Source organism: Equus quagga, chromosome 10 (assembly GCF_021613505.1).
Source record: "Equus quagga isolate Etosha38 chromosome 10, UCLA_HA_Equagga_1.0, whole genome shotgun sequence".
NCBI classification, from domain to species: domain Eukaryota; kingdom Metazoa; phylum Chordata; class Mammalia; order Perissodactyla; family Equidae; genus Equus; species Equus quagga.
Window position 1 is genome coordinate 85,594,486 of NC_060276.1, and position 72,089 is coordinate 85,666,574.

Consider the following 72,089-nt stretch of genomic DNA (forward strand, 5'->3'; position numbering starts at 1 on the left):
GCCTTAGTTGAAATAAAAGTTGAATTATGTGAAAAGGGTCTATCTTAAAAAATCTAAATCAGTACTGTCCAATAGAACTTTCTTTAATGATTGAAATGTTCTAGATCTGTGCTATCCAATGTGGTAGCCACTAGCGACGTGTGGTTGTCTAGTACTTGAACTGTGGCCAGTGCAACTAAGGAACCGAATTTTTATTTTATTTCATTTTAAATAATTTAAATTTGGGGCCAGCTCTGTGGCCGAGTGGTTAAGTTCGCACGCTCCGCTGCAGCTGCCCAGGGTTCGGATCCTGGGCGCGGACATGGCACTGCTCATCAGGCCACGTTGAGGTGGCGTCCCACATCCCACAACTAGAAGGACCTGCAACTAAGACATACAACTGTGTGCAGGGGGGTTTGGGGAAAGAAAGCAGAAAAAAAAAAAAAAAGATTGGCAGCAGTTGTTAGCCCAGGTGCCAATCTTTAAAAAAAATAATAATAATAATTTAAATTTATATAGCCACATGTGGCTAGTGGCTACCATGAGAGTTGGTGTAGATTCTTGAACATATAGTAGCCTCACTTATTTACCTCTACCATGATTTTATTTTCTGGTTACCCCTTTATGCCACCTTCTCTGTGGGCTTCTTCACATTCCCCTAACCATAAAGTGATTACACCTGCTAACACGAAACTTCAGCATAAAAATGTGGCCATTCTGTATACCACTATATCAAGTGTCAAGAGTTTCATTCTGGGAACTCAATAAAGTTGCATTTGAAGAGATTTATTATTTAACCATCACTAAGATAGCACTTACTATGTGCCAGGCACCAAAGGCTTTATCCATATGAACCCCTTTAATATTCATAACAATCCTATTAGGTAGGTATTCTTATCAGCTCCATTTTATGGATGAGGAAACTGAGGTGTAAAGAGGTCAATAACTTGCTCTACGTGTCATAGTTAGGAAGTGGCAAAGTCGAGATTCAAACCCGGGGGTCTGGCTTCAGAGTCCATCTAGTATTGGTTTGCAAGCTTTCAGCTTTTCTAGATCAACCTAGCAATTCTCCTCAGCAGTCATCACCCTCTGAATTCCCACAGCACTTACCTTCTGTACAGGTCACCTAGCATGGAGCAGAGGCTCTCTGCCATACCTTATTGGTGCCAGGAGACAGAAACAAAGTGAGGGACAGCACTCTTCACAGAGATGAACGTATCACAGGGGTGAGGAACCCCCAGAAATGGAAAAGTAGAGAAAGGAGAAAAATCTGAAATTGTCAGTCCTCTCCTCCATTTCCCCGCCCCCCCCCCCCAACATATATCATCCTTCCAGGAAGAAGAAAATATCTTAAACTGTTCCTGACTTACTCTCTCTTGGAAGCACACTTCAGCATTCTGCGTTGAACTTCAAGATCGCATGATGACGTTACCTCTGAATTCTGCTCGGCTGTTCCCCATTTTGCTCTGTTTTTACACTGTGTCCTTGGAATCTGTTCTAATAACCCATACCTATTAAACTCCATCCATGAAGATCCTGGGGCACCCCAGACTTAAGCTGCTCTCAAATGAAACCAGAACAATAATCACAGCTAAGCCTCTGGAATCTGGGGGCCTGCCAGGAGCCAATTTCTCCAAGCATAAAAGAGACAACAATGATTTTGATGTGAAAGATTTCCCCTGACCCTGAGAAGCTTTGTATGGAATGGTCCCCACAATGGTTGCTGGCTTCAGTCGAAATAACAGGTATCCAAATGCCACCTTCATGGTCATGGAATCGTTCACTTCAGAGAGGAGATGTAGAAAAGTCAGAGAAGGCAATGATTGGCTGGTTCTGAAATGAAAATCAGTTTCAACCAACGATCCTTGATTATCCAGTAACATGTGCCAGAAAATTGACCATTTCCCTCCCATTTTCTTCATTCATACTGCATTCTGAGGACCACGCACTAATTTACTAGGAGCTGTTAGACGTTTTTTATGTTTTCAGGGAAAATGGAGAGGAAAGAATTTAAAGATATATAGCTGACAGGTAAACAATTGTCTGAAATATATCCTTCAGGAGAAAATCTGCCATCTACAACGTTGACCTGGAAACAAATATTTAGCATTCCAAAATATTCTGAATAGTGGTGGCTTTTAGAAAGCTTATAGTGGAAGTCATGCAGGCATGTCCTACTACAGCTGAAATTTAGAGGAATGAAAAGCCATATAAATAAAAAGTAAAACGCTGAGACAGTAGTTGTCTGACTGAACTACAACTTGCATTTGACAAATTTGAATTCTTTGTCTTGCTATTTCAGCAAGATAACACAGTGTTCCTTTCTTCAGTAACTAAAGTGTTGTAACTAAGGTAGAACAGAACAGTCGTGAGTAGAAGTTCGCTATTGGTTAATGCTTCCACGATGAGTCTGGGAAATTTGAACATAGCGTGGCCCAGAAAAAGGCAAATATGATTTTAACAGATTGTAAACATTAGTGATGGATGAAGGGACAATTGGTATCCAGTTATGCCTGATCTTATTCATTTCTGTTTTCACTGACTGTGATAAATATATACTGTAGAATTTGGTGGAAAGCACGTTATTTGTTTAGATGATTAAATAAATACACAGTCTTTAATGGGGAATGTTTCATTCTTACAAGGTCCCCAAAGATATTAAAATTCGCTCAGTTCACTAACAATTTGGAATTTTATTTTCTTCTGGCAATAATGTAATGACAACATCACTGGCAAAATTAGCTATTTCATCATGGCTTTTGGATGGTAAATGTAAGCTTTTAAAAAGTGTGCTATATGCACAAAGAAAGCTCTAGTAATCATGAACTGTGATACAGTGAACTACTGGGTTGGTCTTTTTTGTAATCACAAATTGTCAAGTGGTGCATTAGCAATGTATCAATTGTAATTACAGTGGAAATGACACCTTGACTTAAAATGAAGTCCTATTTCCTTTCCTTAGACGATTTATTTGAGTATGAAGAGAGCACTGTTAAGTACCCTGGGTTTGTATTCAGGCCTGTGAATTGCCTATTTAATGTATGCCCACACAATATTTTTAGCTGTGCTTTTCTCTATTACTTACAAATCATTATATGCTTCTTATTACATAATATTTGCCTGCTAATTATTGATTTGCATATAACTTAATATGTTGAAATCATTAACTTTTAAATTGCAAAGAATACTAATATAATACTAGCAATTAAAAAATAATATTTTGGATTTATATGGCATATATGTCTATCTACCTACTGGATATCTCCACTTGGATTATGGGTACCTTGAACTCAGAGTGTTGAAATGTGAACTCTTTATATTCACCCGGAACTTGTTCCTCCTTTTCTGTCTTCTATCTCAGTTAATGCCACCACCAGTCAGGCTGGCTACCCCTGTTTTACCCACAGATGGCACTTGTTACACTATACTGTAATTGGTGATTTACTTGCCTGACTTGCAGTGCCTTGAGGGGAAAGAGTGGGTCTTTTTCAAGTTTGTATTTCCAGGGGTCACCACATCTCTTTTCATTGTAAGTGTGGAATAAATATTAGCTTAATGAACAACTGAAATCCAGTATACCTCACACATGACTTTCTCTGTTTGGGTGAGTGAGAACTTGTTCTAAAGTGAAGGCAAGGTTGACAGGACAAATGATGCTGGGTGCATGGTGGGAGAGAATTCTCCATAGGTCTTTTGTGTTTTGCCCATTTTACAAGCAGAGACATTGACTGCCTTTGTTCCAGACTAACTTTTCAAAGATGTTTGTATAGCAAACAGCCCTAGAATTAGATAGAGAGAGTGTCTCCCTTCAGAGCAAAGGGCAGGTTTGTTTACTGTCCCATAATAACAAGGATAATGTCTCCCTCTAGAGCAAAGGTTAATCATGCTTAGTGACCATTATAAAAGATTCAAGTTCCCTAAGCTCAGGGTCCTTCTCCTATAATGAAACCCACACACATGTAAGTGTTATCTGGTCCTCTTGGTGTTGCATTGTGAGAATTGAGACTTAGATAACCAGGTCAAATGCTGTTATTCTGACTTCTGCTTTTGCTATGAGAACAAAACTGTCCTTTGTCTCTGACCCAGGAGTCTCATATCTTCAGTCAACATCCATGAAACTGTGCTAAGCTAACTTGTTAGCTCACAAGTAGAGTAAAATCTTAAACCTTTCCCAGTTTTTGCAAGTGTTAACTTGGGAGAACACTATCTATAGACATATTTATAGTTGGGGATATCAAGCAAAGGTAGAATCAGCATTATGTGTCATGAGAGTGGTGGTGATCTTGTATTGGGGGTATGCGTTTGTCTGATGATATGAGAAAAATAGGTTGTCCAATTAACCTCACAGACCACCTTCCTCAGAGGTTAAGCAGGTAACATAATTGAGTGATGTGGGCTAAGTTGGAGCCATCCACACAGCATCCGCCAACTGCCCCAACAGAATGAGGAAGACATTTTAGTAGATCTTCCGAGTGAATGAAGCCTTAAATATGGATTTTTATATGAAATATTCTGAGAACTAATTCACCTTTTTAATAACATGCTTTACGTTAAGCTGAACAGAAGCCCACTGTTATGTGCCACCTCTGCATTAGAACAAATAGAAAATAGTTCAGGTCTTGTGAACTATTTACCCACAGGTGCCAAAAGGAAAGTGAGGCTCATATACAGCTGACAATTAAGCCAAGGCAGTTCAGGGACCCCATCCCAACTTCCTGTCTCTGAGATAAGGATATCCAGCCTCTTCTTTCCTCTTCCACATATGGTCTCGTTGCCTGCATCATTTTTGCTTGTCTTTCTGTAATTATAGGCTGCATTTGTGTTTATGTAAACTCAATTTCACCCAGGTTGATTCATGGTGTTTTCAAAAAATTATAAGACAAAATCATAAATAATAATAATATTTAATATTCGTTGAGCACTTCACTGTGTATCAAGCACTATATATAGCAAGCAATTTGCACACATTATCTCATTTAATTCTCATAACGATCCTTTTGGAATATTGTCCCTATTTTACAGCTGAGGAAAAAAGATAGTTGTTAGGGTGGTTGCCAGGGGATCTGGGGAGGGAGGAATGGAGAGCTGTTTAATGGATATAGAGTTTCAGTTTTGAAAGAGGAAAAGAGTTCTGGAGATTGGCCGCACAACAATGTGAATGTACTTAACACTAATGAACTATATGCTTAAAAATGGTTAAGAAGGTAAATTTTATGCTACATGTATTTTAGCACGATTTTAAAAATAAATATATAAATTTGAAAAATAAAAAAGACTAGAAGAATACAAGCCAAAATGGAAGCAGTGGTTACATTCGAGGAGTACCATTGGAACAGTAGTTATATTTAGATATTTAGAGGGTGCCTTTTTTTCTGAGAAAATTAGCCCTGAGCTAACATCTGTGCCAATCTTCCGCCACTTTATTTGTGGGTTGCTGCCACAGCATGGCTGACAAGTGGTGTAGGTCCACACCCAGGATCTGAACCCGCAAACTCGGGCCACTGAAGCAGAGTGCACCAAACTTAACCACTACACCACAGGGTTGGCCCCTAGAAGGTGCATTTTATCTGGTGCACTTTTCTCTGCTTACAACTTTCCAACAATAAATATAAAAATAGTTGGGAGCAGGGTTAAATGGTGAATACTGTATGAAATACCCCATGAGGCACACCAATGTATCCATCTCTGGAGCCTTCTCTCCCTTTGTTCCCCAGTTTCTGCTGTGCCTGCCACATTGCTTTGTTCACAATCAACCATCTGGGTGGGTTCATTGGCTTCCTAATGACCACTAGTCTTCAATATCCCAGAAGAAACAAAGTTGTTGTGATTATTTTAAGCAATATATAAGCCCATTTAACAACGCAGCTTCTGTAACCTCATCATGGCCAGGAACTAGGGGCCACCATTATGGCCTTCTTTCTCCCTTTTTTCTTCAGAGCCCTCCAACTCTGTCCACACAAAGCACCAAATCATACTCTTTGGTCGATCCATGAATATTTATTTGGCAATGACTACACTCAAAACAGGAAACTAGAGTGTTTCCTGAGGCAAGCTCACATCTTTTGTGCAGGGGTGGGGAGGCTTTGTCCCTCCTTTCTTGGTTTCCCAATCAAGCCAAAGGGGAAAAGCCCAAGTCATGGTTGTGAGAAGACCACAGAGAAGACCCTGTAGGCTATGCTGGAAATGTTGGATTGGAGAGAAAAAGAAAATTCCAGTAACTTTGTAGACCAGACTCAGCTCATTTAGTGAGAGGATCCTATGTTTGGCAGGCATTGGCCAACTCAGGTTAGAGCTAGGGATTTCAGCTCTCAATGTGTATGTACACACAAGGATCATTAGGCAATAAGTATGCATAAAATACATTTTTTTCAGACTTGGTAAAGAGAGACTTTATTAGAGAGGATTGTTGAAAGGTGGAGGGAACTAGTGCAATAGGGAGAATGCTCCTGACCATAAGATCTGCAAGCGTCTCCCATAAAATATATATTAGTACTCAGTTTATTAGCATCACATGCCATTCAGAGTTATCTAAAAGTATTGTCAATCTGTGCAACATACCTAGGAATGTGTTTCATCACACAGTTGGAGGGTTTGAGGTACATGAAGATACTGAAACTTGTTCAAGTCTCCCTTTTATTCAGTAGTGGGTCAAGGGATGGAATTGAAGCTTCCCTACTACTATTTAGAAGGCGCTAAACAGAAAAACAGGGGTTCTGGGGACAGCTAGATTTTGTAGCATTAAAAATTGAGACAATGCAGCAGTGCTACAATCTCCTAGTTCAGATATCTGATATTCTACTATCCTTTTTCAGTAACTTTGTTTTTCCAGGAGAGCCTCAAATTTTAAATATTCTGTCTCACTATCAGAATATGAATACTTGCCTTCATATTAATTTTTAGTTTGCTAATACTGTCATAACACCAATTGGCTTGTCAAAACATCTGGGCATATTCCCCTGCAACAAATTATAGGTAATCTTTGTTTTGCAAACCGAGCAAAGCAATCTTAACCAATGGGAAAAATCGCAAGTGTTCTGTGACCTTTAAAAATTGCCAAAAACGCTAAAATTTCTATTATTGTTGGCTATAAATGTATAGGAAAATGAAAAACAGTAAAATAAATATTTATTTGGTACTCTGCAATTTAAAACATTAGACACATTGAGAATTAAAGTGTTTTTCTTTTTAAGAAACTTATGAAGAGTAGTTTGAGCCATGCTTGCCTCCTTCTCATCATATAACTTGGCTACAGAGCAAGCACATTTTCTATGCCTTGGCAAATTGTCATACTCCTTTCTAAGTATGAATCAGCTTCCAACATTTTGTCCTTTGTACTTTCAATGTTGTGAAATATCTCTGAGAGTTCTGTTAATGTGAAGCTTTTTCTAGTGTCACTTCCTTTGGGATATCTTCATTCTTTTCATCACAATCACTTTCCTCGTTTATAAATTTCATCAGTTCTCCATTAAATTCTTCTGACTGCATGTCTAGAGTCTCTTAAGGAAAGAGGCATGGTCAACATTCTCACAGTCAGCTATTTCTTCCACGCATTTATTTTCCATTCAAGTTTAACTTCCAGTATTACCACCTTTCCTTTCTTTGCTGCAATTTCATCTTTCTTGGCCAATTTCCTCTTTGAACTATCTATTTTTGTAAAATGTCATATGGCTCTATCACTGGGTAACAAGTAGGCAACACAAGCTCATGCTTTGCTGTCCTTATGTGAACTGAATTACAGATTCTCCGTGACAGATCATCGACAGGCTTTGAAAGAAGTAATGCGATTGGTCATTGATTGTGATGTGCATCTGTTATTTATGTAGTGACTTGTGGACCAGAGCTGGCAGCAAAGTTTGTACTTTATGTAATTACTCAGCGGTAATATACCACGTTAATTAAAATTTGAATCATGTTGTTTGGGGCTGGTGTTATTAATTAAACTGTAGTATCTCAAAACCATGCAAAGCAGGACTGCCTGTATAGCAAAATCATGAGATTCCATAGCCTCTCTCTCACAACTCTGAGTAAATGAGTATTTCCCTAGGGTTAGTATCAGAGTTTAATTTGCACAAGTAACTTGGCAATCATGGGATGACCCAAGATGTTCCTGGAACTCTTACACAAGTACCCTCTCCACCCCACAGGAAGGGGAGATGGCTTGGGGTTATGACCAAGGCCTTTAGATACCTGGGACTGAACACTTGTAAGGAAGAGGAAAATGCCAGGCTCAAAGCCTGCTCCTGAAAGGATTGCAGTGGAAGTATGAGGGCTCACATGAGGCAAGTATCTGGCAGTAGCTGTGACCTGCAGTAGACCCCTGAAAAGACAGGGAGGGTTCAGCCACTGTCTCAAATTTGGATCTTTTCTTTAAAGAGCTACACAGCATTACATTCACTAACCAAGGGGACTTCCTGAGCAGCTGCCTACTAAGGATGTTGCCGAGAAAGGAACTATGCACTGCCCGGCAACAGAAGGATCTGGGACTATTCCAAGTACAGAGAGAGTTGCACAGAAACACTGCTGAGAGAAATAGTGGGAAAATCACCCAGGAGGAACTGTTTTGGGATTTCTTTGGCTATTATTTACTAACCTGCATGGTACTTCATAAACCTCACACAGAAAAACTTACTCTTTCATTCAACAAATAATTACTGAGTACCAACTCTGCCCTGCACTATGCAAAGCCTTGGGATAAGGTGGTGAAAGTGACAGACCTCTCAGGAAGGTCGCCATCAGATGGCTAATGACACAGCTGACCGCTCAATTATAATCAAGATATCAAAATAAGTGCCACAAAAGAGATTCATATGGTGGCATGACCATGTGTAAGGGGGAAGGGTATCTGGAGAAGGCATTCTTGAGGGAGTGACATTTGAGCTGAATTTTGAATGAAATGCAGGTTGGGTTTCCCAAAGGACCGGCATGTTCCCCATATTTGGAAGATTTATGACATCTACATATAAAATTATTATTTTCCCTATTCTTTTCCAGGCTAAAAGAAAAGTCCTCTAAATTTTGCAGATTTACCTTGTTTTTACAGAGCACAAGTTTTTAAGCCATCTTGGCCTGCTCTGGACCTCATTTAGGGGGTTACCCACCACTTCTGTCTGTGCAAGGACCTGCTCTGATCTACCTGCCTTGGCCGACTCTTTGACTCTCACCCTTTCCTCCCCATTTTCTCTACTCTGGCCTTGCTTTGCCCCACAGATTTGACAGATACTGTTGACAACCCGACTACAAACCGGGCTCTTCTGAGCAGCTCTGATTCTCTTCACGTGTCCGGCCCTCCTACCCTGATACGGCATCCACCAACATGGCTGCCCTTTGATTGACCACAGCCTCACTGATAGGACCTAGACAATTTTGTTAAATGTATACAGAACTCCCACTAAAACGTAAGGTATATAAAGGCAGAGCCAATGTCTCCCTCGTCCCAAGCAGTAGTCCTGGCACAGTCACCAGGAAGTCATCTGTAAACACCCCAGCTCTCTATCCTCTTGGCAGGAGACATTGGCATAGTCCTGAGATGTGTACTCAATAGTCTCCCAGACATACATCTCCAGTAGGACTGAGCCCCAGTTGTCCACAGTGATAACCTACTTGATACCGTACCCTTTATTGTCTGCCTTCCCTTCCCTGTCTCACTTCCATACTCTTTTGCATGTGTTTCCTGGGATCCTCTCCCAGATAAACTACTTGCACTTGAATCCTTGTCCCAGGATCTGCTTCATGGAGAACACAAACTCAGTCAGTTGCATATGAAGGTGTGCCATCTTCCTGGCAATATGCTAAGTATTTGACGTGTCTCATCTCAATTAATATTCAAGACAACTTTAGGATGTATTTATTGTATTTTCCCACGTCTTATGGATAAGAAATTGAGGCCCTGAGAAGTAAGCAACTGACTCTAGAGCACACAGTAAGTTAATGGTGAAGCCAGGATTCCAAACTAGACAGTCTGACTCTAAAACTGCATCCCTTCTGAACAGACATTTTTCCAAAGAAAATATACAGATGACCAATAGGCACATGAAAAGATGTTCAACATCACTAATTATTAGGGAAATGCAAATCAAAACCACAATTAGATATCACCTTACATCTGTCAGAATGGCTACAATTAACAAGACAAGACATAACAAGTGTTGGAGAGGATGTGGAGAAAAGGGAACCCTCATTCACTGTTGGTGGGAATGCAAACTGGTGCAGCCACTATGGAAAACAGTATAGAGATTCCTCAAAACATTAAAAATAAGACTACCATATGATCTAGGTATTCCACTTGTGGACATTTATCCAAAGAACATGAAAACACTAATTTGAAGAGATACATGCACCCCAATGTTCATTGCAGCATTACTCACAATAGCCAAGACTTAGAAACATAAGTGCCCATCAACAGATGAATGGATAAAGAAGACGTGGTACATATATACATACAGTGGAATACTACTCAGCCATAAAAAGATGAAATCTTTCCATTATGTGACAACATGGATGGATCTTGAGGCCATTATGCTAAGCAAAATAGTCTGATGGAGAAAGACAAATACCATATGACTTCACTCATATGTGGAAGATAAACAAACAAACACATAGATATGGAAAACAGATTGGTGGTTACCAGAGGGGAAAGGAGTTGGGGGAGGGTGAAAGGGGTAAAGGGGCACATGTCTACATTGACGGATGGAAACTAAACTTTTGGTGGTGGACATGATGCAGTCTATACAGAAGCCGAAATATAACGATGTACACCTGAAATTTACATAATGTTATAAACCAATGTGACCTCAATACAACATTAATTAATTAAAAATATAATAAACACATAAATATATACAATAAAAATAAATACAGAAATAAAACTGTATCCTTAACCGCAACCTAACGTTTTAAGTTTTAGAAACATAGTTTTTTCAGCAATCAAGTGATTACATTAACTTAAACTGAGCTCACCGAGTACCACCAGCAAAGGTCACCTGCCTGCATGAATGCTCTCAGAATGATTGTCCTTCACTCTGCTGATTTCTAAGGCCAGTCTTACTTTAGGGTAATCTAGGGTCAACAGAACACCAGGGTATAGATTACGTTCTTGATTGTTTGTGTATAAAATATTATTAGGGTAATATTTATTACCCTGATGGGGAAGGTATACCTAAGCAAATTGTATAGCCCAGGTTTTACCCTAATTTTCACAAAATCCAAATAGAGTCCAAATGAGTGGAGTTTGACTATATTTCAAAATTTATAAAAGTTGACACATATAAAGCTAAAATACGAGTGTAAACCTCACTCCATATTTGAAGACAGGGTCAACGAAAGGTGGTTGAAAGAAAAAGGAAATTTTTCTATCTGAAAGGCAGAAGATAAAGAGCAAGCAGTGGGAGCTAAAAATCCAAAAGACAGCTGAAGAAGTTCTGAATTGTAACTCCCAGGGTTTTAAGTGTTGAGATGAGTTTTCTTCATGTAAAACAAAAGGCAAATCAGTTAATGAGACTGAAGGTGAAGTGTTATGAATCTGCAGAGAAAGCAAGCTGACAGCTTGATTGGCATATTGAAGGAGAGGAGGAGAATGAATGGAAAATTTATCAGACAAAATTTACAGATGCCTTTTTAACCTCAGAAACGAACAGGGTTGTAGATGGGAAAAAAATGCTTTCATCCTTAAAATAAATGGCTAAGAATTATGGGCTCTGATTGTCTAGAAACAGGGAGGATTTGTCCAACTGATAAAATCTCATTGATGCATCTAAGGGTAAGAATGAGTCAAAATCATGGGGATAGAATACCCATAAAGTAGAATTGTCTTTAGCAGTAACAGCTAATGATCCTGAGGTATCCAGCAAAGCCCAGGTACTTTGAGGACCAACCTGCCTGGTCTCAACAGAAAGAAAAATTACTAGGCCCCAGGATCACAGAGGCAGGAGTAGCAGTATTTGAGGATTTTGTTTTCCCTCCATCTCTTACTTTCCATTTGGATCCTTGATCTTTTGACTAGGTTAGCTTTCAACCACATTCCTTCTTTGTTTCATAGCTTTTTGCTTTTTCTCTGAAGTACTTAGATAGCGTATCTGGTGAATTTTTCCACTTGGTCCCTTAACCATTCCTGTGGCCTCCACCAAGCAGATAGCCTCAGAGTTCTGAGTCCATCCCATCCAGGAACCGTGACCGTTTAGACTCATCAGGAGAGTGAGAAAGGACAGACGTAGAAAGAGAGAGAGTCAACTAATACAACATAGCTAACTCCTGAGTTTTCAGAAATATTACAATTTTTTAATAAAAACTTTTCTCAAAAATTGGGACTGATTTCCTGATATACCACCAGTTGGTCCTCTTTCCTCTTAGCTTCTGACTCTTCTCCCTCCACCTGCAGGTGCTTCTGGAAAGTGCCCACTGTCAGTCACCAGGAGGCTGCTTCCTGTCAATGCTTAAACTACATGTTGGTAAAGGTCCTCCATTTATGCAGAGAGAGACAGTATCCAGATGCCTTTTGCCTTATTTTACAGCTCTTTTACAAAAACACAAGGCTAACCAATAGCCACAAATGTGATGAGTTTTGGTGACTGAAATTCCTGAATTCCTTTGGGTTCCATTTGGAACCAGATTTCATTACAGTTTTTTTTTTTTTTTGAGGAAGATTAGCCCTGAGCTAACATCTGCTGCCAATCCTCCTCTTTTTGCTGAGGAAGACCGGCCCTGAGCTAACATCCATGCCCATCTTCCTCTACTTTATACATGGGACGCCTACCACAGCATGGCTTGATAAGCGGTGCCGTGTCCGCACGTGGGATCCGAACCAGTGAACCCCAGGCCGCCTAAACCAAACGTGCGAACTTAACTCCTGCGCCACCAGGCCGGTCCCCTCATTACAGTTTTAATAATCATTCTTGGTTGTTATTTTGGTTTTTTTCATTTGTTTGTCTGTTTTGTTTTGCTTTATCTAATTGCCAAGCGGTGAGAAGTTCTGTAGAGATAGGGTGATCATATACCCCACTTTGCCAGGGACAGTCTCAGTTTACGACTATCGTCTTGACTTAATTTGTTAATGACACTTTTTTCACTCTGAAAAGCATTCCAGTATGGATGAGAAATCATATGTTCGCCCTATAAATAGGAGCCGTTTGGAACAGATTAATGTTAATTTAGTCTCATGGGTAAATGTTAAACAGTTCCACCGAGTTCCTCTGTGCTTTTGTGAGACCAGATTCAAACTCCGGCATAGGTGTTTCTGGGTGCCAAGGTAAACATCTGAAAAGGAGATCCTTTCTGGAGTAGTCTCCACTATGCGACTTCAAGGACTACTGGGAATTTCTGTGTACTTGATCTTAAATCATCTCATCTCTTAGTCTCTCAAATTCTGCTCCGAAAGTCTGTTCCTGGAACCCAAAGTTTTTTAGAATTATTTTAATTTAAACTCAGGACATCTATCCTTTCCTTCAAGCTTCATTTTTAAAATAAAAGTTTATTTTTCCTTGAAAATCTGAAGGCTTTGATCCCTGTGAAGAATCTGCATCTACCTTGTTTTTCACTCTAGACAGCATACTTCTTTTCTCACTAGGTCTGTGTTGGTAGGATTGTTCAGCATCCATTAGAGCCCAAGTTTCTGCTCAAGACTGTTCATTTAGCTTAATCTATTTAATTAAACTCAAATGTGAAGCAGCACAATCCTCATCTTTCTGATGCGCTTTTGGAACTATCATTCAATTCATTGTGATGGGACTTTTGCCTGAGTAAAAACCTGTGCTTGAATGAACAGTCATAGAGTGAAATAAGAAAGAATAAGGGCTGTGTACCATAGCCAGACAGAAGCTGGACCTGCTGGGGGACACCCGGCTGAGGGAAGGGGAAATTTCCTGGTGCCCTGAGTCCCGGGGAATGCTGGGGGATGAGCCGTCTTGTCATTTTCTTTCTCCCTCTCTTCCCTTCCCCTTCTTTGATTTGCCTTAATTTTCCTTTGCTTCCAACTTCTTGTCCTCTCTTCCTTCTCCTTTCTTCTGCTTTTCCTTTCTTTTTTTTCTCTTGTCCCTCCTACTCCTTTTGCCCCTCCCAGTTTGTCCTCACTCTGCCTTTGGCCCTATCGTTGGCTCTCTCTGGTAATGGGTCTGAAAAACCTCTCATTTTTTTAATCTCAGACTCTGACAAAAGCTAGGAATCCTCTCCCCAGAATAGAGCATAGATGTGCAAATTGAACATACAACCTCTGGGAGTTGATGATGCCTGAAGCTTTCTAGGTTAAAAATTTCTAGGAACCTGCGGTTCACTACTTGCATAAATCAAGTGATAAAGTGGTTTCAAGGAACCACCTTAAGGAGGCAAAAACAACTTCAATGAAATTTGACAAATAGGTAATCAGCATGAATGTTAAAAGATTACAGTAGATCATCTAATATGGCAGGCAGGGAGCTTCGGAAAGCTTATGAGACCCAGAACAATTTCAGATGTGCACACGTTCATAAAGTTGGTTGTTAGCCGATGCTGAAAATAGAGACACAGCATCATCTACCCGATAATATCCATAGCTATATCTACAACTAGTATTGGTGGTAGCACATATACTTGGAAAGAGTGGCATTAAAGTGAACTTAGCTGGTCAATAAATGTAATAGTCCTGAGTGATTCTTTTTATAAATGAATATTCTATTCTAAGCATTGAAGAATAATTCTAGGCTATTAGGAGTTATTTTCATCTTAAACATACACACACACACACACACACACACACACACACACAAACTTCCTTTAGTCCCTCTTCTTTCCAAAATATATTCAAGAACTTCTTCCTCAGGGTACTGTCCTGTCTATAGGAAAAAAACTCTGCTTTGCATATTTGTTATCTTTCCCCAAATCTCCCATTGGGATTTTTTTTTTGCCGTTTCCTACCTACTACCCAGTAGAACCAGATGACAGTTTTATATTCAAAGGAATTTGTATGATATAAATGTGCTATTAAATAAGCATAATAGAAATGTATTGCTCTATGGTAAATTACTAATATAATCTCATTTCCATCTGGGAATTCTTTAAAGTATGGTGAAATTTTTAGTAATAGTAAGTTAATGACATATTAAAAATGAAACAGGAACCATTTATCTGAAGTATCAACAATATTACTATTATATATTTTAAAAGGTCATCATTTATTTGAAACATAATTATAGAATGACTCTAAACCACACAGAGACTTACTTTTAAAAGTATACATTACATTCTCCCACTGATACTTAGCTGTATTTAAACAGTGGTGGTTGGATTTTTAAAGAGAGGAAGCACTATATCATTATTGTGTGTTTGTCCTTTGAACAAATTTGGCCCATAGGGCATTGACCTTCTAAAATCAAAACCAACAGTGCCACATCAATGAATTGATAGTGTTAGGTTGGCTCTCTCCTCTTTTGCCCTAGATTCAGGTTCTAGGGGTTATGTGAACTTAAGATAAAAAGGAATATGATGAAAATAACTTGGCTAGCTGAAAAAAAAAACCCACTGGGGAAATGGGGAAGAGTCAAGTGTGCCAGTTAAATGGCACTTTTTCCTTTTGGAAAATCTCTCTCCAAGTTATCATGATAGACTGAACACGGTGTGTGTTGGCAGTTAACTCCTGATTATCTAAGAAAATGAAGTGCATAAATGATCCCGAACAGGACAATATTTTTAAAATTCTGTATCACTTAGCATTTACCTTCTTGCTGTGTTTTTCTCAAACAACTATTTAAATCATTTTTCTTTGCCCAAGGGGGACACCTCAGTCTGGTGGGGAGAAGTACAGCTCCTTGGAGTGTGCTGTCATGGGGAAGACGCACAGCAAGTGAAATATTTACCAAAGAAATACTTACCCATAGCAAGTAGAAGTGATAATGATAACTGGTGTTATTAAAATATTATACAATTTATAAATTTCACATATATGTTCCCCAAACTTGGGAAGTAGGAAAGGTATATATAATTATTACTCATAGCTTACAGATGGACAGATGGAGAGAGAGAATGAATAATAAGATTTTATTTTGAATTGTCCATGTAGACACTTAAATTTCATTTTAATGCAAACTCCAGTTATATCCCTTCTAATTGCCACAACTTTTCTCAATTTTGCTGATGTAGGTGTTGCACACTATTCTATTGCATCTTATGTACTAACCTACCAGGTTTTACCTCTACCAGGTATGGCATCCAATCCAGGGATTTTGCACATGTACACATCTGCCAGTAATTGCCAATCTTATAGAACCCAGACCATTTCTACATTAATGTCTATTTTTGGGTGAGTGTTGCGATCATGAGAACACTTTGCAAGGAGGCTGCTAGCCATTGAAATATGAACTTATCTGCACTAATTCATCCATTCCTCTACTTATCAAATATGTGTTGAGTGAATTGTTGGTGTGTCAGGGAGGTTATATATCTGGGCCATAGGAGGTTAAGAGTGAATTAGAAGTGTTTCTGGCCTGCACGAAGCTAAACACAAATCTCAAACCATAAAACCAGTTGGAAAGTACTTGGGGGAAGTTTGGTTGCTAAGAAGTTAGCTCCTCACAAGACAAGGTGTTCTGTTGGTGGTGGTGGTGGTTTGTGACTTGTAAGCCTTCTCAACTAGTATAGGGCAAAATAATTTTTGTAGATTCGAAAGACCCTAATACAGTGATTTCAATCTTCAACGCACTAAAAAGTCACCAGGAGAACTTGTTTAAAATGAGATGCCTGGGCCCCACCCCCAGATATTCTGATTTAATTTCTTGAGTAGGGCCAGTGAATTTAAATTTTTGACAACTCCCTTAACCCCCCTAACCCCAGGCATTCAAATAAATGAGTTCCAGAGACTCAAATAGCCCTCAAAATGTTTTCCAACAAAGTATCCTTTACTTGTGGACCTTGCACATCTAGTCATACCCTTTCTTTGGAAATTGATTCACAGAAGAAATTGAGAATTAGTCCAAATGCTTCAAGGTCCCATCATGTGGGTGATCTTCATGAATCCTCCTCTGTACACAATGAACTCTCTGTCTGTTTTCTTGAAGCACATGCTATTTGCCTTGATTATAGAGATGAACATACTCTTCCCTATATTGTAGTCTAGGTCTGCCCATTTCTTTCACTTGATGGTAAGCTACCAAAGCCAAGGGCTTCACAGTTAACAATCTCTCCCCTGCCCTGCCTTGCACGTAAGAGGTTTGCAACAAAGACTCATTTTATTGAATTAAATGGAGAGGATTTTAAAAATTAGAAATGGTATACTCTCCTATTCCAAGAACTCCTTGGAACTGCCTTAAGATAATTCTTCTCTACTGAGTAGCAGTAAGCTGAAAGCCCTAGGAAGGATTCTTTCCACCCTCCAAAGAGGCACGTGGAAAATGTTGCTTTAAAGAGCTGCTCTCCATGTCTCAGGCCCTCCCTTGGACCCACCCCAACCCCAAACTCTTGCTTTTGTGAGTGTCCTTTTACTAAATTCATGCAGAACAGGTAATTCACTTAATTCATATTTTCCTAAACTATTTTCTCACATAACGCTTGGATCCAAATGGAAAATTTTCACTGAAATGACGAACCCATTGTATAGGTTTTTAGTGAGGTTTCTGTACAGGTCTTGTTTGATTAGTTATGAGCATTAAATACACACACACACACACCAGCAACAACATATGCAAAACTGTTCATGTGCATCATTCTATTGTGCTACTCAAAAATATAGAAGAAAATTAGTTAAATAAAAACACACAACAGTGAATGTGTCTGCTGGGAGTACTTCCTTGTGTTTTACATTATCACAGCTAAACATTAAGTCAGACCCTTAACTTGAATTTAATGTATTTAAGCAATAACCATCAAGGCACAGGGTACTTTCTGGGAATTAATGAGCAGCAAGAAGAGTTGATGGCCCAAAGTCAAACCAAGGACCGTTAACCCCAGCTGGCTATTAATTCCCCAGGAAATGCCTGGCACTGAGGTTGGTACTACTATTTATAAGCCTTTTATATATGAAGAAAAGAAATACATATATCCCCCCTGCCGTGTCTTCATTTCGCAGAGTGCTGTGGGAAAGCAGGGAGCTGAATCACACTGTTGTTGCTGCATCAGGCCTTTTCTGCTAAATTAAAAGTAATTATCAAAATGAAGGGTTTGGTCTACAACCAAAGACATACATAAGGGCCCCCACACAGCTCTCCTCTTCCTCCTTCCCACCACCGGTATATTAAAGGGAAGTAGTAATGACAGCACCTTCCCGGGACATTTTTTAATGAGGTCTAACACACATGCAGTAAAGTGCATTAATCTTAAGCATACAGCTTGATATAAGATTAGATGCGTACTCACCTGCATTGTGACCAGGATCAAGGTTTAGAACACTTCCGGAACCCTTCAAGCCTTTCCTATTCTCTCTCCCAAGCAGTACCCCAACAAAGGTAGTCACAATTCTGCCTTCAATCCCATGCAGTCATCTTGCCTTTTCCTAAATGTCATATAAATGGAATCATACAATGTGTACTCTTTTTGTGTCTGTTTTTTTTTTCACTCAACATTATGTCTGTGAGTTTCATATATGTTGTTGCGTGTCACTCTTCTTCATTGCTACTTCAGAGTAACTTTTAAATGTACTAAAGTTAAGAAAAATAAAAACAAAAACAGAAAATTTCTTTCTTTTTCTGACCTCTGAGGAGCTTTTATGACTCAAAGCTTGCATGTCTAGATTCTGTTTGTCCTGAGAAGGTAACACGGATTTACGGGTCCTGGCACACTAAAGGCCAACAGCACTGTGTGTTTAGGACATAATGAATCCCACCTGTGCTAAGCCAACTGCTTTAGAAGGCTGTTCTGAGGACAGGCTAATCAGAATTGTGTACAACAAACATTCGTAAAAATGTAGTTGAGGTATCTGCCCTAACTTCCCTCTCCCCTGCCCCATTATGAAAGGAATTATTAGAAAGTGCCTATTATGTACTAGGCTCTTTATAACTTTCATCTTCACAACACTCCATAAATGTAGGTATGGTTTTCTCAGTTTACAGATGGGGAAGCTGAGGAACGCTGGCTAATTTGCCCAAGGTCACAATAGTAAGTGGCAGGGTTAGGACTCGTCATCTGTCTGATGCTGAAATTCAAGCCCTTTCATGACACCCGCAGCCAGATGGGAACGGTGGACCAGAGGAAGCCAGTAAGTGTGGAGAAGAGAAGGACCGAAGCAGGATGTTCACTCAGATTCTAATATGCAGCCCTATGCTCATGGGACACACCTGAGCCTTTAGTCCCTGGATTATTTTAGTGACTTTTTAGTGAAACTTTTCTTTAGTCTGCATTTGCCTGTGTGGGGTATGTCTTAAGCATCCTCTCAATACTCTTATAATGTTGACACCTAACATTTACTGAAAACTTACCACGTGCCAGGCACTGTTCTAATAACTCATACACATTATCTCATTTAATCTTCATAAACACCCTATGAGAAGGCACTATTGATAGCCCCATTTTACAGATGAGGAAATTGAGGCACCAAGGGGTTAAATAGCTTCCTTGAGGTCACACAGCTGGAAGGGAGGGGTCTGAATCTGAAGCCCTTCTGTAAGCAAATTTGCCCTTGTCCTATATTTTGACCCATCCATTCAATTCAGATGAAAATTCCTAAAGGAAAGAAAGTGTCTTGTACTCTATAATACTGTTTTTAGACTTACTCTGGGTTCTGTATTTAGTGAGTGCTGAGTAAATATCAGCTGACTCAAATATCAATATGTTCATTGAATCCCCCAATAGGTTTTGATTTGGGGGGATGGAGCACATTATGGATAATAGATAACAGTGATCCTACTTTCCAAATGAAAAATTAGGAGATATTCTCTGAGCAAAGATTTAGTTTTTAAATTTTGGGATATAAAAAGTATATGGTGCAATGATTAAATCACATGTTTTGGTTATTAATCTGGTTATCTATTGCTGCACAACAAATCACTCAAACTTAGTAACAGAAAGCAATGACCATTTTATTATGCTCTCGGACTCTGTGGGTCAAAACTTCGGGCAGGGGACAGCAAGTGTGGCTTATCCCTCTTCCATAATATCTCAGGCCTCAGCTGTGAAGATTCAGATGGCTGGGAGAGGCTTGAATGGCTAAGGACTGGAATCATCTAGAGGCTTCTTCACTCACATGTCTAGCATTTGGTCTGGGATAACTTGATGACTGGGAGTGGTGACTGGAGCACCTATACAGAGGCCCTCCATGTGACTTGGGCTTCCTCACAGCCTGGTGTCTCAAAATAGTCTGACATCTCACATGTGGCTCAGGGCTCCAAGAGAGAATGTTCTAGAAAACAAGGTAGAAGCTGTATCACCTTTTTTGATCTAGCCTTGGAAGTCACATAGCACCATTTTTACTGGACTCTATTGGTTAAAGCAGTCACAAGCCTGCCAAGGTTCAAAGGAAGGGGACACAGATCCCCACTTGTTGATAGAAGTATCAAAAAATTTGCAAACGTGTCTTAAAAATCACCACAGTCATGTGTTCACTAATGACCTTAATTGAATTACATAAAATCTGCATGTCCCAAGAAAGCCAAGACCATGTCGGCTTCAATAGAGCAATGATGGAACTTGAAGCTGTTGACTTGGGCCTGTTAACTGTAATACTCTGGTCCCAAGATAATTTTATTCTGTACTCATGGGACATCCTGGATCTCCAGAGAATTCCCCAAATTAACACTCCCATTAGTCCAGGTGAGTTGCTTTTGCTTTTTTCCCCCATTAGAGTGATGTGACCTTTCAGTTGCCAGCTTCCCCTACCCAGCTTCCTCACCCCTTCCTAGACAGTGCTAAAACTTGAGATTTTCTACTCACTTCTTCCCTGTCAAAGCTTGTTTCCTAAGTGAGAAATTAGTAAGCCTTGCCTTATAAATTTCTTACTGGCTAGGAAGCTGTGATCCAGCTGAGGAGATAAACGTGAAGCTGAATAATCGATATCTAAGGTCACAACCTAGGTTGATAACCTTGCGGTGAATGTGGCTCCATTTATTTAGTAAACAGTTGTGCAAAGTATTTGCATTTGTTATCTGGCAGATTTGTCATTTTGTAACCATCAGTCTTTCTGTCTGTTTAGTCCTTCTAATCTAGAATCAAGTGGTCCAGAATATCAGAGGGCACTTGGAGTTCACAATATTGGTTCAATCCATTCATTTTATAGACGAGGACACTGAGGTCAGCGAGGTCACCAGGGAGTCTTCTCCAAGGTCAAATGGCTAGAAAGGACTGCAATACAGAAGAGAACCCAGGTCTCCTTACCGCCAGTCCAGGATCTTTTTACCACACCACCTGCATCCTCACCACCTATTCCTAGACCCATGCAGTACCCTTCACACTTACTAAAAAGAGCCCAACCCTCAGAGGCACCTTGGAGCAGAAGAGCTGAGAGAACTCTCTCTTTTTGCTTTGCCTATTCTCCTTTCCTTCACTAGATTGAGAGTAGGACTTTGGTAGAAAAATTAAATGGATTGTAAGAACTGGAGGAGCTGTAGGCCTTGAGTGGTATTTTTCTGGGGTTTTAATGGAGTGTGTGAGACCTTTTTGCATGGAGGCACATTTAGGATTGGGGACTATCTTCTGCTTAGGAGACATCGTTAGTTCTAAAGGGCTGAGGGCACCAGGGCAAGGTTCAGAGGATAGGAAGGGTTTGCATGAGACTGAGAGGTAACAGGTACAGATATAGCAACCTCACATACTCCAAATTTTTCCAAAACAACCTTGATTTTTATTTTTGGCTGATTGTTTAGCCATGTGTTAGATGGAGAATTTTCTAAGCAGACTAAAAATAGAAAGAATCTTCTGCAACCTGATAAAGAACATCTCTGAAATATCTATAGCTAAGATCATGCTTCACGGTAAAATACTAAACACTATCCTCCTAAGATCAAAAACGAGGGAACGATATCTGCTCTCATCACTTTGATTCAACATTGTTTAAACATTCCTAGCCAGTGAAATAAGGCAAGAAAAAAAAATAAAAGGCATAAAAATTGGCAAGGAAAAATAAAACTGTCATTATTTACAGGGGAGATGATTGTTTACATAGAAAACACCAAACAACCTACAAAAAAACCTAGTAGAATAAGTGAGGTTAGCAAGATTGTATGGTACAGGGTCAATATACAAAAATAGATTGTACTTCTCTTTACTTACAATAGACAGTTGGAAAATGAAATTAAAAAACAACATCACTACAATAGCCTCAGATACCATTATACACCTAAAAATAAATCTAAGTCTATGGTTTCTTATAGTATCTCCCAATTTAGTATGCTATGAATTTCAACAATTTCACTAATAAAATAGCTGCTCCAACCCAGTGATTTCCTATCTACTCCGTACTTCCAATTGCACTTTCACTATCTATTAAATGACTTCAATTAACCACACAACTTGCGTCTTTCTTGTACAAAGTAGAATTAAATTTATTCATTAATAACATATTTTATTGAACATTTTAAAACTATATTTTGTCATTTAAAGTAATTATTGTTATATTGTGGCATTTAGAGAAATAGAGCTTATTAAATTCTCAAATAGCCAAAACATAGGCACTATAAACAGTTACTTCTACTAATTTTGATGGCTAAGTTACTCAAGTGAAGCTAAAGAATAGATAAGTGATATTAAAATGAATTTTATATGTTCAGACAAATATGAAAGTAAGTGAAATAATACATTAAAGAGTTGAGGTGAAAGTAGGAATGCTGTAGGAAATTAGAAATGAGACAGTGCTTTTCCTGGAAGGTGATAGTAAGATCTGCCTCTCAAAAGCTTGGACAAGCATGATGTAGCATGCAGCATACTTCTCCGAAGTTCAGAAAAATTAAATCTTATAGAGATCTGCCTAAAGAGAAAATTGCATCACTAAATAAAAGTGACAGTTTTCTAATTTTGGTGTAAATTACAACAAAGACCTAAGTCCAGTTTGAAATCATATTTTCAGAAAAATCTAGAAAGACTTAGTAAACCTAAACAGACCGGAATGTGGAGAAGCATACACAGAGTGGATTCATGAGTTAAATTTTTGGCTTCCTTTTAGTCTTGAATTCAGAAGTCCTCTCCCCTCCCCTCAGCCCTGACCGAGGACTTATAGGGACAAAAGGAACATAGGAAAAAATCTGTACATCTGTAATAGGGGAGGGAGGACCTTTCCACCCTCAGGAGCCACCGGTATAAAAAGCACACAACACCTGTAGGTGTGACCTGATTATAGCAATGTGTTCCAACTGAGATTTCCTTTGAAAGAAACTCAGAACTTTAAGAGGAAATTGATATTAAAAGTCTGTCTAAATCATTGACAGTTGTATCGCAGTTATGTAAGAGAATGTCCTTCTTTTTGGAAATACGCTGTGAAGAATTTAGGAGTAAATGGGGCATGATATCATCAACTTACTCTAAAATGGTTCAGAAAGAAAACCACACACACACAGATTGATAAAGCAAATGGGGCAAAATGTAAACTATTAGTAAAGGGTATATAAGAGATCCTTAAGTTTGAAATTATATCAAAATTTTAAAATTCCAAAAAAAAATCTCTCTAAACCATATAACTTTCACAGTCACTGGTGTAAGCTACTTGTAAAAAATCACGTTTTACTGGTTTCTAACCTGAACTAGAACTTCACATATAAGGTTTCAAGTGATTTTTCTGATATAGAACCACCACCTATTCTGTCTTCACAAAGAACCTGTTTGCTCACTGAAGCTCCAAGCAATGTTCATCTCTTTAATTAAGCCAAGTTGAAGAAACATTTCATCAGAAATAATTTTGGTGTTCCCTATCAATACGGCCAAACGTCCCCAGGAAAAATGATTGCTTCCCTAAGCTAGAAAGGAATGAGAAGAATGGATGGAAAAGAACATTCTTGTTTAAATAAGTGTTGTTAGAGGATGGATCTTTAATTTTATAAATATTTGAAAGGTGATAAGGTAGAAGAGGGAGTCTAAGAAGGGTCACAGTAAAGGCTGGAAGATGAGAACACATGGAAATAATAATAATGAGGGGAAAATCATTGCTGGAACCAGCCCTGAGTCTTAGGATCCAGATAGGAGAGTAAATACTGATTTTTCCCCTTTGGAGGAGCAAATGAAGGAAGTGGCACTCAAAATAATTCTTGTTACATAAAAATGGCAAAACACAGGGTGAAAGAAGGAATATGTTCAAACCTGGTGAGAAAATGAGCCCAAAGACTGGTACAATGGCTTTTTTCAAAAAAAGCAGAGGAAAATTGCCCATAATTTGTTTGAATTGGAATCTTAAATTCAGTGCAGCTTAATTTCTTTGTTTGATGAAATGTGTTTATTCTTGCCGGTATTTTCTTTAAAAGATGTGATCATTTATCAAATTATAGTTCTAAAGAGAGAAAAAGAACATAGGAATAGTCACATTTCTCACTGGAAACTGCATGGCTTTCTTTGACTTGGCCTCAAATGTCATATCTCAGCATTTTCTCACTGTATTGGTGGAAGCAGTCCCAAAGGGAACCCAGATTCAAGGGTAGGGGCCTACTGTGTGAGGGGAGATCGGTCAGAGAATTAGTGACTATTTTTTACAATTGCCCCCACTGAATGATTGACACTTGAGCCTCAGTGCTTTCTCCAGGCCTTCTGTGTCTGCGGTCTCCACCCACTCAGATTTCCACAAATCTGAACAATGGGTTCATTGCCATTTCCCATGGATGTTCCTAAGTCAGTCATTGTATTAGTTTCAAACTTAGTGGCTTAAAACAATACAAACTTATTCTCTTACAATTCTGGAGGTCAGAAGGCCGAAATTGGTCTTACAGAGCTAAAATCAAGGCATCCACGGGCAGAGCTGCTTTCCTTCTGGAGTCTCCAGGGGAGAATACATTTCCCTGTTTTCCAGTTTCTAGCCGTCACCTGCATTCCTTGTTTCGTCACTCCTTCCTTCATCTTTAAAGTCAGCATCATTTCATCTTCACCTCTCTCTCTCTCTCTGACCTCTGCTTTTGTTGTCATATCTCCTAACTCTGACCCTCCTGCTTTCCTCTTATAAGAACCATTGTGATTAAGTTGAGCCCACCTGGATAATCCAGGCTAATCTCCCCATCTCAAGATCCTTGATTTATTTGCATCTACAAAGTCCCCTTTGCCATGTAAAGTAATACATTCACAGGCTGGGGATTAGAATGTGAACATCTTTGAGGGGGGTCGTGATGCTGCCTACTGCAACTATGTTGCAGGAAGCTGTGGATTGTTTGCCTTTAGAACCCTGTGGTTACCTTTGTGATGTGGATCTTATGATTTGTTGGCCAAAGAGAAACTATTAAAAATACCAGATGCAATATCTGTTTCTTTTAGATTCTGAAATTGTTATTAAAAGTTGGATATTATTATCCATCCCATGACTATCCACTTAATCTTGCCTTTAGGGTAGCTTGGTACAACTTCTAATTGTCAGACTTTTGTGAAAGATTCCTGATCTGATTTTCTAATTCTTTGGAGCAAAATTCTATGACAACTATCCTTTCCAGACTTTAGCCCAGTCCCTTCACAGAGTAAATTTTCAAATAATGTGTGTTGAATGTATTGAATCTCTGTATTGCTGATGAAAATATTGGGTATGAATTCTCTTTTTATCAGGTGGTGCCTTTAAGTTACAAATAATAATCCATAAAATGTTTTCTTGAGAGTGTTTACTTTCTGAACACAATCATTTGGTAGTGAAGTTGTTGGATGGTGTTTGTTATGCTGGCAAGTGTTAATAAGAGTTTTCTAGAGAACTGGCAGTAATCTGACACTGACCTCCTTCTGAAGTAAGACATTCTACACTTCTGTATTACAAATGATAAAACTCACCATATATAAAAGGGCTTTTCCCAATTGCGTATTTATTAAAGGAAAAGAGATGTAAATATCTTGGCTAATTACAGTAGAGTTCTGATGTTTACTTTCAATTTCTTCTAAAACCCTTGGCTAGGTCTGGCTAAAGTAAATGCTCCTATTATGATTTTGTATCTTCTTCTTCCACTAATTGAACATGGTGGGAAATTCCTGTCTCAACCCGTGATGAGCCATGTTGCACTACTCACTTGTTCCTGTTAGGAGTGATAGGTGAATTGCAGGGAATTTTCATTTTCTATCTGCCAGTACCAAGTGAATTAAGAATTCACATCACAACATCTACGTCACTGATGGTTCTATAGCTATTTCCACTTGCTTATGGAGAGATACATGCAAAAATGGAAACTTAAAGAGGATGGCTCCACATCAATTTTCCCTTTGGAAAAATTATACCCATTCCCTGCCTGCACAGAAGGGTTTCATACATCAATTTCATGTTTAGCAGAAACAAACACATAACTTTTAGGCTGAGTTTTTTTCTGATAATGACTCTCTCAAAGTTAGGAATCTTCATGATTTATGTATATACCCCATGTCAAAGTCACCATCTTATATTGGTCTATGAGTGGCTATAAAAGCTACTTTTCCTTGAACACTAGATTTCCAACTGGTCAGGCACTGGCAATGCCCAGTGGTTTTCCACAGAGCTGAAGCAACAGTGGGAAGTTTCTTATTGGAAACTTCGAGAGATGCAAAAATGTGAGTCTTTAGCAGAGAGCCAAGAACCTGCTAGAAAGCTAAAGTCTAAGAAACTAGAAAGATCCACAGGGTGTCCTGAATGTCAGAGCTAGCAGCAGGTATAAGTACAGAGCCAGGAACCTAAGAAACACAGAGATAGGAAGAAACGGATAGAAAATAGTAAATGGAGAGTATTCTGGAGCAAAGACTTAGAACAGGAGCTACCGTCCATAGTTTGCTTTTACATGCTGTTAAGTGCCATGCATGGTGTGGAGTTTGAGGAGTTGTTCGGTGTTCAGGTTACTCCCCATTTCCCCTTCCGTATTCATTCTCCAGCTTTCTCTGCCCTGATTTGAACTCCTTTAGATTGCACCACTCAGGTTTACTTACTGTCTGGCTTCCAGTTGGGTTTGGCCAATGGAAGCCACCAGGAAAAGACCTGAGAGCAGGAGGAGAGAGAGATCAGACTATTTATTTGTCCCTGCCAAGTTGCAGATTGGCAGTGACTGAGTTCTACTGGAGTCCTTGGCTCCTGCCTAGTGGCCCTTTCCAACAGCTACAGGTGTCACTGGGTTCCTACGATTTCTCTCTCTTACGTTCCCCCTCAGATCTAAGGATGATAGTAGTTTCCCACCCTTACTAGCTCCAAGGTGCTTCACCATCCATTGCTGGTTCTCATTTCCCTGCCTTCACCTTTGTAAATATTCCTTCATTAAATTTTCTTCAGAATTCCATTTGGGTGTGCCTTCTATTTCCTGTTGCTGAAACTATTCAACTGATAGTCAGTGAAATGGATATTTACTAGAGTTGGTAAAAATTCTAAACATTTCTGAATGGTGTTGCTGTTATATAAGCATGTATTCTGTGCTGTCACTCCCTTGTGTGACTTGTGATTCAGGAAGAAAATCCTTTTCCTGCCTTTTAGTGGCTTACGGCCTGCTAGGATGACAAGACTGAGCACACAGAATATTATAATACCATTAAGGAATTGTTATAGTGCTGGTAAATGTAATGGAAGAATGAAAGAATTACCCAAGTTCACTTGGGGTTTTCAGGAAAATTCTCTATTGGCAACATGAAGAAGGAATCGCTGCAGGATTGATGATCTATTATCTTCCCTTGACTTTGTAAAGACAGAGATCTCCTTTTCTCCTTGGTATACATCTAAGCAAAGACCCCCCTTGCTTTTGAGAGTTTGTTATAACTTTATCATATAAGCCCTTCCTGAATCAAGGCTACATTGGGTCAGGTTCCCCAGGGCAGAGACTGAGATGAGGATTCAGGCAGAAGCTATTTATGAAGGAAGAGCTCCTAGGAGAAACCGGTAAGGGAGCAAGGGGCAAGCAAGACAAGGAAGGGGAAGAAGCCAAGGCTGTGAGTTCAGGTGATGTCCCAGCCTCACCCTAATCCCACTGGGTGCTCAGTAGTGTAAATCACACCTCAGAGTTTGTTTTCCTTGTGACAAGGGAAGGAGGAGCTTTCATATTTCTGTACCAGTTAGTTATTGCTTATGGGCTGCCCAGGGTAGGGGCGTGGGGTGAAGAACATAAACCTCCCAGGCTCCCGGCTGGTCCAGCAAAGTGGATCAAGCAGCTCAAGGGTAGGTCTCTGAAGACAGTTGCAGGTGTGAGCAGTTAGGAGCAAAGCATGCGGAAGCTAGGAGATGGATAAAACCCACAAAGCAGAGTCTAGGACATCTGACCAGAGAACCAGTAGCCTCAAAGGCACATCTGCAACTGGTTAATACACAGTTAAGCAAAATCCTAGGGAGAAACAAACAAGTACGACTTTCTTCATATGCACATTTTTAGGTTCTGGAGACTTTGGAAGAGATTACAAGTGATGCCCTGTATCCAAGGTGACCAACAGTATCCCAAGATGTGAAATTTTCAGTGCTAAAACCCAGACAGTCCTGTGTAACCTGGGACACTTGGTCACCCTCCCTGTATCTAAACTGCCACTCAGTGAAGAACTCTCAGGTTGTCTCACAGAAGATCTAAGCCAAGTAGAGGCAGTTGTTAGTGTAGGAAGGTTGCAAACCTCACCTGATGTAGCACTTGGTGATTTCCAGAACTGCATTGAGAGCAGGAGTCTGGAAATCTGGAAATAAATTGAGTTTCAACAAGCGGTGCGGGGACTGCTGAAGAGGATGGGGGAAGGGCTTCATCTTTGGATTGCCTTTCAGGCACAGCAATGGCCTTTATAACCTGGGGCAGTGGGGACTGCCCTTCTCGAGATGCATTTCTGAGGAAGAACTTACAGGATTGGAGACCGTGTAAAGATTCTCCAGAGAGGCTCACAGTAACAGGACTAGCTCGGGACGAAGGAGTCTCCATGGACCTTTTCTGGGAGGTTTCTCCCAAATAAAATTCCCACACTAGTGCTTTCGCGCTCCTTATTCTCCAGGGAGGAGGTGGGGGAAAAGATATTTGATGTGAGTTTGAACTTTTTTGTCACTGTGAATTCTATTGATGTGAGGATAAATTTCCATTTAGCAATATTCTTGTTTAGTTTTGTTTCAAGTCTAATGTGAATGATGATGAGTAATACTTCAAATTATGTCAATTTTCTATATGAGAAAATATGCCATTTTCATGCCATTTTTGTTTTTTAAAAAGGGAAACAAAAGGTGATTCATGACTACAGCTTTTAACTTATGTATGGGCTGGAAATTTTTCTAAAGAATGTTGTCATGATGATTTCATCCTGGTTAAGCTAAAAATGTTTCAGAGTGATGGTTTTGAGTTATTGAATTAGAGATGAGTTTGTATGCAGGTGTCAATTGTAATTGCAAGAATCTTTTGGATTTAATGATTCCCAGAGCTAGAATGAGGGTTCTTAATCCTAACTGCATATGAAAAATATTTAGGGAGCTTTAAAATAATTCCCATAACTGCACCCCACTCCAGACCAGTGAAATCTGAATTTCTGGGAGTGAAGTCGGGGCGGGTGGGCTTCACGGGCCCATGACTTGTGCAGTTCCACGGGGCCTTGCACTTACAAGGGCTCTGCTTTGGCTTTAATACTCCGCCATCTTGAAATTCTTAGTAATTTTTCAACCAAGTGCCCTGCAAATTGTAACAGGCCCTGGGTCCGAGCATTAGTATTTTTTTAAAGCTTCCCAGGTGATTTCAATGTAAGAAGCGCTGAATAAAGTGCACTAACAGGGAAGCCTAGGATCAGCTGGCCACTTAACAGTGGACTCTCTCTGCTGTTAAAAGAACCAGGAGCCAAAGCCTCTCAAAAAGACTGGCAGCTGCCCTGCCCCAGGGCTGCTGTGCTCTGCCTTTCCAGAGGGTCCTGACCCCACCCACTTGCCTTGTCTAAATGAAGACTTGTAAGGGGCCAAGCAGTGTGAGCCTTGAAGGAAGCATTTATCACCACATCTCCTACATCCAGCCCCAGGACCCAAGGTTAGACAAACAGAGATGGGCACTGCCTTTTTCTTGGTCCACTGCTCTTCAAATAAACAGGCTGAGAGTTTGGTTTACTTTGTGCCTTCTGTGTGGGTTAGGTATGGAGAACAACCCATTAGATTTTCCTTTGAGCCAGGTACACAGTGAGACTTTGAAACTGTGAGACAGTTCTCAAGTCATGTACTAGTAGAAGTCTCTGACCCCTAGACACCAAAAGGAGTGACCTGATACTTGCAGGACAGAGACTAAAGAGAAAAGTAGGCAGAAAACCCAAAGTCCTAAGTGCTTTTCCTTATTGTCCTCACTCTCTGGAGGGGACCTTGGATGAATCTTGTGTTTTTTGACTCAAAGACTCCTTCCCCATCTCTGTTCTTGGAACACTTGGGCTACTGCACAGAAATCAGGGGAAGACCAAATTATGCAAAAGAAATGTCTTGGGTGGACAAGTCTTACGATTCAAAAAGTGATCAGGTAGATCTATGTTAATATATTCAGAAAGAAAAATTGAGCTGATGAAGAGAAAGAGAACACAAAGTGCCCATCATGAATGTTCTTGTTTATATTGTACACCATCTTTCATTAGTCTTTGCTTCAATAAAATGTCAAAAAATAAACTGGTTTTCCTATCAATAAGTAGGTGAGTACTTCAACTATTCTTCAGTTCTATTCAGTGAAATACATGAAGTTATAATGTTTGCATCAACACTCTTTCAACAAATAGCTATCAAGGACCTACAAAATGCCAGACACTGTTGGAGGTGCCGGAGCCACAGCAGTAAACACGATGGACAAAAATCCCTGCCCTCAAGGAAGGTATACTCTAATGCAGAGAAGTGGACAATAAAAATAAATGAGTAAGACATAAGGGATGTTTGAGGGGAACAGACGCTACAGAGAAATATAAAGCAGAAAATGGATCTGCTGGAGTTTGGGGGTTGGTGGGGGCTGGGGGTTCAGGGACTACCTAAATGATCACTTTGGCCTTGGGTACTGGGGAGGTTCTGTCCTCACTCCTGGCTGGGATTGGCTACCACTATCCTAGGAGGCCAGAGAAGGTTTGGTGCCCTGGGACCCAACTGCTGGGTGGCATTTCCGGAGATGGAGTCGGCCACCCTATTTATACCATCAAGTAGCTTTAGAAGTTGATAGAGTTCATGTGCATTGTAAAGGAGAGTGACCCTTTACTGAGGAAATCATAACAAAAATATCACGAGTAGACCACTAACATTTTGGATTGTTAACTTTCCTTCATGGACCCAATTAAAAAATCTAATATAAAATTTGTTTTCATTCTATTGTAACACTCTGATTCAATTTGTGGGCTATAGTTGAACTACTCCTGCACATTTTCATGAAGGAATAAATCCAGTGAAGCTTCAAGCAGCTCCTGACTGTTTCAAACATTTTCAAAAGTTTTTAGAGTCTAGGTATTGAGATCCAACAATAGACACACAGAGAATTATTTCAGCTTTCCTTTCTTCACAGAATCGATGCTTCCCTTTTTATTTCTCTGGCACTTCTGACTAAAGAACCACTCTATTCATCTTCAAGTGAAGCAGACTTCTTTCAAAAGTATTTGGTTCTCTTTTATGGATAATATATGAAGGGGGAGGATTTCTGATACTGATTGTGGCTTTATTTTGGGGTCCATCCCAGACATACATTTTAAAATGAGTTCCTCACTAGCAGTGGCAGCTTTAGCATTTCTATTAAGGCAGGACACAGGGGCTGCATCTAATTGGAATTTGGAGGAGAGGGCAGGCATAGGGAGTCATGCTGGGGCTTGCTTGAAGTTGCATTTGCATAGCAAATACATTATTTTTATTCAGCTTAGATATTTTAGGGGGATGGCTGGAGAAGGGGTGAGAGCCGCTGGAGGTTATTAGAGAGGGTGAAAGCCCCCGCCCCACCTCCTCGCCACCCTTCAGGGCCACAAACGCTTACTGGCTTGGGAGGAGTAAATAAAATAAAGCTCCCACCTGACCTTTCCTGCAGTCCTATGTTACATCCCATGTCACAATCAGAGTCAGGTCTAGGACTTCTCCTACATAGAGCTCTGAGAGTAAGGTTGTCTTGGGCTCTCCTTTTCCTCCTCTTCTCTGGCTCTCCTCTACCTACCCTACCTAATCCTTCATCTAGTTCCTGCTAATCTCTGCTTCTCAGCTCAATTTGGCAAATATTTCTGGAGGACACTCGATGAGCTTAGCATTCCACTAGGCAATGGGGGGATATAATGATGAACTGATAAGCGTACAGGTTGGGAAGTGACATGAGTTCAGGCTGGGAAATCTTCCAGACTCAGTTACATTTTAATTTGGGACTACTGAAGACCAAAAGCTTTAGGACAAAGGAAGAAAGCTATCATAACCCAACAACTGGAGGTGGAATTGAATCAGTGTGGCATGTTGGGAGTTGGGGGGTGCAATGTGTGCAGAGGACCCCATCTTGCACCCTTTAAAATCATGCCATCTAGGTATCACATAATCTCAAAGGAGCAGAAACATCTCCAAGATTCTTTAAACACGTTAAGATTCTGTGACTCTATGATTCTCAGTTGTAGTTGAGTTCCATCTTGGAGGAGACATTAGATTAGGTACATTCTCAAGATTCCTTCCAATTCCTGGATGATTCTACCCTGCTGTTGTCCTTCACATACAGAGATGACTTTGCCTATCATTCTTAAACATTCTACACTTGAATATTTAGTCTGTGCTGAGTATGGAAGATTATGGGCTGGCATCACCAGGAATTGATGATTCCGTGGTAAATTGGTTTCCTAGGGCTACAGTAACAAAGTACCACAAAGTGGTTGGCTGAAAACAACAGAAGTTTATTGCTTCACAGTTCTGAAGGCTAGAAGTCCAAAATCAAGGTGTTGGCGGTGCCTCTAGAGGAAGATCCTTTCTTGCCTCTTCCAGCTTCTAGTAGTCCCAGGCGTTCCTTGGTTTGTGGCAGCATAACTCCGACCTCTGCCTTCATCTTCACATGGCTAAGGCTGACTTCCTTCTGTGTCTGTGTCTCTTCCTCTCTTCCAGCAAAAACATCAGTCATATTAGATTAAGGGCTCACCCTATTTCAGTATGACTTCATCTTAATTCACATCTTCAAGTTGGGACTTCAACATATCTTTTGGGGGAACACAATTCCACCCACAACATCTGGTGATCAACAATGTTTGTCTATATCTTGGAATAGGCTTTGATCGGCAGCCACGAAACCGACCAAAACAAAATGGTCCACAGGGGAGGGACTAACCTGATGTGCTTATCAGTTGTGCTAACTAATCATACATGTATTCACCCTATCACACTGCCTGCCTTCCTTCCTTCCTTCTTTCCTTCCTTTCCTTTCTTTTCCTTTCCTTTCTTTTATCATGGATGATATGATTAAATATTTGGTGCTGTGAAATTTATGGAAAGATCTGAATCAGAAAAAGGTAATTTCCTGTAAGGTAAATATTGAAATATTGAAGAATTCATCAATTTTTCACATACCCCAAAATCATGAGAGAGATTACCAAGGGTTTTGTAACTGAAGGATGTATTACAGATATTCAGGTTTATATTTAGCTTTGAATTATACATACACACACCCACATACACACACATATATTTTTAAGTAACTTCGCTTAGAGCATCAACATTTCAATCTGAGCATTATATGGGTGGTATTGTCTCTATCGGCATTGTCTTGTGAGATAACTGGTGACATATTTCCCTAGCACAAGGAGACCAGTAAAAGTAATTGGCATTCTGCAAATCTGAATCAATGATGTCGCTCACTAATCTCAATCAACCAAAGTGAAGAAACTGAGTTCATGCTTTTCTTAGAGGTAGAAGAGGAAACTCGGGCAGAAGAGCTGTCTCATCATCTCCCCTCCCCCGTAAAGCAGCTGCGGGTCTGCAATTCTTAGTTACACAGGATAGAAAGGAGAGAAGACTATGCATTCTGTTCAGGCTCACTGTGCGTTATAACACAGCCCAAAGAGTAAATGAACACAAAATTATTAAAATAATTATCAAGAGAAAATTTCTCAAGAGGGGAAAGCTAATGTGTTATAAAACTCTTTGTGCTGGGGTGAGGAAGAGAATGGGAGATGCCCTTAGGATGAAGCTGTTACAACAAACTCATGTTTTGTTTTAACCTCACTGTTTTGAATTTGGTCTGGTCATTGGAACCCCCTTTCCACGGGTCTACATGGGATGTTCAGATCTGTCCTTATCAATGTCACAGACATTTAAAAAAAACACTTTTGAAAACAAATGGAGGGGGACACAGGATTCCTTGGAGACAGCAGGAGTGTCTAGTTGCACTTTCTTATTCAAGATCAGTGGAAAATTCTCAGCAGCACAGGAACTAAAAGGGAAATGCGAAATGTAACGGTGTTTGGTCAGTGGGGCAGGGGATTTGCAGCGGTGAAAGAAAATACAGACAAAGTTCTTTGGATTGTGTTTTTTATATATCTCTTAGCATAATTTGGGCTTAGAAAGAATCTCAATTGTAATTTTGTTGGCTTAGTTTTGACCTGAACAAAACGGATTTGCTAGTTTTGTTTCTTCTTTTTATCCAAATGGGACACACTCTCTTGGTTTTGAGAAATCTGATTGTTATCTCTTCGTTAGAACCATGCCTGATGAAGAACTCTTTCCAATTTGGGATGTTTAATCACGCTGGATTCTGACCAAAGACCTCAAGGGAGACTTAACTTGAAGGATAACGAGGATTGTCAAGTGAGCTATGGATTAGTCTGATTCTTTGGTGGAAGTTCAATGAAAATAGTTCAGGCAAAGGTAGATTCAATCAGGCAGACAAAAAGAAAGAAAATACGCTTCTGGGGAATAAGCAAGGCAATGCAAACACACTGGAACTCATTAAAAAAGCAGCCAATGAGCAATTCACCACCAATATCTGATATATAATTTAAGACCCAAAGGTCACTTAATATCAACTCTATTGCAACACACATGCACCGAAAGAATCTGGCTGGCAAATGTTCTTGAGCTTGCCTTAGCTGTTTTTATTTCATGCAAGTGTTTCTCTGGAGACATAAAAAAATGTAAGAGTAAAATCGGATTTATCGGAGGCACTTACTTGGATTAATTAGGTAATAAAAGCATTTTCAAATTGCTAATTTACTAAGCAATGTCACCGGAATGCTGAATTACTTTACTTTTATTATGATGATCAAAAGAGATAAATACAGGCCCAGCCACAAAACCAAAGCAGAGAGAAGAGAGGCAGCAGTCATTCTTTGCATAATTACTGGTATTTGTCATCCTTGCCTTGAAAAGGGGATCATCAGTTTTTCTAAAGACTGTTTTCTTTGCTTCAGAGCCTCTTCTTCAGAATGCTGTTTATCATTCGTATTGTCCTCATTTACCCAGCAACAAATACACTACGAATATGCTTTTCATTAGTCAATTTAATGAATTTAATTTTGGTTCAAAATGTTAATTAAAACGTGTGCATTTCATTCTTATAAGGATGAAACTTAAAACACTTTTGATTCTCAAGTGTTATGTTAAATTACTAAAAGCAGAGTTGAAAAACAGAGTTAATCAGTGTGAAATCTAGGATCATGAGCCTGGGCTTGATTTTGATAATTATAATTAATTTTCCTATCTCTTTAAGAAAACAAAGGCTTAAAATCATGGTATTTATAGCTTTATTTGTGTTTAGGGAGAAAATTTTGAAGAAAACAAATGTACGAGGAAACAGAAAGGAAGTTTGTGTCAAAGAGAAAAACACTAAAGAGAAAGCTGCTAGACCAGATATTCCATCACTAGAAAATGAATGAGAATTTTATTATTTCTTGGCTTTTAAAAAATTTGCCCTTTGCCAAATCTAAGGATGTTGCCAACCTGGACGAAAAAGGATCCATTTTTCTACAAAACCACATTTAATAACATCCATGAAATTGACATTTTAGAACTATGGCAAAAAGCCAAATTAAAATTTATGGATTCCTAATCCCTAAATTCTGAGCCCGTTTTCTTAAGAAATACCTAAAATATACTTTAAAACGAACTCAATTAATCCAATTACAGAGGGTTTAAATAACACATACACACTGGATCTGTTTCCGTAAAACACAGCTGTTCTGTTATTTATATTTTGCTATTTTTTTAAATTAGAAATGTGGCTATATATATAAAGTAACTTTTAAAAAGAGTTAATCTGTTGTCTTCTGCATCATTAAATTTTTAAAAAGCCCCTACAACCAACCAGCTTGGAAATCTTATATTCATGCCTCTGAATATTGCTGCGGTTCTAACAAGGAAAGCAGCATATCCAGGTATTTAATGTAACAGAAACAAGGCACAGGCAGCAACTTGTATCCCCTGGCAGTTGACATGCTAATTTCTTCGCCTGCTCTCTCTCCCGCTCACTTCACCCCGCTTCACCAACCCCCTTCCACTCAAGACACGAGGCACCCCCTGGGCCACGGATGGTGCCTTGCGGGGAGTGAAGAGACGCCGGAAGAGCTAGGGCAGAGCGCGCGGTGCCCACACCTTTGGCCGCGGGGTGAGTGCGGGAGGCCGCCGCTGGCCTGGGAAGAGGGGAGCGGGTTAGGAGCGCGGGGTCGGAGCGGAACCCCTGCACCCCCCCTCCTCCCAGGACTAGGGATCTGCCGCTTGAGGCGGGGGCCCAAAGCCCCCCGCTGGGCCCGGGCGAGGATGGGCGGGCAGGAGGCGGAGCGCAGCGCGGCGCTGCGCTGGGCGGCGGGAAAGGGGCGGGGAGGACAGCTCAGGCTTAAGCGGGCAGAGGGACGGTGGCAGAACCTGCGGGCTAGGTGGGAGGCTCACCCACAGGGAGGAAGGGAAGCGAGGACCGCCGCTGCTGAGGAGCGAGGAGACGCTTGGAGTCCAGGGGTCAGGCCGCTGCCACCTCCTCCTGCAGCGGAGACAGCACAGCCAGCGGGCGCACTGGCCGCAACGGCAACCCTCCGCGCAGGTGGGCACCCCCGAGCGCGGCGCTCTGCCCCTTCTCGGACCGCCGCGGGCCGGATGCCCTCCTTTCCAGGCCACTGAGTTCGGGGGCGAGGGCTGGGCAGGTCTGGGGGTAGGAGGAAGGTGCACGGCTCCTTGGTGTGCACGCTTGTGCGCGCGCGCTGTGCTAGGTGGGGAAGAGGTGCGGGAAAGCAGCCTCCCTCAGGATTTACTCCCTCGGGTCTCGCTGTCCCCACCCCCACTCTCTTCTGACCAGCAGAGCTCTCGAGCGGCTTTAGAGAACTGCGACCCCCTCCCTCGTCCGCAATCTCGGTGGTGTGTGCACTTCGCCCCCCTCTTCACAATCCACACCCAGCAACCATCAGGACGCCCCCTGCTCTGTAGGAACCTTGGGAGAAGAGAGAGTGGTGGCAAGACCAGCCAGGGTGTGTTCGGGGAAGGCAGGAGTTGCTGGAGTATTGTCTGCCGGGGACGGTGCCTGAGCCCGCGCGCTCCCTCGCGCTTTCAGGGCCAGAGTTGGGGGGTGGGGGGCGGGCGCGGGGGGTTTGCTGAACTTATCTCCGAAGGCTGACTGTGCACATGCACTTGGCGACTTGTGCACGTTTGGACGAGGACTTAATGGAGGCACGTGGGAGCAGGATCGGTCGCTGGCGGGCCCCCAAAGAGCCTCTTGGCTCTTGGGATGGCCCAGCGCGTGTTCTGGGGTGGGAAGGAAGGGAGAGTGTGAGTGTGTGTGAATGTCCGTCCTAGGGAGGAGAAGGAGGAGAGTGGCTCGAGGAGACTTGATTTTCTTGGATTTGCTGCCAGTCCTTAAACCAAACCAGGCTTTCGAGGCGCTAAAGTAAATTACCGGTAAGTGGATCTCTGGCGATAAAAAGGACCCTGGGTTTGCTGGGGTAGTGGGCTCGGCGGGCATCCTCACCGGGTAGCTTTTGGCGCTATCTCGCCTAGGTGGTGGGGGTGGGAGTGTGAATGTGTCTTTGGCTTAAGGTGCTGGAGCTGGGGTACTTGTCCTGGGTAGACTGTGGGACTTGGAGGAGATAAAAAGCTGTGCGGCATGGTTATTCTCCATCAACTCTAGAATCTTCGGCGTCTGCCTCTTTATGTCTCGGTTTCTCTGTTCTCGCTCTGTCTCTCTCTCTGTGTGTCTCTCTCTCTCTCACAAACACACACACACACACTCTGGTTTGGTCTGCCTGTCTCTGTCTCTCTCACGGCCACACACCCACCCGCACACCACACACACACACACACACACACACCCTGGTTTGGTCTGTTATTCTAAATTAACTCCAGAATCTCAGTGTCTGTCTGTCTGTCTGTCTCTCTCTCAATACACACACGTCCCTCTCATTTCGTGGCTGCTTTGACTCACTGGTAGTTCCTCATGGATTATTATTCATTGCTTGTTTTGCTCATGGATTTTTATTCACCTGACTTTTTTTTTTTAAGGAAAAGAAAGATCTACCTGTATTAAAATCTGTGGGAGGTCAGAAAGACCTTTCAGCACTCTTAATTTGCATTCAAATCAGGAACAGGGCATTATGACGGAAAATTTCCCACCTAACTACTGTTTAGATGGGACAAAGCTCTAGTTCATGGTAGAATTAATATTATTTTAAAGAGACATTTTACAACCATGTGACAAAGTAATCTGCCTGGATCTCTCTCTCTTTTCTTTGTGGTAATTTACATAATTTTTAATTACCCGATTAACAAAGTGGTCAAGTTGTCTCCTAATTTTAAAGGACAGGTCTTGAAATGGTTGTAGGTTGGCATGTGGATGGGTTCTGTGACTCCATCTCTTTCTTTAATGAACTGATCAGAGTGGTGTTGATTTGAGACTTACGTATGTTTCAATTTCTAAGTAATTTATCAAACCACTGGGGGAGGGGGACCTAGAAATTTTCGATGCAGAGGAGAAAGACCGCATTTATCTCTTGGAGCAGATATTTTGCCACTTCCCTCCCAATTGTCCCTGTTAGATGCCTAGAAAAGATGCATGGTTGATGAATAATACATGGTTTATTTCTCTTTTATGTCTACAGGTGGCAGTGTAGAAGCCAAAACGGGAGCTTCCAGAAGTGGTTTCTGAAAAATAAGAGTGAATATACATGAGTAAGCAAGCACAAGAATCTGAAAAACCACAGGTATGTAGAACAATTAATCCACCTATCCGGCTTTGTAATTATTGCATTCCAGTATCTTGACATTTGTATAGACTTTTATGAAGTGAAATGTATTTTGAGGTATTCTCAAAGAAGAAAACAAGTGTATTCTATTTCAGACAATATACTTAAATAAAAATACTCCATGCCATTATATTGTAGTACTTTTTACTGTTCTAGAAGAGAAGCATTGTTTATCCATTGTGACCATGTGGCTTTGCATTTAGCCAGTTGTTGCTTGATACTTGCTCTTAAAAACACTTTTCCTGAAACTATATAAAACTACCAATTGTTCTGAATAATTTCATTTGGGACACTGTTAACAAAGGCACCCTCTTGAGCCAGCATAGCAGTATCTGATTTTTACAAAAACTGTGTCTCGCTGTTGACCTGACATCACTTATCAGAATACCTACGCATTAGGTATTCTGTTTTTAACCATATTGTCATTTTTCTCCACCTACCTAGCTGCTTTTCCAAGCCAAACATATAAGAGGTTCCTTCATAATTCACCCACTTGACTGAACAAATAACAGGTTTAATATGGGATCAAAGACAATCAATTTCATGAAGTTTTTCGTTGTGACACAATTCAAAAGATTTTGCCTGTGATTATCATTAAAATATAAAGTTTTTCATATTAAAGGCCTTTTTCCACAACTAGGTAACATACTGTTATGAATGGTAGAAGAAACCAGACAGGGTAGAAAGTTCATTTTTTGGATTTTTATTTTCTTTCCTTAGAATTCTGGGCCGGAGCTAATGGTGCTCTCACAGGGAAGCTCAAGTTATTGTTCTGTTGACTGTATAAGTGTCAGGCATCAAAATGGCCGGTAAAGAGAATGAAGCTTTCTCTTTCCTTGGAGGTGCATGCGTTCAGCACAATACTGGAATGTGGTGATATCTTGTGATTTTTGACGTTCTGCTTTTACAGCGGAGGAGGGATTTGTTTAGCCCCTGCCAACAAGGATGTAAAACAAAATCAGATGCTGTTCTGGAAGCTTTAAAAGATCAAATTGGACACTTCCCAGTAGAAAGCAAATTGGGAGCTCTGAGTCAGAAAGTATAGACTAAACTAAAGACTAAAAGATTAAAAGGCTCCATGGATATAGAATGTCAGGAAAGCTCTTGGGCATTTAGGAACACGGAAGTTTGCACTGCATGGGACTTAGGTTCATTATCTAACTCAAGAAACTGGGAAGTAACTACTCATCCCCCAACGTGTCTAAGAGAAATAGGGCCTCGAATCTTCTAAATTAGAAAGGAAAAGAGCAAAGTTGAGCTTATAACCCTTTCTTGAATTATAGCATTCACATTATACAGACGTAAGGTGCTTTAGAGATATTTTATTTTTGAGGCATAACATACATATAGTAAAATGTGTAAAATACGTTAATCTAAAGTGTACTCCTCAATGAATTTTTACATGTGTATACACCCGTTTGACCACCATCCAGGTCAAGATGTAGAACATTTCCAGCACCCTAGGAGATTTTCTGCTCTTTCCCCTTCTGGTCACTTTCATTCCCCTTCCAACCTGAAGGTAACCACATCATGACTTTTTTTTTCACATTGTGATTTTTTTAAAACTCCATCCACTAGTTTTGTCTGCTGTTAAGCTCCATATAAATAGTATCGTATGGAAGGGATTTTTGTGTCTATCTTCTTTCACATAATGTAATGTCTATGAGATTCCTCCATGTTACTGTGTGTATTAGTTCATTCTAGTCTGTTGTTGAGTAGTAATTCCATTGTATGGATATACCACAATTTGTTTATCCAGTCTCCTGTTGGATCTGTGGACTCTTCCCATTGTGTGGCTAATATGAATAAAGCACTGTGAACGTTCTTGCTTATGTTTTATTTTTTTTTTTTTAAAGATTTTATTTTTTCCTTTTTCTCCCCAAAGCCCTCCGGTACATAGTTGTGTATTCTTCGTTGTGGGTTCTTCTAGTTGTGGCATGTGGGACGCTGCCTCAGCGTGGTCTGATGAGCAGTGCCATGTCCGCGCCCAGGATTCTAACCAACAAAACACTGGGCTGCCTGCAGCGCAGCGCGCGAACTTAACCACTTGGCCACAGGGCCAGCCCCGTTGCTTATGTTTTTTGGTGGACATGCCCACTCCTTTCTCTTGAGTATATACGTATGAATGGAGTTGCTGGGTCATAGAGTAGGCTTATATTTAGCTTTAGTAGATATTTCCAAACAGTATTCCAAAGTAGTTATACCAATATAAATTCCACCAGTAGTGTACAACAGTTCCAGTTGCTCTACATTTCCACTTGGTTCTGTTGGTCTTTTTAATCTTAGCTATTTTGGTGAGGGCATAGTAGTACCTTCTGTGGGTTTTAAAAAAATTTTAATTGTGGTAAAATATATATAATGTAAAATTTACCATTGTAATACTTTTTAAGTGTATAGTTAGTGGTGTTAAGTACCTTTACATTGTTGTGTAACCATCACCACCATTGATCTCCAGAATTCTTTTTATCTTGCAAAACTGAAACCGTACCCATTAAACAATAAATCCCCATTCTCCCTTCCTTCAGCCCCTGGCAACCACCGTTCTGCTTTCTGTCTCTGTGAATTTGATTACTTTAAGTACCTCATACAAGTAGAACCATAGAATATTTGTTCTTTTGTGACTGGCTTATTTCACTTAGCATAATGTCCTTAAGATTCATCTGTTGTAGCATGCGTCAGAATTTCCTTCCTTTTTAAGGCTGAATAATATTCCATTGTATGAATATACCACATTTTGTTTATCCATTTGTCAATCGGTGGACACTTGGGTTGCAGCCACCTTTCAACTATTGTGAATAATGCTGCTATGAACATGAGTGTACAAATATTTCTTTGAGACCCTGTTTTCAAATTTTGGGGGTATATTGCTAGATCATATGGTAATTCTGTTTTAATTTTTTGAGGAGCCACCATACTGTTTTCCATAGTGGCTGCACCATTTTACATTCCCAACAGTGTACAAGGGTTCCAATTTCTCCACATCCTCACCAACACTTGTTATTTTCTGTTGTTTTTTTTTTTTTGATAGTAGCTGTCGTAGTGGGTTTGAGGTGGTCCTTATGGTTTTAATTTGTGTTTCCTGGTGAGTAATGTTGTTAAATGCCATTTCATATACTTATTGACGTTTGGATATCTTTTTGTGAAATTCCTGTTAAAATCTTTTGCCCATTTTTGAATTGAATTGTTTCTTTACTTCTTTGTCAGAGTTCTTTTATATTCTATGTATGAGTCCTTTGTCAAATATATGTACAGTCATGTGCTACATAATGATGTTTTGGTCAACGATGGACCACGTATACAAAGGTGGTCCCATAAGATGAGTACCATAGAGTCTAGGTATGTAGTAGGCTATACTATCTAGGTTTGTGTGAATACACTCTATTTGCACAATGATGAAATTGCCTCATGACGCTTGACTGTATTACAAATATTTTCTCCCAGTCTGTGGCTTGCCTTTTCACTGTCTTCATGGTATCTTTTGAAGGTTTTTAATGAAGTCCAGTTATCAGTTTTTTTCTCTTATGGCTATTGCTTTTTGTGTTCTCTTTATGAAATCTTTGCCTACTTTGGAGTTATTTTTTTTAAATTCCCTTTTAGTTACTGAAAATATATAAAGGCAGTCTGTTTGGAAGATGAAGTAAATTAACTATAAGCATATTTTCAAATAAGTGCCCTAAGAATGAAAGTTGATGCTGTTCCTTGCTGCAGCAGGTTCCAGAGAAGGAGTTTGGAGAAGCCTGTTTTTCAATAAGATACATGGACACAGATGCTGTTACTCAAGTGGTTCCCGTTTCTGTCTCCCCCAGACACTGATTATGTCCTCAGGGCCCCTCTAGAGTGGAGGAACCCGAGGGAACAGCCTGGTAATGACTTGACTAGAGGAAAGAATGTGGCAAAATGGATTGATATCCACTTTTCCTTAGTTTGTAACCCATAATTGCTGAATGATCCTTCATCTCCCCTCTTGCATCCCTAAGGAGAGTTGCTGCTGTTTAGTGCTACTTCTTTTCTTTGCTTTTGAAACATCAATGTCCCTCAGGATTCTGCCATTAATTAGCTTTTTCTCTTCTCCATCTACATCTTTTCCTCGAATGCCCTGCATTCACATTCATTTTCATGTCTTGAGCTGTCTCTCCCCCTCTGCCCTGTGTTCTAAAGATTCGCCAGGTCTTTATCTGACTTGTGCCACCTGTCCCTCAACAGAAGGTCCAGATTTGTATCCTTATCTGACTCCTGGACATCTCCCACTAGATATCCCATAGGTGCCTTTATAAAAATCACGTGTTCTTCCTCTCCAGTCTCCTCTTCTGCTTTCCTGCCTTAATATATTTGCCGTTAATCTGGGATCCCAAAGTAGAAATCTTGGCACTGTCCCCAATCTCCCCACACAATTATATCACCCCCACAGCCCATATTTAGTTGGTTGTCAAGGCTGCTGGGTCTTTCTCCTGTCTCTGAAATATCTTTCAAAGGCATCTTCTCTTCCCTATATTCACTACCTTTTGGTTCAGGTCCCCTTTAGAATTGTTGGAATAGCCTCCCTGATTTTTACTCTTGCCTCTAATCCTCTGCTTCATATCAGCTTTCTTTTCCTAAAACACAGATTTAATCATGTCATTTCCTACTTAAAATGATTTGTAGCTCTCCACAGCCTACAAGAGGTATTCAAATCCGTTAATATAATTTACAGTATGACACCCTTCATTATTTGCCTTCAACCTGCTTTTCCTGCTCCATCATCTGCCATTTCCTCCCCACACTCCATCTGTCCTAAACTATTTTTCATTCTTAGAACATTAGAACATTCCTTGAGCTGTTTCCTGTATCTGTGCTTTTGCATATGCTGTTTGTTCTACTTCTGATGTCCATTCCTGTCCACTGGTGATGTACTATTTTTTTCTTTAAAAAGCAGCTCAAATATGGCTTCTTCTTTGACTGAGCCTTCCTATCCTCTAAGTAGATGTTGTTATTCATACTTCTTTTAATGTAGTTAGAAGAGATGACTCCATAATTGCAGGCACTATTGCATATTAATCTTTGTACCCCCAATGACTATAGAGAGCACTACTTCAAATATAGAAGGCATTTAGTAAGTGTTTACTGAATGAATAATTCGTAAAGAATCCATTCCTTTATCAGTTGGCTTTTGCTGCTTAGCAAACCACCACAATATTGGTTTGGTTAGCAGTTTAAAACAACCAGCATTTAGTTAGCTTTTGATTCTGTGGGTTGGCAATTTGGGCAGGATTCAGCTGGGCAGTTCTTTAGATCTGGGCAGGTTTTCTACTGGGTGGGGTGGGAGCTGGCTCTTCTAGGATGGCCTCAGCTCCTCTCCACATGGTTTCCAATCTATAACCAGGCTAGCCTGGGCTTGTTCACACTCTGGGTGGCGGGGTTCTAAGAGAGAGTGCAGAGGCATGCAAGGCCTCTTGAGGCCTAGGCCTGCAACTGGCACAAGGTTACTTTCTCTGAATTTTGTTAGCCAAAACAGGTCACAAAGCCAGCCCTGATTCAGGAGGTGGGGAAATAAATAGATTACATCTCTGGAAGTGAGGAGCTGCAGTCATGTTGCAAGGAGCACAGAGAAAGGAGAGTAATTGCAGCCATTTTTATGAGTAATCTACTGCACTTACCTAGGAACAGGAATATAAGATTAGACCAGGCTTAGTCCAGAGGGTTGATTCCACTTAGGTCACCAGCAGGGAGGACAGTTTTGATCCTGACTAATTGTGTCTAATTGCATCTAAGATGAGCCCAACCAAGGTGGCCCCATGGTTCCTAGTGATACTGACCCTAGGCTTTTAGGCTGTCTGTGTAAAAGAAAGTGACAAGAGGCCAAACCAAAGTCTCAGACAAGGTTTTACCGGGACTTATGCTCAAGCACAAGGGAGACAGCACAGGAGAAGTGGCTCTCTGGCTGGCTCCTGGAAGGGAGTCATCTGGAGTCTTTTATGGGGTGAAGAGAGTGGACTGGCATCATGATTCCCCTCTGTTAGAGGCGTTCTGCTTCCCTCTTCCTGGTGGTATCTTCTTTGCGTGTCTTCGCATGCCGCCTCAGGGTTGCAGTCCCTGCCCCTGCCCAGTAGGTCCAACATGACGGCGTTGCTCACTACTGCCACCCCAGAAAGGTCATATAGTGGTCATCTCCAGGCTTTGTGTGCATCCGGGAGTCAGGTCCACTGCTTGGGAGAAGTTTTGCGGTTGGAATGTTGCACATCTTGACTTCAAAAATAGCTGGGCTTGGAGGTGCCAAACCTTGTGGTTAAGGGTGAGGGGCAGAGTCCTGTCTCTATTCAGGCTCATTAGCATCCTCCTTTGGCCCTCCTCTTAAGTCCTCTGTCCTTATCCTTTTATGCAAAGCATATTTAAGACAGCCCCAGTTTCATTTTAGCCTTGATGAAGTACCATTGGTGTTGTGGGATGGGGAAGTTGCTCCAGTACTGGAAAAAGGAGAAATCTCTCTCTCTCTTCTTCATTCTGGAAGCTGCTGTGGATACCCTTGGGCATTGGGGACCTTCTCATTATGGAGCACCCTTGAGTATTTACATTGATTTGTCTCTAGCATCTGATTTAAAAGGCATTTTGGGGAAAGGAGAATGTCAGGAAATGAAAAGAGACCTGATTGATTGGGGCTGTTCATCTCTGTTCTCCCTCAGCATGTGTGGAAAATGAAGGGATCCTCCTACTGAGAAACACTAGTAGTTTACCCAGTCTTAATGTCTGTGTCCTTTTCCAGCTGTTACAAACTATTCAGAGTGGAAACGTGAATTTAAATGTTTCTGATTCCTACCTATTAAAGATTCCTTTTTAAGGACTAGAGTACATTAGGAGGAAGTATAGTTACAATATACACGTAGGTGCTTAGTTGAAATATACGTGAAGTGTATATTAATAAGTATATTTAGTAAAACATACATGAAGTGACCCTGATTTTCCAGAGATAGTATAGTAACCGTGGATAGGTTTGAGTTTTTCCAGAACTTGGTGTTAGCACACATCTGTATGTTTTAGTAGAGCTGTTAGAAATAGCTAAAGAAAACAGATACAAATTTTACCTCGTTCAAGTCCAGTTCTACTAATCCTAGAGATGCAGATGAACTGTGAAGTGACCAAAAGGCATAAAAGAATAGGAGGCACTTCAAGAGCTTTAAGACCCCTTATGACCTCTCACGTGTTGTCCTCCTGCCTGTGCCACTCCTAGATTGGCCATTGACACAGGTAGAGGCATGAAAAATCCACAACCTGAGTAATCCTCTGTCAAAATAACAGATGTGCTACTATTTATGAGCGAAAATAGAACTTTCACTTATGTTAAAAAATATCTTCTTGAAATTTATTCTTATGGCATGCTTTCTTTTATTTGTCAAAAACAAAAGATTTAGTTCATATCTCACTTCCTATGCCCTATTTATAGATCAGTTCCTTATTGAATCTCTGTATGTGCTGTTTATTTAAAATGACAACACAAATTCAAATGGCCATAGTTCAATATTTTTAGAAGATCATGACAATTCTGGGTTACCAAATCAGTATTTTTATCTATTAATTTATTAAATCAAAGAATTTTAACAGATTGAAATAGGATACTAATTGAAATTCAGGGTCTTTTTTTCCCTTTTTTTTCAGTCCTTTGTTGTACTTTGGAGGGGAGAGAGTCCCGGGTCAGCTCACCCCGCCATTTTGCTCCCTGAAACGAAATAGGATACTAATTGAGATGCATTTGCAGGTACTCATGCTTTGTTTTTCTAATTTAGAACTAGTTTTATATTATTGACAGTAGTGTAAAATATTTTATATACTATATTCCCAACGTGTTGCATAATGTGAATTCTCCTTAAGTTATATTTACTGATGTATAAATACATAGTGTATATGTATTATAGTTGGCCCTCTGTACTGTAGTCTATATGTACTACAGTTGGCCTTCCATATACGGGAATGTGAAACCCACAGATGCGGAGGGTTGACTCTATTCATAGTACTATGCCATTTTATATAAGGGACTTGAGCATGCACAGATTTTGGTATCTGCAGGGGTTCCTGGAACCAGCCTGCCATGGATACTGAGGGACGACTGTATACTCTGGAGAGAGAGAGAGAGAGGGAGGGAGAGAGAGAACCCATACATCCTCTAGCCTAAGGTTAAAATGCTAGCAGAAGCTATATGAAAATCATGAGTAAGTGTAGAGCAGATGTTTATTGAAACAGCCACTTAGGACAGTGACTTGAGTTCTATCAAGGATTACTGTTTAAGAAGTATTTACATTGAGGAAGGTTGTGATAGTGAAAAGACTGATGAATTCAAGGTGGTAGTTTTAGAAGGAGCCTCTGGTGCCACACTGACTAGTGTTAATGGGCACACTGTTGGATTTTAAAAGGGGATTTAAAAACATGCACATTTAAGATGGACTAGATGGTGATCAGTCACTCTCCTATCTTTTGAATACTAATCCCCATGTTGGAAAATATTTAAAATGATTTGCCTGTTTTGTAAATGCTATGGTTTTGTTCCTGATTAATTATGATAGCAAAATTTTCTTATTGTCGTGGCATTGTCAGTATTTTAGGTTTGTGAAAGGAGTCTTGGGCACAGAGGTTGGCATCCAGGGCTGCAGAGGCTGCTTTGCCTGTCTGCTAGCCCAGCTGTGTGTGCAGGAGGGTCTTGGACCATGTTTTGACGATGAAAACAAAAACAAAACATGGCAGGTATTTGACCAGGAAAATATAATGGAGGAAAACAATGGAGTCTTAATGAACTTCCTAAAATGGAAGAGGTATGATTGCTTTAGCTAATCATGATGCCTCAGATTTCTGCAGGAGAAAGAACAGAGGATATTTTTCCTTAAAACAGCTTGTGAGAACTAAAAAACCATGTGTACTGAGGGGACACCATGGCCTCTGGTGATAAGGAATCTATGCAGAGGATCAGCAATTGTTTTCTCTTTACCTCCAAAGATGGCATTGTGGGATCTTTTCCCTTAGTCATCATCGTGTATGATGATACTATGCATGTTTTTACCCATGTTATGGAAAAAGGCCTTGAGACTCACAGAAATAACTTGACTGCTGTGGCTTAAGTGATAGTCCCTGGTCACACCTTTCTCTACCTCTTTGACACAGTGTTTTGGCTCTGGGTGTGAACCTCAAGTGTAGCCATAGAGTGAGTGACTGAGTGAGTGAGTGAAAGAGAGAGAGAGAGAGAGAGTGTGTGTGTGTATAAGGACTCTTCCCAGTGATGATATTGGGTTCCCACATCTACATGGTCAGAGTAAATGAGTACCTATCTAGTGTGTTGTATTTTGAATCACCAGCAGTAATTTTCCATCGCTATCAGTAAAAATGTATATTCATAAAAATCAAAACATTTCATCAAGAACTTTGACCTTGGATTGGATTTGACCTTGGACTGCCCTGGTGCTGGAATCAGAAGGCTGGACTAGAAATGAGGAAGCTACTGTTCTTGTTCCCAGTCGGCTTCGAAATAGCTGTGGGGGCTGAGGACATCATTCTTATTGTTTTGGGCTTTAGTTTTGTCATCTCTATGCAAGGGGACTATTTATCTCTAAAGCCTTGTCTTATTCTGACACTCCATCAGTCTTAATACCATGGTCGTATTTTCCCCCTGATTTTGGTGAACTCTACCATAAAACTATTATTGGGATTTAAAAATTTCAATCACGTAGAATTTATGTTCCATTATTATAAGATTAATGAAATGAGATCAGTGGCTAGGTGGAAACCAGGAGGCAATTATCTATCATAGTATATTCAAATTTATGTTATTGTGGAGTTTTCCTGTATTTGGTCAAGAGCAGAGTGACTACAACCCTACTAAAGAGTGTAAACTTTTATGTTGAGTTAGGGTGCCCCTCTCCCACTGTTTTCTTTATTATAACCTCCCCAAGAATAGGAAAGCTAAGTTGTATTGGACTAAGTTTGGAGGCTGCTACATGACTTCCTCAGTGCTTGCCCTGTTTTTGTACTAAGCATTTGACATTCACAAGTCCAGGTGTGGTTTTCCCTATATTCATCTTGCTTTGGTCTGTTGAGCTGCTTGAATTTGAAGGTTGATGTCTTACATCAGTATTGGAAAGTTCTCAGCCATTGTCTTTTCAAATATTGTTTCTGCCCTGTTCTGTCTCTTAACTTCCTTCTGGCTCTCCAATTACATGACTGGGAGACCCTTTCATGTTTCTTATGACCTGTTTTATTTTTCCTTTCCCTTTTTCTCTTTGGGTTTTAATATGAGTGTCTTCCATTAACCTTTATCTTCACTAATGCTATCTTTTGCTATGTCTAGTCTGCTATTGAACCCATCTAATGAGTTAATTTTAGATATTGTATTGTTCTTTTGTTTTTTTTTAAAGATTGGCACCTGAGTTAACAACTGTTGCCAATCTTCTTTTTTTTTTTCTGCTTTTTCTCCCCAAGTCCCCCCAGTACATAGCTGTATATTTTAGTTATGGGTCCTTCTAGTTTTGGCTTGTGGGATGCCGCCTCAGCATGGCCTGACGAGTGGTGCCGTGTTGGTGCCCAGGATCTGAACCAGCAAAACCCTGGGCTGCTGAAGCGGAGCATGTGAACTTAACCACTCAGCCATGGGGCTGGCCCGATATTGTATTTTTCTAGGGTGTCCATTTAATTTTTTATAGAGATTCTAGTTCTCTTTTGAAATTCTCCATCTTTTCATCCATTTTCTCCTTTTTTCTTCAACTAATTAACCCGTTATTTTAAAGGTCTTGTCTGCTGAATCCAATAATGAGGATCATCTGTGAGTCTGCATCCATTGTTTTTTTCTCTTGAATATTAGTTACATTTTCTTGCAGCTTTTCTCATGTCTAATAATTTTTTATTTTATACCAGACATTGTGTATGAACGAATCTTACTGGTTTTAAATTATATCATCTTCCAGAGAGGATTTCCTGTGTTAGGTAAATATAGTGAGGAGCTGATTACCTTCACCCCTTTCAGGAATTGAGTTAAGTCAAGGCCAGGTTGCAGTTTTAGGGAGACTCAATCCAGCTAAGGTTGTCTGTGCTTCTCAGGCAGGGCTCTCCTGGGCTTTTGATTGAAACCCTGGAGGTTCTTTGTCTTCTTAACCCTGAAAAACTGTAGGAGATTAAATTTTGCCCTTTGGCAGTCTGGAGTTTAGCCTGTTGTCCCCTTAATTTCAAATTCTTGCAGCTGTTTTAGGAGAAACCTGGTTGTGTATTTGTGGCACCACTCCTACTTCAGTAAAAAAACTTCATTTCCTAAGCACTGAAACTGGAGCCTTCACTTTGCCTTTTAGAAATCCTCAGCCTAATATCTCAGTCTCCCTCTCACAGCTCCAGCACTGAACAAATGGGAGCATTTCCCATCTGTCACATTAGCCTTTGTGGGTTCACCAGAAAGCTTTGCTGGTTTATTTTCCTCAGTAGAATCCTTTCTCTTGGCAAGTCACATTAGTATGAGCCCAAAGTTCTCAAGTGCCCTGAGGGAAGAAAACCAGAGGTTATCTGCCCTCGGCAGAAGGGCTCCCTTCCTTTGACATTATTGTCCTTGAGTTCCTTATAGTCTAACAGAAGCCTAATGCTTTTTTTTCTGCATAAAACATTTAAGATGGGATCTGCAATTTCATCATATACATTATTTTCAAGTCCTCGTCTATTCTCATGGAGTCTTCTGTTTAAACATTTTTCAGCTTCATGATAAAAGCAATTTTGGTAGTAAGCACCTGTTGACTCATTATAATATTTCCAAAGGAGGAAAATGGGAATCCTTAGACAATATGGTCCTCGTCAAAATATTTTCACTGCATTTTTTTCAGTTTTTCAATTTTAATTTGTCTAGAAAACACTTCGTAGGTAGAAGATGGTAATGAAGGCAGTTTCAATTGGTTTAAAACTCTCAGATGAATTCCTTATTGGACACATTTACTTCTCTTTTGTACTAAAATGAGGCATGACTGTCATTACAAACCCTCCCATTTGTGAAGAGAATTTGCTGCAGAGAATTCTAATACCGTTAATAGGCAGCATCCATATGGTTTGCACATGTAAAAAGGAGAGAATGAGCCCCTCAAATTATTTAAATTGGAACCATTTAATCGTTAAGGAGCAATTCTGTTGTTAACTTTTATTAGAAGCTGTGTAAGACCTGGCCGGTGCTGAGAGCCCAGGGCTGGTGGGAGCCCTGAGTTCTAGTGTTAGCTCTGCCTCCCATAAGCCATTTGTCCCAGGAGAGGTCTCTGTTTTCTCAATCCTAAGAATGAGGACATTGAAATAGTTGAATGCTAATCCTTTCCATCTCTGCCCTTTGGATTCCAATCATTCCTCACTTGGAAACTAAAGTTGTACTTGCATTTCGATAAATGATATTGCCAGAATCAATTAAAAGAATAAAACTATGCAAATTTCTTTTGACTCGTACATTTTCTGTTTGTGATGCCAAATGGGAAATCTTAGACACAGTGTGTCAGTGTCTAAAAAACATTTAAAAAATAGTGTACTTGAGTCTTGACTACCTGGATTTAAGTGTCAGGTTTGTCATTCATCTGCTTTGGGGCCTTGGGCACTTCATCAACCTCTGTAAGCCTCAGTTTCCTCAACTGGAAAATGGATAGGATAGTGTAGTGGCCTTACCTATTTCATGGGGCTTTGTGAGGGTCAACTAAAACATTTCATGTGTGAAGGCTCTTTATGAACAGTAAAGAGCTGTAAAGACATCAGTTATCATTAGGACTGTAATGATACAGCCCTTGTCAGCAGTAACCATCTGTTTGTTGTGGCTATCGCTATCAAAAGTGAGATGTGAAAACAGCCCAAGGGTATTTAAATTATATACACCTTGACTTTTGTTCCCACTTCACTTTTTTGTAGGGGGGTAGGTAAGCTGACATCGTGTTCAAGGTATAAACTCTCTCCTTGAAGTCATTGAAATGCAGACATGGAAGGGACAGTGGGATTATTTTAGCAAATCCTTCTCTTTTAAAGATGCAGTTTAGGAAGTTTAACTGACTTATCTGAGGTGGTAAGGCTGCTTCAAGGTAAAACCACAACTAAGACCAGTAATTGTCCTCTGTTTAAACCCTGATTTGTGAAGTTACTTCTACAGTTTTGGTCAAGGACCAAAAGAGAGATTTCTTTTGTTTTCAAACATTGGGATTCTTCATTTCTCTCTCCTTAACCTCCGAACATCTTTCATACTACTTTCTCTCCTACTTCACAGACCCCACTCCCATTCTGGTGGTGGTACCTCTCCCCAGTCCAGAGAAGAGGGTCCTTCACCTCTCATCCCAGGCGGCCCCCCACATGTGCTCTTGGTTCTGACCCTGTTTGCCTCCTACGGGGTTTATGCTAGCAGTTATCCTATCTGTGTCCTATATTTTCTTTCTTTCCCTTTCTGCTGGTTCTTCTCCTTGGCCGATGAAGGTGCCCAAGCTTGTCATAGAACTTTCTTACTTCACTCTACACACTGCTTCTTTTCCATACTTAGCTACTGGAAAGAGAAATTAGTAAGCAGAGGCACTGCTTTCTCAACTTCCGTTTGTTCTTTGTCTTCAGTTTTTTTAGTGGTAAAATACACATAACGTAAAATTTGCCGTCTTAACAATTTTTGCATATACAGTTCAGTAGTATTAAATATATTCACATTGTCGTGTAACCATGACCACCATCTATCTCAGAAGTGTTTTCATCTTGCAAAACTGAAATTCTGTCCCCATTAAAACAACTCCCCATTGCCCCTTCCCCTAAGCTCCTGGCAACCACCATTCTGCTTTCTGTCTCTGTTTTTTCCATGCATTCCTTATACAGTATTGTATAAGCACCGTGACTGGTGCTTGGTGGTAGCCCAGAAAAGTTACCTCCCTCCCTGTCTCCTTCCCTTTCCTCTCTCTTGTCCCCTGCTCCATGCCTCTCCCCCGATTTGTTGCAGTTTGTTTTCTGGCCTCTCTTGGGGACAACTTGCTGTCCAGCTTCTGGGCACTTTTTCTTCCTTTTTTGGCGTCTATGATCCCTTCTCAGGATCGAGGCTGGTTTCCTCCTCCCCTTCTAATTTTCTAAGTGATGCTCTTCTGCAGTGGAATTCAGTAGCACCCTGTAGTCACCTACCCACTCTGCCTCCATCTATGCTCATCAGCTGCTTCCTCACACCCTTGACACACCATGCAAAGCCTCCATGTCTTCAGCCTCTTGCTTTGCTTTTCTTCCGTAAACATTCAGCCAAAAGGCCTTACTCACTGAAGCCTTCACCACCAACCTCAGTTGCAGTTCCACAGAACTTTGGAAGTCTCTCGTGTAGCCCTGATGTCAATGTTACTAGGATTCCACTTTGTCCCCCCACCTCCCCCAGTACTGAGTGCTTCATTGGCAGGGACTGTGGCTGATTCTTCTCTATCAAACTTGGCCCTCACAGTAGGCCCTCAGTGATGAGTAAATGAAGGAGAGCATTCATTCAAGTACGCTTCCTGTAGTTAAGTGCTTTTCTGATTTAAGAGATTGAATGTTGATCAACCACGTGGAGCATCAAAGTATAAGATCCGAAAAGAGAGGTTCACATTGTACTTTGCTGTGAGAATCTGTTCTATCAGCCAGTTTATTAAATGTTGAGTTATGTTACATGAAGTGCCACAGTGTACTAGGTAGAATAATGGCCCTCCAAAGATGTCTATGTCCTAATCCCTGAAACCTGTGAATATGTTAAATGGCAAAGGGGAATTAAGGTTGCAGATAGAATTAAGATTGCTACTCAGCTGACTTTAAAATGAAGAGATTATCCTGGATTATCTGGATGGGCCAAATGTAATCACAGTGGTCCTTAAAAATGGTGTGTGCTGTAGGATCTCCTTATAACTAAGTTCATGGACTGCTGAGGGTCTTAAATTGCCATGAATATTATCTTCAGTTAAAGCTTTATTGATAAATTCCTTTCTATAACAGGTATAATTTTATTAGTTTTCTGTGATATTAGCTGTAGTGAAAGAAAGGTACTTTTATTAAATGCTTATATGCGTCAGGTGCTTTATATATGTTATATTTAATGTGCCAAATTACCCAAGAAGTAGATATTATTAAATCCTTTAATGGATGAAGAAACAGGCACAGAGTGTTAACTTACCCAAGGTCATGCTGCTAGTAACTGGTGACCCTGAAGTTTTATTGCATGCCCATAAAGAGAAAAATTCTGAGATGTGACATTTTCACTTTTGCAAGGCATGCTCATCGTTATGGTGTCTAATGCTATATTTTAAAAACTCTTGCCTTTAAATTTGAAAGTTGAAGATTAATTTGTATTTTACTGAAGCAGTATGACACTGTAGCAAGACATGCAGAAAACAGAGGACCGAAATTAACCATAAATCCAACAAAATCTTGATTATATTTTGGTATATTTCCTTTAAGTTCTTTTTTTCCTCTGCATAAGTATGTTGCAGTTTCCCACAGCTGTAATCATAGTCATATTATACTTTAAAAAATTTTACATGATGTATTTTCTCCTGTGTCTTTATAATTATCTTTAATATGCAATAGGTTTCCAATTTTTTTTTTATTGAAAGTAATGCTGAAAGAACAGTTAGTATCTGGGACATGCCGTTCTCTTGGAGGGCAGGAACACAGTGCAGACCACTCAGCACTGTTAAAGCCTCTGCTTGGAGGTGGTCGGTGTCATATCTGCTCACATTTCCCTTGGTCACAGTGTGTCATAGGGCCAAATTCAAAGTCAACTAAGTGGGGACACATACTTCTCTCCCACGACTGACAGGATGAGTAATCCTATTATAGAAAGGGAGAAATAATTGGGAATAATAATACCATTTGCCCCCTGGAGGGGAATGAAATGATTAGAGGTAGAACATAAAAATAGAAATAAGTGAAAGTGCCGATACAGACAGGCTGGTCGGTTTTGAATCTAGATTCTGACCTTGAGCAGAGGCTGTCTTAGGTGCCTCCCCTGTGAAATGGAAGGATTAAAAGAAATCATGTATCGAAAGCATGCTGCACTTTGCCTGACTTGTGATAGGCTGCCAGCAAATGTTAGTTTCCTTTAAAGATGTAGTTTTGCCATGGTACTGAATGTGCTGTTTTAGTGCCCGTTTGGATAGAACTAGGTTTTCTTGGGTGTTTTAACTCAAATATACACAATGCTGTGGATTTTCTAGTCATTAAAGAAAAGATAGCCTAATTTGTGAATTTTTCACTTTAAGTCCCTTTAAAAAAGTGCATCATCACTGACAAGTTAATTTAAAATCCCTGGCCCCATGTCTAAAGATGTGGGAATCAATATTTCCCAGGTGATTGTATGTTCTTTATTACTTAAAGGGTGGTCCAGGGGCCATCAGCATCCCCATCACCTGGGAGCTTGTTAGAAATGCAGCATCTTGGGCCCCACCTCAGACCTATTGAATCAGATTCTACATTTCAACAACATGCCCAGGAGATTCATATACATTAAAATCTGAACAGCAGTGATATACATGATCCTTAGAAATGCTGTTTTTTAAAAAGAAGTTTTCTTTTTGAATTATTCTTTGCCTTTCAGTTTGACCATAATAAATACATCAATAATATTTAGGTAAAATTTTTTTAAAAATCCTTTTTTTCTTTTCAGTGTATACAATATTTAAAATAGGCTTAGTTAAAATAGTAATAATTTAGAATTGTTTTTTCTTTCCCAACTTCTAAGAAAAACAGTTGTCATACCTAGAAGTTTAAATCTTGATTACAAGTTATTGGTCCGTGACATTTTGTTTGGCTCATTTGAATTTCAGAAGTCTTAGATTTTATAAGATCAAACTCAAACAGTATTACAAGTAATCTAACATGTGACATTTAGCGTCTTTGGAACAAAATGATAATTCTTGAACTAAAGAATCTTTTGTACTACTTGTCCCTGTTCTATGATAGTTATCTTGGTCTTGAGTTTATTTATGTGTAGATTGTGCGTCAGAGGACCTAACTCACTGGAGAGGAGGTGTGGACACTGAATGAAGTGCTATTTCAAAATCCTTTACAAACTCTCAGATGCCTGGTTTTAGGACAACTACAGCTGGTGGGGCCAAATCTGCACCTGTGTTTGTAAATTAAGTTTTATTGGAACACAGCCATGCCCTCTTATTTACTTAATTGCCTATGTCTGATTCCGCCATACGATGGCAGAGTGACAGAGGTCACACTGTATGGCCTGCAAAGCTTAAACTGTTTACTATCTGGCCCTTTACAGAAAACGTTTGTCAACCCCAGATATCAATAATGAAGGGTAGCTTTTTGTATGTGTGTGAAATTCTTGAGAATGGTGTCTGAAGAATCTTGATTTTTTTTTCTTTAAGTGAGAAAAATGAGTCAATCTAACATATCATAAGTTTTTATTTTTTCTTCTTCCGAATTATATGTTTGTTTGGGGGCCCTGACTACAGGTTAAATGAACTTAGTCTTTCAGCCAATCCTTTTCTGAGTACTGAAGAAATGCTCTCATCAGATACTGACTTTCCTACACAAATGCAGGAGTTCATCAATGAACTGTGTGCATTTTTATATATTTCACGGATGTATGCTACTTCCCTCATGCAGCCCAATGAATATTTTCCCTCTAAACACTCCCACCTTAGGCTCTTCCTTCCCTGGAGTGCCGCCTTGTGGTGGGCTGTGGGCCCTTCACTGACAAAGTCCTGCAGAGCTTAGTCATTGATGAAAGTGAATCAGCCAGAGGGTGACTCATTGCAAACCGTGCTCAAGAGTAAGAAACACCATCTTATACCTAAGAGATGATGAATCATTAGACTGGGACAACCTGCTGGTGGATATAATTTGGAAAAAAATTCCCCATTCTGAGTCTCAGCTCTTTCCTCCCACTATAAATGAGCTTAGAATAAACATTAAAAAAAAGAATAAAGAAATGACTCATTAGGACATTTTTTGGGATTTAATCTCAATTACGTTTTAGGTAATTCAATATTCTTGACAATTTGTCCTATATGGTAGTGTGTATATATATTAGAATAACGTACATATATACATTTACCTGTATGTTCACCTATTTTGTGTGTGTGTGCACATGTGTATAACTAATTCTCATTTCTGGTAAGCCTCGTTACTGAAAGAGTTTAAGAGAAGAGGCTGTGGCTGTGCCCTTTATAGGTCCTTTCTGTATCTGGACCCTCACCTAACTGAGGTGAATTTTCCTCAGGTTGGTGTTAATACATCACTCATTTATTAGTCAACAAACAGAACCTTTGTGCAAAGAATGACATCCATTGTCTTACTTTCCATTAAATTATTTCTAGGTGAAATATGTTGAGAAAGCACAGCGATCCACCAATATTCCATTGATTCAAATAGCTACCATAGTAACTGCTAAGTTCTTGTCTAAAAACCAGAACATTCTCAAAATTCGGATAAAGATTATACCATTTATTTGCAACTCTTGTCAGGAGAGAAAAATACATATGTACTAAGTACTCAGATGTTTAGTTATCCATACTGGGAATTAATGGCTCCAAAATACAGTAAGAATGAGCAAACTTATGAACCAGCTTATTCTGCCATAGCTTTCACCAGTCCACCTGGATACAGATAAAGAGAGATGTGTTACTGATAAGAATTGACAGATCTGGGATAGATTCAGCACAAATAGCACTTTAGAGACGTTTGAAACTATGGTATTCAGCTAAATGTTCCCATAGTTTAAAGATATATTCATTCCTGAATGTTGCTAAGGATCTGAGTGCCGTGAACTTGCAACAGAGATTTGTGTGGTTGCTATGTGCAAAAGCCCTAGAGTAAGCAAGTGGGAAATAATATCAAGGTGGATAAATTTTACTGTAGTAACGACTTATTTTCTATAGGAGAAATTTGGAAAATAAAGCAAAAAATCTCTGGAACTTGAGTGGAAATATATGCCACCCAAAATAGACAATACAGAAAAGGAAAAGTCATGCTTCTGACGCCACTTTTTATTAATAATAATTTTTATGATATGGACTAATTTAAAATGTTACATTTTGAGTGACTTTCTAATGCACTGTTTAGTTTGGATAAATTACAAGAGGCAGTGCAAAGCTCTCAGAGAAAGCAATGTCATCCCATTTTTTTCTTAGTATGACAATACCAAAATATTCTCCTCACATGAAATACAATGTTCTAGAGAAGTTAATTGTATGTCTTCTTTAATTCCACTATATCAAATAACTCTTGAGCATGAAATTCTTTAAACACAGCCTAGATCCCTTGGGTTCCCCTTCGCCTGACTTACCTTTCGTTTTTAGTAGGATAGAAAAAGGGCTACATAATTACTAAAGCCATTTTTTGATTGTGAAATACTGACATTATGTTTCTTTGCCATCCTTTTTTACTACTGTGGTCGTCTCAACCCTAGCTGCACATTAGAATCACCTGGAGAAGTTTTTACAAAATATAGATGCCTGTGCTCTACCTCAAATTTCTGATTCAATTCTGATTCAATTCAAGGTGGGGCATGGGCGTTTGTGTGTGTGTTTAAACTACCTGTGTGATTGTAATGTGCAGCGGGGGTTGAGAATTACTGTTCTAGACCCTTAACAAATCCTTAACAGTTAACCACATTGTACTGATGATCTGTAAAATGATATAAAAGATGTAAGTTTAGGTAGATGCAGCAGGTTATGACTGGAGTGTGAGGTGGTCTCAGAGCTCTCTGCAGCTCTGAGTTTCTGGGATTCTAATACAGGTACCACAAGATGTCTTATTAATGGCTATATTAGCCAACTTGTTTAAGACACTTAGCAAGCAAAGACCTTTATGAGGAAGTAGACCCAATCTGGTGGAGTGGGATATCTGATTAGCAGACCTTTGGTCCTGTCCAGAATGTCCATAAGACATTTGGTCCATCAGATATTTGGTCCACGCCAAAAGGTCTTTGATATCTGGTCATATTTGGTCCTGTCTAAAATGTCCATGGAGACATTGGGTCCAGACCAAAAGGTCCTTGATATTTGGTCCTGTCCAAAACCATTTGGCATGGACCAAATGTGCTCATGGATGTTTTGGACAGGATCTAATGTCAAAGATCTTTTGGACAGGACCAAATGTCCTGCAAGGGTGATATCTGAGTTGAGGTGGCTTCACTCAGCAGAATGATGGCCTCACCATTCTGCCGTGAAGAATTTCCATAAAGCAATCCTGTGAGATTGGTTTTATTCATTTGAACTACTCAGGACACTGAGGCTTAAAGAAGGTACCTAATTAGGAGGTGGCAGAGCCAGGATTTGCAAAGAGATGTTTGTCTCTTACATGCGTTTTCCATCTTATCACACTATTTCTCACACGTTGAATGATCTTCCATGGCATTAGCTGCTTGTGCTATGAATGCGTAGGAATGGGATGATGGACGGAGAGTATGAGAGAGCTCATGGGTAGCTCATACAGCCCCGGTGAATACCTATATATTTGAATACATTTGGACTAATGCAAATGAATGATCACTACTGATGCGTGACGTATATGTCCTTAATGTTCACGGCCTGTGAAGCTCTTTATTCTGTTTATGTAGAAGTTATACTGTGGTTATATAATATATATATGTGAAAGGAGTTCCTATAATTCTTTTCAGAAGAGAACTATTAGAGTACCCTACTAAAGTCATATTTATTGATTGTGTTAAATGTAATTTATTGAGAGTTCTGTAAAACTTGGCATCTAATAATGATTTCAAGGGAGGTAGTTCCTGATGGTCAATTTTTATTAACTCAATGGCTGGTAATGCCTTTGCTCAGAACTTTATATGTCAGTTCAAGACTAAACTTATTAATAAAAATGGGACAGTACCCACCTTCCAGTTACGGCAACGATAATTAGAAAAGCAATTTCCATTTACTGACGTTGTATTATGTGACAAGACACTGTAGACATATTCTCTAATCCTCATGAGTTAAGTGGAATTTTTATCTTGCAGGAGAGAAAACTAGACTTAGCTAAAAAAACTTTCCCCAAACTGCAGTGCTAGTCAGTGGTGGAGCTAAGATTGAAACCCAAGTTATCTAACTCCAAAACCCATGCTTTTAGCTGTCTTCATAGGGAGACTGCCTCTCTGTTAGTACTCTGTTTTTAAAAGAATAATGACATTTCACTAAATTTCTTCAAAGTGATTGTTCCAAATTAGTTATCCTTATGTCTTAAAGATCAGTTTACCATATGGATTCCACCTACACTTTACCCCCGCCTCCTGCCCTGGTTTTGTAGCTGCTTCTTTGGGGAGTTTGAAAAAACTTTTATTCATGTATGCATGTGTATGAAATACAACATACATACAGAAATGTATTAACAGTGTAAAGCTGAAAGAAGTATTGTAAATGAGCACCCATCTAACTACCACCAAGGCCAATAAATGGAACGGTGCCAGGACCCTAGAAGCCCTCTCCTTCCACTTCCAATAATTATTCTTTTCTCCTAGAGGTATCCTGACTTTATGAAAATCACTTCCTTGTTTTGTTTTTTAATTTTACTACCTGAATATTTATCCCTAAATTATGTAGTTTTGCCTGTTTTTGAGCTTTATGTAAATGAATTAATACGGTATATGCTCTTGCATCTGGCTTTGTTCAACATATTTAGTGATGTTTTCTGCATAGTGATCTTGCACTTATTTTGTTTTATTTCCATGTACGTGTTATATTTTGATGTTATCAAAATGGCATATTTTCCAAAATTTTCTTTCTATCAATTGCTGATATATAAAAATAAATTTTTGAGCTTTGATGTTACATTCAGCGGTCTTGCTAAAAACTCTTTAAAATTGTAATAATAGTGATTCCTTTGATTTTTTTCTATGAGCACAATCTTCTCATCTGTAAATAATACCATTGTTTTCTACTTTTTAATCTTTCTTTCTTTTTCTTGCCTTGTTGTCATGGCCAAGACCTCTAGCGTAGTTATGAGTAGAAAAGATGTTAGTGGGCATCCTGTCTCATTCTCTTTCCTAAAAGGGAATGCTTTTGATGTTTCGCCATTAAGTATTATGTTTATGATATGTTTTGGGTATGTATCTTTTTTTAGAACAGGAATTTCGCTTCTGTTGTGTAAGTTCTTTTCTTAAATCATCAATAGATGTTGCTTTTTCTTTTACATCTACTGAGATGAGAATATGATTTTTCTTCTTTAATCTGTTAATATGGTCAGTTATATTGATTGACTTTTTAAAAAAATTTTTAAACTAAGTGTAGATTCCTGATTTAATAGATTCAGTCAGTGTATTATCCTTTTAAAATAATGTGGATTTGCTGTGCTAATATTTTCTTTGAGATTCTTGCATCTATGATTATAAATAAAATGGGCCTGTAGTTTTCAGTTCTTGTATAGCTCTAGTTGTGTTTTGGTGTTTGGCTCAATCTAAACTCTGAGCTGCAGAAAGTGCCCTTTGCTCCTGTTCTGTGGCAGGGTTTGTATAATTTATCCCTAAATCTTTGTGTTAAGTCTATTGCTTGCTTAAATTTTTGGTAGAAGTTGCTGGTGAAGCCATCTGGGTGTGCACTTTATTTTTTTACTGTGCGAAGGTTTTTAATTACTGGTTCAGTTTCGTAAAACACTGTTCAGGTTTTATATTTCTTGTGACGGTTTTGATAAGTTGTATTTTTTTGGGAATTTTTCCAGTTCGTTGAAAATTTTAAGCTGTTTGGAATAAAGTTGATTGACGTATGCTCTTTAGTTATCTTTATTATCTGCAGTTATGTCTCTTTGTGTTTTATTCGTCAGTCTTCATCAAAGGTTTGGCGTGTTTATTAATCTTCTCAAATGGCCAACTTATGCCTTTGCTGATTATCACTATTTTATGCTTTTTTTCTACTTCATTTCTGCTCTTATTTATATTTCTTTACTTGTGCTCTCTTTGGGTTTATTTTGCCCTTAATGTCTCGAGATATGTACTTAGCTTTGTAGTTTTTAGCTGTTCTTATTTTCTAATATATATTTCTTATTCTGAGTAGCTTTGACTCCATCCCACCAGTTTAATAAATAGTAAATTTATTAGTCAGTTTAAAATATTTTCAAATTTATAGTGGTTTCCTCTTTGACCCATGAGTTACTTAGATATGTATTTAATTTTTAAACATGTTGGGGCATATTTAGTTCTGCTGGACAAACATATTTCTGTTTCCTTTAGTGTAGTTCTGGTAGTGATAATTTTTTTCAGTTTTTGTTATTCTGAAAGTGTCTTTCTCACCTTGATTCTTGAGGGATATGTTCACAGGTTATAGAATTCCAGGTTGGAACTATTCTATTGAGATAGTTTCTTTTCACACTTTGAAGATAGCATTCCACACTGCTTTCCAACTTTGGTAATTTCTTTGTGTGTGTGGGAAGTCAGCTGTTAGTCTAATTGTTGCTTCTTTGTAATTTGCCATTTTTCTCTGGCTACTTTTAAAATTTTATCTGCCTCTTTAGTTTTCTTCATTTTTACTATGATGTGCTTAAGCATAGATTTATTTTCATTCATTCATTTTGGGGTTATTAGGATTTCTTGAATCTGAGAATGACGTCTTTGGTGAATTTTGGAAAGTTCTCAGCTGTTATCTTTCTATATTGTTTCTAGCCTATTTACTCATTCCTCTAACTCCAAGGAAATATGTGTTAAATATTCTTAGTGTATCCTTCACATATCCTTCTGTTTTAGTTATCTGTTACTGCACACAAACCACTCCAAACCTTAGTGGCTTAAAACAGCAATCATGGCATTATTTGTCAAGGTTCTGTGGGTGGACTAGGGCCCAGTTGGATGATTCTTCTGCTGGTCTTGCCTGAGATCTGTCATGAGGCTGCAGTCAGAAGGCATCTGGGGCTTAAATGTTGAAAGTGCCTTCACTTATGTGTCTGTTGCCCTTGACAGCGACAGCTGGAAGGCTGGTCTCAACAGGAATGACAGGACATGTTAGTCTCAGGGTTCTGTCTTCCACTGGCCTCTCATCATGGCCTCTCCAGGTGGTCCGTCCGGCAGGGCAGCTGAGTTTCTTACGTTGTGATTCAGGGCTCCCAAGAGGGTTTCCAGAGAGGTGGAAGCTGCCAGGCTTTCTTAAGACATAAGCCCAGAACTGGCATAGTACCACTTTTGCTCTATTCCTGTGGTTAAAGTTAATGAAAGCTTTAGTTAGAGCTAACCCAGATTTAATGTGGGAGAGGACTACACAAGTTCATGAATTCTGGGAAGCACGGTTCATTGTGCCCTGTCTTTGTGCCATACCTCTTATCCCTGCCCTTTTGTCCATCCTTATGCTTCTCTGTAATTCATTCTGAATACATTTTTTTCTCCTGACTTATCTTTCAGTTCACTAATTCTTTCTTCATCCATTGAGTTTCTAATTTTTTAAAAAATTGTATTTTCATGTCTAGAATTAATATTTTCTTTTTCAAATCTATGTCATTAAAAAAGTTTCCAGTTCCATACTGAAATTTTTAAGTCTGGCTTTTAGCTCCTTGAATATATTAGGCATAGTTGTTTTACAGTCCAATTCTAATATTTGGAGTTCTGTGGGTTTTTTCCTCTGTTGTGTCTTGTTTCTACTTTTTCTTGCTCATGTTTTTTTTTTCTTTTTGCATAAATGGTTATCTTTGATTGTGCCTGGATATTTTGATTAAAAAGCTAAGATGTCATGCCTTTAGAGAATGTTTTTGTTTTCTTCTGTCAGATGCCTGAAAGTACTAGCTTTCTGGAATCACCTTAATCTAAGTCATCTGAGCCATCCAGATAGTCATGGCTTGGCTGTAAGTCCATATGAGGACTAGTTACTTTCTCTTCACTTTATTTTTTATCCAAAAATGAGGTGATTTATTTTTGGTGGGTCCCAGATTCTGTTTTTTCCCCCCAGAATCATCAGAAATAACCTTAATCCTCTCGTGTTTCTTGAGTATCAGCAAACATCTCCCTGGCAGAAACAACTCCATGTCTATTCTCCCATCCACGGTCAGACTTGGCACTCAGGTGTTCCTCACCATCGTAATAGCTCTTTGATACTTTTTAAGATGTTTTTTCTACTTTGCTCAGCTTCCTTAGTTATATTTATTGGAGGTTTTTGCCCCAATTATCTGGTCTATTATTACTGAAAGTAAAAGTTGCTGTAATTAATTAGTATTGATTTACCTTTCAGTCTTTATTCCTTAGGTTTTATTTGCATTCTTTATACATAGAGGTAACACATATTAATGCTGATCTTGGAGGACCAACAACTTGTCACACTCCTAGTTTAATCTCTGTTCTGGTCAGGATTGGTTTCCCGTGTCTTGCCTCTTCTTTAAACTCTTTTACAATGATAGACCACTAGAACATCCGAGGGACTAGCTAAGTCATTGCTTTTCAATATGTGCCTCATGCTCCTCCTGTGAAAGAATAATCTGGAGGAAGTTATTAAAAATGATCTGGTCCAATTACTGCATTTTTCAGAAAAGGAAAGAGGATGAGAATGGTTAAGTATGTTGAATTTAATGTTGTGACTTAATTTGTTGAGATAGTTACATTTGGTATGATTAAATATATAAATGCCTATCTATGTATCTATCCGTGCTACAGTATTGTAACTTGTTTGGAAATGGGGGCTCACACCTTAAGAAAATGATCTGAATTATGTGTAATAACACTCTAGGTGACCTTTGTTTAGGCATATATATATATATATTTTTTTTTTGAGGAAGATTAGCCCTGAGCTAACATCTGCTGCCAATCCTCTTCTTTTTTGCCAAGGAAGACTGGCCCTGAGCTAACATCTGTGCCCATCTTCCTGTACTTTGTATGTGGGACGCCTACCACAGCCTGGCTTGCCGAGCGGTGCCATGTCTGCACCCAGGATCCGAACTGATGAACCCTGGGCCACCAAAGCGGAATGTGCGTAGTTAACCACCGAACCACTGGGCCGGCCCCTGTTTAGGCATATTAGCTGAGCTTTACTTTTTTTCTCCATCAGTTTTCAAATTCTTAATAAGTTGTCCATTTGACTTTGAAAGAGGAAATGTATTCCTTGCTGTGAAACTAACCTTGTCATGTTGGCTGGGAAATGAAAAAATGGAAACAAAAGTGAAAAAAAACCCATACATCTCAGTTAGTAAGTCAATCATTTGGCAGCTCTACTTGTGAAAAACCACTCTTAGGAACGCTCCATCTCTTTCAAGCCTTCCTACCAGTTGGCCAGCTCCAGAGACCCGAACCACCTATTCTGACAACATCCTTTTCTGGTATTCAACCTATAGATGGAATGTCTTAAGCATGGAGTTGACGTCATACTAGAGTTACCTGAAAACTCCACAAACCGGTACGTAAAGTTAGTAGTCTGTTAGGGTTTTATGGATTGCTTCTTACTTACTCCATTTGTTTTCCATTTTAACATTACTAGAAACATCCTTAAGTTTGTTAGTATTTTATTTTATTGTTACTATTTTAAGTTAATGTTTATTATACTTCCTTCCCCTTTATTTTTACCATTATGATGACCTGCAGTATTATTCTTTTAGTAGAGGTGGAGAGGTGGCTAAAAAGGTATCAAGTGACCAGAGTTCTCACCTCTTTCTAACCTTTGGGAATTCAGTTTATTTCTGGAAGCCTTGGGTTCTTCATTTTTACAATGCAAGATTAGACTGGGTGATTTTTATACTTCAGTCACCCATTTCTTAACAAAAGTCTTATACCTATTATACATTTGCTGTGGACTGAATGTTTGTGTCCAGCTCCCCAAGTTCATTTGTTTAAATCCCAATGTGAGGATATTAGGAGGTGGGCCTTTGGGAGGTGATTAGGTCATGAGGCCTTTGCCCTCATGGATGAGATTAGAGACCTGGCAGAGCTCCCTTGCCCTCTTCCACCAAGCCAGGCTGCAGTGAAAAGATGATTGTCAGTGAGGTAACAGGCCTTCACCAGACACCGAATCTGCCAGCACCGTGATCTTGTACTTCCCAACCTCCAGAACTGAGAGAAATAAATGTTGTTTATAAGCCATCCAGTTTATGGTATTTCTGTTATACCAGCCCAAACAGACTAAGACAACTTCCAAGTGACGATATTGCCTACTCAGTTGGATAGCTGAGTATTTCTTCAGTTTAGCCATCCAAGCTGAAGCTAGACATTTGGGAGCCGTCAGTGCATAGATGGCATTCAAAATCATGAGCTCAAATGAGGCCACCCAGGGAGGAAGTCGTAGAAGAGAAGAGGAGCCAGCTGAGCACTCAGCCCTGGGACACTCTACTATTGATGGTAAAGGAGAATAGAAGGAACCAATAAAAGACTGAGCAACTGTAGCCAGGAAGGTAGGAGGAAAACCAGTAAGACTGAGTGTCTTAGGAATCAGGTATGTTTCAAGGAGAAAAGAGTGTTCAATTGCATCAAATGTGGCTGATAGTTTGGGTAAGATAAGGACTGAAAATTTGCCATTGGTTGTAGCAATGTGGCGGTCTTGGGAGACCCTGACAAGCACTGTTTTGGTGAAGGAATGGTGGAGAGGGAGCACAGTTTACTGGAGTGAGTTCAAGAGAGCGTGGGGAGAAGGGAATTAGAGCTAGTATAGCAACTCTCTGAAGGAGATTTGCTGTAAGTGGGAACAGAGAAATGGGGCTGTAGCTGGAAGGGAACATGAGGTCAAGGTTCTCCTTTTTTTTTTAAGGTGGGAGAAATTGAGTAATTGGAATGATGTTTATATGCTGATACAAATGATCCGGTAGCAGGAGAAATGTTAATGAGACAGGAGATGGTGGGGACAGTTGCAGAACTGATGTCTTTGAGGAGGCAAGAAAAATCTAGTACATAAGTGGGTTGGCTTTAGCTAGGAGTTCAGTATATTCATAGGAGAGAAGGTAGAGTAGGTAGACGCGTTGGAAGTCATTAACACTAATGTCAAATATGTTTCACTCTCTCCCTTCTGGACACATGGTAGGATTGTACTTCCTCCCCTTATGGCTTGGTGGGATCATGTAACTGGTTGTGGCTAGTGAATTATGTTAAGCAGCACACGATGTCTCTGTGCTATAGCATTTAATTGTTAGCATGAAAATCTTCAAAAGTTATTTTCCCCTCTGCCACATTGACTAGTAATGTTCCAGAAACTGGCTGCTCATCAACCTGCATCCCCGAGTAAGGAAAACATGGAGCAGAGCCCCTGACTAACCATTATAGGCATCTAGTGTCCTTTGTAGTTTTAAGTTGTTGTAGCATAAACTAGTCTATCCTGAGTGATGTGGGCACAGATGTATATAGGGGGACAGATGTGATGGTGGGGGCTTCTGGAAAGTCTGTTATGATTGCATCTGGTGTTTCAGTGAAACGGGAAGCTGAGAGTGAGAATTGGTGAGAAGGCACTGGAGATTTGAAGAGAGAGCAAAGGAGATGAAATAGTCATTTGGGAGAATTTGAGAGTAACTGGACCAGAAAAATGTATCATGATTATAAGACAACACTCAGGGCCCACTTGTGGTTGGTGGCCATGATTAAAGTGAGTGTCAGTGTGCATATGTTTTTCTTCCATCGCAGTTGACTGAGTGGGCACAGACATGGTGTAGACCAAGAATTGGGTTTAAGGAGGGATTAGGTCTTGCCAAGTGACAATGACAAAGGGAGGGAGTGGTAAGGAGTTGAAGATACATACAAGAGAGTGATTATATAACATATTCTTTTAGGACTTTTAATTCGCCTCAGGCATATTCTTAGGGTAGTTAACATCGAGGACTGAGAAGCATAATAAAAATCAAACTCGTGTCATGTAGAGGTTGGTTTAAAGTTTATAAAGCACTTTTGCACATGCAGGAATGTGAGAAAGGGTAGGTGATACCATGGGTTTGGCCATAGAACAGTCCAGCTCTTCTTTTCTTGAGGGATAAGGAGAGGCCTTTTGTATGCCCATGTTTATCCCCTGTGCCTCATGAAGTCCTGCCGTGGGGGGACTCTTCCCTTTTCTTTTATTCCTTTCATTCTTTCTTTTTTTCCCCTATGTTTTTCTGTTTAAAATATCTGCACCTGTCATTTGTGGTTTAAGCTTGCATGATATTCCTTGTTCTTCTTTTGTCTTTACTTCTTTTGCCTTTGTTTCTTTGTGGGGTTTGGCTCTCTCTTGGACATATGGGGTGCTGTATCACAATTCAGAATTAGACCCAAGGGTTGTATCTGGAAGCCCAAATCACCCACCATTAGAAGTGTAAGTCATCCCCCTAGGTAAACTATGAATTCTCCAAGTTATAAGTGAGGAAACTGAAGCCTGAGGTTACTTGTATTATTTACACAGTCATGGGGAATTATTACCTTCGCACACCCTAGCGCTTTTTTTGATTTGAGACTTTTTTCCGTTTGTATAGAAAGTGTTGACTATTAATGGTAGGAGTTGTCCCTAATTCTTCCAGTTGGTTTTATGTGCAGAGTATACCTCTTCTAGACCTCTTAGATCTAAATAATGTCCCAAAGGACATTCAATCAAAGCTTCCGTTCTCTTTGCAGCTTCTAGGTGTGGAGGCTGATTCTAATTCTGGAACTGTTTATAAGGATGCCTTGTATTGGTGTCAGGTCACTAGAAAGCCAGAGGGGACAGATAGTTCTAAGAGATGTTAAATGTGTATCTGTTTCTTTCTTTAGACAGTGACAGGAGAGGGCTGGTTTGAGGAGACCGTGCTGTCTGCTTTTGGTGCTGAGCTTGAACCTTGGGCTGAGGATCCCAGGTGCTCATTCTCATCACCATTTGGTCCACCCTGCATGATCTGAGAGGGAGGAAGAAGCTCACTGGGGGGGCCCTCTGTGCAGTACCAGAGAGAAGCCATTTATACATGTTGATCGTGCCATTGGTGCATCAGGGCTGGTGTCGGGAGCTGGGTGCTGCCCATGAAGTGAGAAGGGACAGGTTGGCCACTGGGAGAAGTCATCTCTGGCCTCCATGAGTCCCCAGTTTTCTTGTTAGCACTTTCTTCTTTATATATCAAAGATCTTTGATACTTCCTATTAAAACATGAACATCTTTGAGAAGGTGAGAACTTCACCTCCCCTTGAACAAGTACCCTGTAAAGAAGGGTCAATTATTAGCAGCTACTTGAGGGATGCTGGGAGAAGGTGAAGGACAGGGCCAGGCCTTGCATACTTCATAGTTTAAGCCCCTATCTGCTCAGCAGCATGTGAGTTTGGGGACTTTGTAAAGTCTCCTCTGTCCTTTATTCCTAAGACCCCCACCAGAATGTACCTGAGTATGTACCTACTTCAACCTTTCCTAGACCAGTATCCCCACTGAGGGCTCACCCAGCATAAAGCCTCACAAATTTGCTCCTCTGGTTTTTGATCTCCTTTACCTCTGGGACAGTGCTCCATGTTGGTGATAGTGGCACCAGGTACAAATTAATTGAGATGGGACAGAAGTAAGAAAAATCATGGCGTGCCCATATGGGCTTTGGAAACTAGCTTTTACTTTTTTTTTTTTAATAGACTACAGTTTGTAGAGGAGCATGCAAATCACATAGAAACTATGCAAATATATTTCCTATCTTGTTTGTGATTTCACATAGCTGAGTAATGCCTCTGGTGAAATTCAAACGAGACTGTTCTTCTGAATCATAGATCCCAAAAGTCAAGGAGTCATGAGCTATTGGGAAATTAATTCAGTTATATAGTACCTGTTTTTTAATCTCAAAGGCCGAGATATAGACATGTTCATTACATTTCTATTACAGGGGAAATAGTCTTGGACATTCCAGTCCATTCCCTTATGTAATCATTCTTACAGTGGAAAGTTGAAATCACGAGCTTTAGAAAATGTGCAGTTTCCTTTTCCGAAAGGAAGGCTGGGCGAATGAAAGTTTGCCCGGCCTTTCTCCCCTGTCAACTTAAAGAGTTATTGTTCTTACAAATGTTGTCTCCTTAGAGTAACTTTTACATTTCAGAGGATTGCATGATGGATCAGTGTTTAGAGTAGTGGGGAAGTAAAGAGAGGTTTGGTAGAGGGGGAGCCCGTGTGGGGACCATTCATAATGCTCATAATGCTTGTACACTCCCTCTACGCATGAATTATTCATTTTGCTGTCTTGGTTATAATAGCCACAGTGTTCGGTCTCTAAGACTGTCTTGTGATATATTCTTCTTTTGCTAAAAGGCTGCATATCAGCAGCCTCATTTGATTTAGAAGCCAATTCAGCATGCCATGCATACCATTCGAGAAGAACGTCACGATCCTTCCTGCTATAAAAATATCATACATGCTTAAAATGACAAAGTTTGTCACAAGCAGTGGTTTTAAGTACTTTTTTGTTCTTGAGTCTTCAAAGCAATTTAATTTGAGGGTTTTCACTTTCAGTAAGAAAAATCACTCAAATATTTGTTTTGTTTCTTAATATCAAAATGTTAAATTGGAGATTTAGAGTATCCAAAACGTAGACTTGAGGCCGTGTGCATTTTTTTAATCGTGGTAAAAAACACATAATATAAAATTTACCATTTAAACAATTTTTAAATGCACAGTATGAGAATGTTAAGTATGTTCATATTGTTGTGCAGCAGATCTGTAGAACTTTTTCATCTTGCAAAAGTGAAAGTCTATACCCATTAAACAACACCCCCTCCCCCCAGTCCATAGCAACCACCATTCTACTTCCTATTTCTGAGAGTTTGACTACTTTAGATACCTTATGTAAATGAAATCATGCAGTATTTGTCTTTTTGTGACTGACCTATCTCACTTAGCATAATGCCCTCAAGGTTTGTCCATTTTGTAGCATATAAGATTTCCTTCTTTTTTAAGGCTGAATAATATTCCATGGCATGTATATACCACATTTTCTTTATCTATTCATCTGTGAAGGTAGTGTGTCTTTTTGTGAAGTGTTCTTATGAAAGCTTTTCTTGGGAGTTAAAGCAACCAAACCACAGAGAACGTAGAAATAAAATCCGTCACATATGCTAAGAAATAGAATTTTTGTTTGTGATATTTAATATCAGACTTTCATACTTGCAAAACTTGGAATTTCCTCAACTGAAATTCTAGTATATGTGGTTTAGGTTCACACAAGATCCCTGCCCTCGGTCCCCACGCACACCTCTGTTAGAATTATAGTCCCTCAGAATGTCCCCTTAGGGGACAGTGTGCCAGAAGACAGGACACTGGAGTTGCTGGAGCTGGGAGCCCTGTGGTCCTGCCTGCATGGACAGGGGCGTGTGCCCAAGTGCTTGCTAGAGAGCATGGTAAATGGTGGCATTTTCTTCTCAAGTTGTCTGTGCTTTGCTCAAATGTCTAGAAGGAAGAGATAAGTGAAAAGGGGCAGGGCGGGAAGGGAGCTCTTATAGTAGTGAAAGGATGGATGACCTATAAGATCATTAGGTGGGGCCGTCCCTGTGGCCGAGTGGTTAAGTTCACACGCTCTGCTTCAGCAGCTCAGGGTTTCGCAGGTTCGGATCTTGGGCGTGGACCTGGCACCGCTCATCAGGCCATGAGGTGGCGTCCCACATGCCACAACTAGAAGGACCTGCAACTAAAAATATGTACAACTATGTACCAGGGGGCTTTGGGGAGAAGAAGGAAAAATAAAATCTTAAAAAAAAAATCATTAGGGTTAGTACTGGGTTTTCTTGTTGGATTCTGGATTTTTCTCACAGATCAGCTTCTACGTAGATTCCAGCCCCAACTCAGTTGAAGCAACTCTGGCTAAAGCAAAACCACACAAGCAATACGCTCTGTAGTCTAGATTTAGTCTAAATGTTGCCAGAGAACCAAAAGACAAAGGTTTGACTTGAAAGAACACATGGTCTGGGAGACTGACTCATGTAGTTACTTTCACTTTTAAAAAAAATTTTGATTCTTCCTATGAGCAAAATGATGAGGCAGATGGGGAGGCCTGATTTGGATAGTGGCTGGGGCCCCTGTCCTCGCAGATGCTGCAGTATCAGCAGTTGCCTGTGTTTGGCAGGTAAAAGCTGTGAGAAGGAGCCTTTTCCCCTCCTTGCCCCTTTTATTATTCTTGGCTAAGGGTGAGGAGCAGCAGAGGGTGGGAGCCCCTCTTTTTCTTTTCCCTGCAGGTTGATGGGCCTAAACATAGGGTGTGTGGTCTCCACTCTATCATTGAAAATGTCC

The 72,089-nt window shown here is 39.9% G+C and overlaps 1 protein-coding gene across 1 annotated transcript; it reads left to right on the top strand.

Annotated features, from left to right (window-relative positions):
* The first annotated feature begins 20,501 nt into the window (after positions 1 to 20,501).
* On the top strand, positions 20,502 to 39,790 carry LOC124245492 (uncharacterized). The gene is made up of 4 exons (XM_046672879.1): positions 20,502 to 20,676; positions 36,580 to 37,314; positions 37,640 to 37,741; positions 38,938 to 39,790. The coding sequence occupies exons 1-3, from the start codon at positions 20,502 to 20,504 to the stop codon at positions 37,732 to 37,734; spliced, it is 1,005 nt and encodes a 334-aa protein (XP_046528835.1). The 3' UTR covers positions 37,735 to 37,741; positions 38,938 to 39,790.
* The last annotated feature ends 32,299 nt before the right edge of the window (positions 39,791 to 72,089 follow it).

Bases quoted from the DNA above. Each gene is read 5' to 3' on its own strand.
- LOC124245492 (XM_046672879.1), top strand. From the start codon at position 20,502: ATGTCCCAAGAAAGCCAAGACCATGTCGGCTTCAATAGAGCAATGATG. The intron at 20,677-36,579 runs GTGAGTTGCTTT...CTGCCGCTTGAG, and splicing joins TAACACTCCCATTAGTCCAG to GCGGGGGCCCAAAGCCCCCC. The intron at 37,315-37,639 runs GTGTGTTCGGGG...TGTCCGTCCTAG, and splicing joins TGGTGGCAAGACCAGCCAGG to GGAGGAGAAGGAGGAGAGTG.